Genomic DNA, 72,089 nt, shown 5'->3' with positions numbered 1-72,089 from the left:
AACGCAAACACAACGCAAACGTAGCACTCAAAAGTAAACACAAACACAGATACAAACACAAAAGAAAAAACCGCAAACAAACGCATACGCTAACTCAAACAAAAACACAAACGCTTTATCAAATGGCTATAAGAAACAAACATAAACGCAAACTGTAAAATAACCACAAACGTAAACACAAACTCTGTCGCAAACTCAAACATAAACGCAAACTTTATCGGAAACATAAACTCGAACGTAAACGCAAATTAAACATAAACATACACGCAAACACAAACATAAACAGAAACTTATAGCAAAACATAAGCGCAAATGCAAGCATAAATGCAAACAATAACGCAATAATTTAAGCGTAAACATAAACGCGAACGTAAAGATTTAGTTTTATTTAAAACGCATGAATTCAAAGTAGAATAGAAACAAATATAGAAACTTTTATAATAACAAGGTTTTAAATGAAATAAAACAGATAAAATAAAACAAACTTCATTAATAAAAGCTTGGGTCGCTTTAATGTGTAAAAGATCTTTTGAAGCAACCAAAGCTTTTAATAATGAAGTTTGATTTTATTTTAAGTAAATTTTGAAGCTTGTAGTTATAAAGGGTTTTTTTTGTGTAGCTTTATGACTAGGCTTTTGAACTCAAATTCTGCTGTATGCCCTTGACTGGTAAACTCATCCTTATGCTCTATGTGTGCTAAACTCATCCTTATGCTCTATGTGTGCTAAACTCATCCTTATGCTCTATGTGTGCTAAACTCATCCTTATGCTCTATGTCCTTGTAAACTCATCCTTATGCTCTATGTCCTTGTAAACTCATCCTTATGCTCTATGTCCTTGTAAACTCATGATTCTACTGTAGACCTGCACCATGATAGCACTGGATGGCATCATTTGACTCCCCGAGACAGAGGCAACAGGAGCGTATCGAGGGAGATGGACGGTCGTTTGTGGGTCACACTGATCGTCCTCGTGCATCTGTTGAGGGGCGTGGGCGGCTTCCACCAGGGTGCGCCCGCCTACTCATGCAGGAGCATGGTCCCCGGGCACACCCACGGCCCACAGAGTGACGCCCCACCCTACGTCATCAGGCTGTCGCGCGCTATTCTAGGACCAGGGGAGACAATATCAAGTAAGTTTTTCTCAGGTTCTCTAAGGTCCTCTCGCCTCTCAGGTTCCGAAGTTAAAAAGTTTAAGGAATCAACATCCTTAGGTACCAGACCAAAGACGTCCTGTCGACACCATTAGGCTATTCGACAAGTCAATGTTTTATTTTATGTATCAACTGTTACTTAATTTATCAACTGTTACTTAATTTAATTGATTAACTGTTAGTGAATTGAACAACTGTTAGTGAATTGATCAACTTGTTGTCTCCGCTGCTAGTCGACCTTGAGAGCACAGCGGACATTCCTTTTCGCGGCTTTCTGTGTGCAGTCAGCGCAGGTGATGACGTCACCAACAACACGATGGGTGCCTTCTCTCTGACGTCATCTTCTAACCAAGTTCAGCTTCTAACTTGTTTAGTAAGTACCACTAGGTCACGTGATTGGGTTGTTTGGACGGTAATAATAAGAGGCGGCTTAAAATGGCGAGTTGGGTTCGATTGTTTATGTTGACATGGGTAAAAAAGAAAAGCGGCCTGAAAAAAAACCCAATAATTTTGGGATTTTTTTTTTTAGAACCGTCCATGTGCCCGGGAGCCACCGATACACTACCGCAGGGGCGCCGGGAGCCACCGATACACTACCGCAGGGGCGCCGGGAGCCACCGATACACTACCGCAGGGGCGCCGGGAGCCACCGATACACTACCGCAGGGGCGCCGGGAGCCACCGATACACTACCGCAGGGGCGCCGGGAGCCACCGATACACTACCGCAGGGGCGCCGGGAGCCACCGATACACTACCGCAGGGGCGCCGGTACGGCCCCGTGCCACTTTGTCAGTATCACGCTGCTTAACTTAAATGTAGGCGCCATAGTGCTCTCGGGGGATCCAGGGGTGCCAAATTGGACCCTACTGGAGCAACGCCACTTCGGAATTTTTTTTCGTAGAAATCTCTCATTGCGTTTTTTCAACAACTTCATAAAAGACAAACGCAGAGACAAAAAGACATACTTTCATTTTAATATGGATAAATAGATAGATTACCAAACGGTATTTTTTAGACAAAACTCAAGATGTATACTTAAGGTGTCACTAATCATTATTATTTAGGACGTTATGCCCAGCTCAATGTTTTTGTTATAGATTTTTTATTGACAAAGGGAAACAACCAAGTTAATATGGTTTGCAAAAAAAAATCTAATTTTGTGAAAAACGATGACCATTTGCAAAACCCTTTTTTAGGGTACATTGGCTCTGTACATCTGGAGCATTTTTTGCATAAATCTGGGTAAATAAATCTGCCATAAATCTGGGTAAATAAATCTGCCATAAATCTGGGTAAATAAATCTTCCATAAATCTGGGTAAATAAATCTGCCATAAATCTGGGTAAATAAATCTGCCATAAATCTGGGTAAATAAATCTGCCATAAATCTGGGTAAATAAATCTGCCATAAACCTGGGTAAATAAATCTTCCATAAATCTGGGTAAATAAATCTGCCATAAATCTGGGTAAATAAATCTGCCATAAATCTGGGTAAATAAATCTGCCATAAATCTGGGTAAATAAATCTGCCATAAATCTGGGTAAATAAATCTGCCATAAACCTGGGTAAATAAATCTTCCATAAATTTGGGTAAATAAATCTGCCATAAATCTGGGTAAATAAATCTGCCATAAACCTGGGTAAATAAATCTGCCATAAACCTGGGTAAATAAATCTGCCATAAATCTGGGTAAATAAATCTGCCATAAATCTGGGTAAATAAATCTGCCATAAACCTGGGTAAATAAATCTGCCATAAATCTGGGTAAATAAATCTTCCATAAATCTGGGTAAATAAATCTGCCATAAATCTGGGTAAATAAATCTGCCATAAACCTGGGTAAATAAATCTGCCATAAACCTGGGTAAATAAATCTGCCATAAATCTGGGTAAATAAATCTGCCATAAACCTGGGTAAATAAATCTGCCATAAATCTGGGTAAATAAATCTGCCATAAATCTGGGTAAATAAATCTGCCATAAATCTGGGTAAATAAATCTGCTAAATCTGGGTAAATAAATCTGCTAAATCTGGGTAAATGAATCTGCCATAAACCTGGGTAAATAAATCTGCCATAAATCTGGGTAAATAAATCTGCCATAACTCTGGGTAAATAAATCTGCCATAAATCTGGGTAAATAAATCTGCTAAATCTGGGTAAATAAATCTGCTAAATCTGGGTAAATAAATCTGCCATAAACCTGGGTAAATAAATCTGCCTTCTGGACAAACTATCGGCCAGCCGCAGCTAAAAAGAGATCACGAGTGAAAATCCTTATATGAGATATATATCGAACTCCCCTTAAATTTTGTGAGGTCGTAGACAGATCCTGGAGGATAACAAAAAAAAAAAAACTTTATTCACGACGGAAAAAGAAGCTGTATTTGCTTATATAAGCATAGTAACTGTTTGCTAATAAACGTAAACAAAGACTACGTCTTTAGTTCAATTTACAACGGTGGTGACTTTTTTTTAATTATTAACAATTTTATACTATTTTAAACAGAAAATGAAGTATAGCATTCATTTGAGTAAGATTTGTGTTAATTTGTAGAAATTAATTTTAAAAGTCAATGAAATATAAATTAAGTTATATATATATATATATACCAGTCAACTCTGTAGTTCTAATTACCTTCCAAGTAATAAATTGCGAACGTTTTAACTTAAGCGCTCCACAAAAGCCAATAAATAATTCGTTAAGCATTCAAACTCTCAAATGTTTTTTGAAAACCTAAGCGAAGCTTGGCAGTATGCCTAGTTCAATAATTTTCCTTAGTTTTATGGACAAAGGGATACAGTGATACAGCCAAGTTAATATGGTTCGCAAAATAATCTAAGCATGGTTGATTCCCCTGAATACTCAAAATTCAAGATTTCTTAGTTTTATGGACAAAGGGAAACAGCCAAGTTAATATGGTTCGCAAAATAATCTAAGCCTGGTTAATTCCCCTGAATACTCAAAATTCAATAATGTTCCTTAGGTTTATTGTAGGTAGTTCAAACTGGCGAAAAAGTGCGTTTTGGGGTCAGTTTTTGTGGTTGATTTTTTTTTTTTTAAATTTCACTACTTCTAGTGTTAAAAATCGCATAACTTTTTTATTTATTGAGATATTTTTATAAAATTTGTGGCATAGACCTTACAATTAAAAGTTCTTTCATGAAATATTCACTCCAGAAGTCTGCAATCAATAGTTAATTTCAGTTTGGACTACCTTTTTATAGACAAAGGGAAACAACCAAGTTAATGTGGTTTGCAAAAGAAATCTAAGACTGGTTGATTCCCCCGAATACTCAAAATTCAATATTTCTTAGTTTTATGGACAAAGGGAAACAACCAAATTAATATGGTTCGCAAAATAATCTAAGCCTGGTTAATTCCCCTGAATACTCAAAATTCAATAATGTTCCTTAGGTTTATTGTAGGTAGTTCAAACTGGCGAAAAAGTGCGTTTTGGGGTCAGTTTTTGTGGTTGATTTTTTTTTTAAATTTCACTACTTCTAGTGTTAGTTATAGTGTCTTATAAGAATAAAAATCATGTCTATAAAGTTTAAGTCTTTGTCTGTCGTAATCTGGTATTTTTATATCTGTAACACATGTTTGAATGTGTTTTATATTTGTTTGAGAGGTATCAGTTACGTCAACAAATTTCACCGTTTTGTGAGTACCGATCGACCCCACTCCATTAAATTTTGATTCTGTTTCTCCTGCACTAGATAACTGGCATTTTAAAAAATAATATTTTAACTCATGTGATTTTTTAAAATAATGAACACATTCTTTCTGTTAATGTTACCAACACAATAGTTTTAGAGTTATTCTATGTCCAAGCAAAAAAAAAATTGGATTTTTTTTAAAATGAAAATAAAAGTGACCAAAACGCATTTTTGTTATTTTCAATTATTTTTTTTTTACCTTAGAAAAACTCATTTTAGGTGACTGAAAAAAATTGTGCATATATATTACAAACTTTGCAGTAACTTTACCAATTTCTACACTTCTATTGTTCTTTAGTTCAGAAAATATGGGTTCTCAAAATGTCACTTTTTGAAAATCAGTTATTTTACTAAATTTTGCTTTTTTAAAAATCGCATAACTTTTTTATTTATTGAGATATTTTTATAAAATTTGTGGCATAGACCTTACAATTAAAAGTTCTTTCATGACATATTCACTCCAGAAGTCTGCAATCAATAGTTAATTTCAGTTTGGACTACCTTTTTATAGACAAAGGGAAACAACCAAGTTAATGTGGTTTGCAAAAGAGATCTAAGCCTGGTTGATTCCCCTGAATACTCAAAATTTAATATTTCTTAGTTTTATGGACAAGGGAAACAACCAAGTTATTCTGGTTTGCAAAATAATCTAAGCCTGATTGATTCCCCTGAATACTCAAAATTCAATAATATCCTTATTTTTATCGTATGTATTTTTATATACGAGGAAGTTAAGGGGCGATTACTCTCGCTTTACTTTTCAAATACTTTTTAATCAGACTATTTTGTTGGCCTATGTTTGTGTCAAATGAATTCCCCTGTCTCTATCATCCACTTTTCCCCCAGAGATCGACAGCTGATACAGCGGTAACCCACACCAACCCCTCGGATAAGTGGAGCGTAGATTTCCATTGGAGGGCACCGTCTGATGCCAGAGTTGGTCAGGTCTACAAACTCAGGTCAGTTTTCTTCTTCTGTGCTCAATATGTCCTCTCTTGCTTCACCCTCACACGTACTTCCACTCCCCCACCTCTCACCCCTAACTCCCCCCACCTCTCTACCTCTACTCTCCCCTCACTCCACCACCTCCCTCCCCGCACTCCCCCACCTCTCTATCTCCACACTCCCCTCACTCCCCCACCTCTCTACCTCTACTCTCCCCCACTCCCCCACCTCTCTACCTCTACTCTCCCCATCTCTCTCCCCCACGTCTCTACCTCTACTCTCCCCCACCTCTCTACCCCCACTCCCCCACCTCTCTACCTCCACTCCCCACCTCCCTCCCCTCCCTCCCCCACCTCTCTCCCCTAACTCCTCCACCTCTCTATCTCCACGCTCCCCTCACTCCCCCACCTCTCTACCTCTACTCTCCCCCACTCCCCCACCTCTCTACCTCTACTCTCCCCCACTCCCCCACCTCCTCCCCTCACTCCCCCACCTCTCTACCTCTACTCTCCCCCACCTCTCTCCCCTAACTCCCCCACCTCTCTACCCCCACTCCCCCACCTCTCTCCCCTAACTCCCCTCACCTCTCTATCTCCAGATGCACGTTCGTCCAGGCGTTCTCTGTATTCTGGAGCAATTACCAAGTTGACCTTACGATTGCTGAGGTCAATGACCGGCGTCAACAGTTGGCCAGCAGTAACGTGACAGTCAGCGCGGTCAATGACCCCCAGTCTAACACTAGGACTGCGGTCAATGACCCCCAGTCTAACACTAGGACTGGGGTCAATGACCCCCAGTCGAATATTAGGACTGCGGTCAATGACCCCCAGTCTATCAGTAGGACTGGGGTCAATGAACCCCAGTCTAACACTAGGACTGGGGTCAATGACCCCCAGTCTAACATAAGAACTGCGGTCAATGACCCCCAGTCTAACATAAGAACTGCGGTCAATGACCCCCAGTCTAACACTAGGACTGGGGTCAATGACCCCCAGTCGAATATTAGGACTGGGGTCAATGACCCCCAGTCTAACACTAGGACTGGGGTCAATGACCCCCAGTCTAACACTAGGACTGGGGTCAATGACCCCCAGTCGAATATTAGGACTGGGGTCAATGACCCCCAGTCTAACACTAGGACTGGGGTCAATGACCCACTTGGCCCCCACAGATTTAATGTGAGTGAGGTCGTCGATCGGGTTCAGACATCTGTGGACACTGCAAACTTCGAGGGATTCGAACCAAATACCGCACAAACAGGGTTCAGTACCACACAGCCATCTCTTCATCCCAGAACTGTTCAAAACTTTCCTTCGTTTGTACCTGCTTCAAATACAGAACAGATACTTGCAGCTTCTGCACGTGACGTCACTGGGGAAGTGGAGCGTGACGTCACTGGGGAGCGGGTCACCACCACGACAAGGCGCCCCAGAGCCCGGAGCCCAGGTACCCCTGCGGGCTCCAGGAACGTCCCCAGTTTTGTGCTGCTGAGCCCCAACGCTCGGTTCCTGACCGCAGAACATCTCAGGGGCGTCGCTAGGGTCAGGTTTTCGGCAGCTGCAGTCAGAGGTACAGCTAGAACTACAAGTCCAGCTAGAGATACAGCTAGAACTACAAGTCCAGCTACAGATACAGCTAGAACTACAAGTCCAGCTACAGATACAGCTAGCAGTAGAGCTACACTAGACTTTTAACAAAAGTACCACGTGACAACACCATCCATGTCAGCCAACCGCTGTCTCGCTGGTGCTGAGATATGGGGGCAGAGACCGGCAGGGACCCAAAAACTCACCAGTTACCATGGCAACAGTCACGCTTCCATCAATTGATGACCAGAAGTTTTAGATCTTTATTACATTCTGCCATTTTTTTTTGTTGTTGTTGTTTTTTTTTTTTTTTTGGGGGGGGGGGGGGGTCATATGGAGAGGGGTGTCATATGGAGAGGGGTGTCATATGGAGAGGGGTGTCATATGGAGAGGGGTGTCATATGGAGAGGGGTGTCATATGGAGAGGGGTGTCATATAGAGAGGGGTGTCATATGGAGAGGGGTGTCATATGGAGTGGGGTGTCATATGGAGAGGGGTGTCATATGGAGAGGGGTGTCATATGGAGAGGGGTGTCATATGGAGAGGGGTGTCATATGGAGAGGGGTGTCATATGGAGAGGGGTGTCATATAGAGAGGGGTGTCATATGGAGAGGGGTGTCATATGGAGTGGGGTGTCATATGGAGAGGGGTGTCATATGGAGAGGGGTGTCATATGGAGAGGGGTGTCATATGGAGAGGGGTGTCATATGGAGAGGGGTGTCATATGGAGAGGGGTGTCATATGGAGAGGGGTGTCATATGGAGAGGGGTGTCATATAGAGAGGGGTGTCATATGGAGAGGGGTGTCATATAGAGAGGGCTGTCATATGGAGAGGGGTGTCATATAGAGAGGGCTGTCATATGGAGAGGGGTGTCATATGGAGTGGGGTGTCATATGGAGAGGGGTGTCATATGGAGTGGGGTGTCATATGGAGAGGGGTGTCATATGGAGAGGGGTGTCATATGGAGAGGGGTGTCATATGGAGAGGGGTGTCATATGGAGAGGGGTGTCATATGGAGAGGGGTGTCATATGGAGAGGGGTGTCATATGGAGAGGGGTGTCATATGGAGAGGGGTGTCATATGGAGAGGGGGGTCAAGTTGTGTTGAAAGACTGGGTGCTTGGTTAAATATTTCGTAATATTTGGTGGCTGCGGTGGATGTTTAGAATCTCTTGTGGTGGCTGCGGTGGATGTTTAGAATCTCTTGTGGTGGCTGCGGTGGATGTTTAGAATCTCTTGTGGTGGCTGCGGTGGATGTTTAGAATCTCTTGTGGTGGCTGCGGTGGATGTTTAGAATCTCTTGTGGTGGCTGCGGTGGATGTTTAGAATCTCTTGTGGTGGCTGCGGTGGATGTTTAGAATCTCTTGTGGTGGCTGCGGTGGATGTTTAGAATCTCTTGTGGTGGCTGCGGTGGATGTTTAGAATCTCTTGTGGTGGCTGCGGTGGATGTTTAGAATCTCTTGTGGTGGCTGCGGTGGATGTTTAGAATCTCTTGTGGTGGCTGCGGTGGATGTTTAGAATCTCTTGTGGTGGCTGCGGTGGATGTTTAGAATCTCTTGTGGTGGCTGCGGTGGATGTTTAGAATCTCTTGTGGTGGCTGCGGTGGATGTTTAGAATCTCTTGTGGTGGCTGCGGTGGATGTTTAGAATCTCTTGTGGTGGCTGCGGTGGATGTTTAGAATCTCTTGTGGTGGCTGCGGTGGATGTTTAGAATCTCTTGTGGTGGCTGCGGTGGATGTTTAGAATCTCTTGTGGTGGCTGCGGTGGATGTTTAGAATCTCTTGTGGTGGCTGCGGTGGATGTTTAGAATCTCTTGTGGTGGCTGCGGTGGATGTTTAGAATCTCTTGTGGTGGCTGCGGTGGATGTTTAGAATCTCTTGTGGTGGCTGCGGTGGATGTTTAGAATCTCTTGTGGTGGCTGCGGTGGATGTTTAGAATCTCTTGTGGTGGCTGCGGTGGATGTTTAGAATCTCTTGTGGTGGCTGCGGTGGATGTTTAGAATCTCTTGTGGTGGCTGCGGTGGATGTTTAGAATCTCTTGTGGTGGCTGCGGTGGATGTTTAGAATCTCTTGTGGTGGCTGCGGTGGATGTTTAGAATCTCTTGTGGTGGCTGCGGTGGATGTTTAGAATCTCTTGTGGTGGCTGCGGTGGATGTTTAGAATCTCTTGTGGTGGCTGCGGTGGATGTTTAGAATCTCTTGTGGTGGCTGCGGTGGATGTTTAGAATCTCTTGTGGTGGCTGCGGTGGATGTTTAGAATCTCTTGTGGTGGCTGCGGTGGATGTTTAGAATCTCTTGTTAGGTTTACAGTAGTTCATGTTAAAAAATAATTGTGGGGTTTTTTTGTTGTTTTTTTTAATAAAGTTTGGTTTAACAATTTCTCCCTTATATAATAGTTATAATTAGTCAATTAGTTTTTGTTTGTGTTTTTATTTTTAAAAATCGAAATTGACAATTTTCACAAATCTCGACTTTTACACCACCCTGAGACGGAAAAAAAAAGTGCCTGTATGTCTTTCTGTGAACACTATACAGTGGCAGAACTATGGTGCCGCCAGACCGAGCAATGCGGGGGGGGGGGGGGGGGGCACGTCATTTAGGGGCCCACTGCCGACATTAAAAAATTTATTGTTAATTTTTTTTTTATTTCTTGCATTTTTTTACTTGAATGTTGTTTTGTAAAAAGATTACCGTAGCTGCGGTTGGATTATCTTTATTCTATAGACACCACCCACCGCTCTTGTATATTCTTTTTCCCTTTGTTTTTTAAACCACTGTGAAAGTCGAGTCCTCTTTCTCCTACAATTAAACTTATCAAAGATAAGCAAACGTTCCAACCACTTCCATGACTGATTTCCCTTTTTTAAATAGTCAAATATGGGTGCTCATCATAAGCTCCTTTTAATAAATTTGTACTAAACAAATTAAAAAGCAATTACTTCTCTTAATTATTTTTTTATAAAGTACTTACTTAAGAATGACATGTATAAAAAGGAAATGTATTTAAAATGAACAATATAAATACAAAAACACATAAAAGTAAACATAACACGAGACACCATTACTTATTCAAAGCTTTCATGTTTTATATTCCTTTGACCGCCTCGATGTTAAGAGGGTTTATAGCAGACAAAATAAAACTGATTTTCAAAACATACTAATGCACTAACACACATGACACGTTGTTGTAAATTGTTACACATATATATATATATATATATATATATATATATATATATATATATATATATATATATTGAGGGGGTGCTAAAAAAAATTCCGGGGTGTTCCTTTTTTTCTAGTTCCGCCACTGACACTATAACTTGAATACCGTTACAGCTATTACAAATCTCATATAAAAGTATTATTATATCAAATTTTCAGTTCTGTATCCTTTTCAGCCAGTGTTTCTTCCAGACTTTTTTCTTCGGGGAAGGGGCACTTAAAATATTCGGGGGGGGGGGCGGTAGACTTTCTTCGGGGGGCGGACACTGTTAAAAGTATATATTTTCTATATAAATTATATAAATTTCAGATGCCTGGAAGAAACTCTCTTTTCAGTGATTTCCGGTAACCGGAACTTATTCTACTTTCGGTTTTCAAAAGCATATAACGTAATTTCACATACATCATGTAGGAGATCTAATTCTATTTTTTTTTTTACAAATTTTGAGTTATTTCCTTTGACCGGAAGTAGTAATTTACCCTATTTTCGATTTCTCAAAAAAAAAACTCATAATTTTTAACTTGATTATTCTACCGTTCGTCCCTCATAGTCAGAAATTTGCTAGCGAAATTTCGAACTTTACCAGACTGAGTTATTTTAAACTTTTCACGTAGGTCAAGACTCGAAGTTCTATGAATTGTTACATAAAAAAATTACTTAATTAGATGATTAATAAACTCTTTGAAAATTAATCAAGGTTTTCTTTATTATGCACTAATGTTCCGAACTATTATAAAATTAAAGTATTAAAAAAAATATATGTCTATATCCCGACTGCACTGGAGGTGCCATTCCCATTTGAATGAGTGTTATCACTATAATAGTTTGGCTATTCTGTCTTTCTGCCCGGAACGCTCTAGAGAAAGGACAAGTAAATTAAAGATGCATAGTGAAAGACAGTGAAGTCACATGGAACACACAGGAAATGTACATGTGTAAGGGTGACCATCATGACACGGGTCATCTAGTGCGTCCCCTGGTTTGGTTTGTCATGGAATGTAGTGGCCCAACATGCCCGTAGGGTGCTCAGTAAAACAGTTGTAGATGCCAGGGTGCTCCATGGGGGAGCCCGGGGTGCTCAAGGGAAAGCCTGGGGTGCTCAAAGGGGAGCCCGGGGTGCAAGTAGTCATAAAGTTTCATGGCAATCGGATAAAATGTGTTGAGTAATTTATATATATATATATATATATATATATATATATATATATATATATATATATATATATATATATATATATATATATATATATATATATATATATATATACATATATATATATATATATATATATATATATATATATATATATACATAAACACTACCAAACCTGTTGCTACAACCTCAGAGGAAAAGCAATTCAGTGACATTTGTTCTAACATTCAATTGGTACCAATACTTTATTAAGGATGCGGGACTACCTTTTCTTGCCTACACCCATTGCTAATGATGTCAAACTCATTTCTAAATGAACCCTCTGCCCAGAAAGTGCCAACCCACCTCTTATGACAACCAAGGTTGTAGAACTCTTACGGCAACCAAGGCTGATAAGAATTATACAACCTTGGTTATCATAAGCAATGTTCCCTCTAAGGGAAAAAAGTTAGTGTGCAACGTCTACTTTGTGTGCGCGGTGTTCTAAAAGTCGTTATAAGGATACAAGTATTTTACAAAATGACTGCGCGGCAGTTAAAAACTACTGCGCGGCCGCGCAGCTTAGATACAGCATTACTAAGTCCTGGAAACATGAAATAACCAAATGAAATGTGAGTACCCCTTGAAAAAAAATTGATCTAACTAAATAGCTTCATCCTAGTGAGTTTCAGATGGAATTAGCAAATTTTTTTAATATAATAAATTAATTTAAAATATTTCTTGTATTATATTATCATTAGGTCTAATAATTATATATTTATAACAGTAAATAGGTAGTCCAGACTGGCGAAAAAGTGCGTTTTAGGGTCAGTTTTTGCGGTTTTCAAAAAAAATAATTTCACTACTTCTAGTTGTCCTATAAGAATAAAAATTATATGTCAATAAAGTTTAAGTCTTTATCTGTCGTAATCTGGTATTTTTATATCTGTAACACATGTTTGAATGTGTTTAATATATGTTTGAAAAGTATCAGTACGTCAACAAATTTCACCGTTTTTCGAGTACCGATCGACCCCACACTGTTTTATTTGGTCGCGGCTTCGCGACGAAGCATCGTAGAAGCATAATCTTAATGTCATTTTAAAGATCGAATTCTAGGCTATCGTTTGATGTATAAATTGAAAAAATAACAAGTTTATTTCATTTAAAAAATACAGATTTTAAACTTTAAATGACGATATATACACGGAAACAAACTAATTCTGTTTCAATTTTTACACCGATGTAAAGTTCAATTTTATAACTACTTTGTGTTGTAAATTCAAGTATTTCTGATTTACGGTCGCGAAGCCGTACCCTCAATAAACATATAACCCTCGAGTCGACTTTCAGCCCCGAGTGAGTTGCTCGCCGAACCGTTTTATAGGTTGACGACCGATGATGCTAAACGGATTTTACCCTTGCTAGAGCCTTCAAACAAGTTGTAAGTACCATTTTTAAAGTTTCATTTCCATTTTAATAAATGAATTTTAAGTTTGAATGTCAGTTTGGTTTAATTAGTACACGTTATTAATGTAAATTTGAACTCTACTAGTCCACGGTTTCTAGCGTGTGAACTACGCTTGTACACAGGGTGTGTTTAGACGTGAAGCTATTTAATTCAGGACATTCTATGGACTTAAAATATGGATGCACTTAACTATTAGATGCTAGTGTTTACTAATTCTTTAAAATCTATCGAATGGGATTAATGATAGGGTCGTATTACTACAGTTTATCTGGACTATCACGTCAAAATTATGAATCGACAAATTCAAAATGGCCACCAGACAATCCTGGTTACTATGTGGACGAACTCAATTATTTACGAAGGTTAAATACTTATAAAATATTAATGAAACACAAAAGAAATGTATAATTATAATAACTATACATTTTTATCGATTTATTTAAAACAAAAGACACTAAATTTTAAGGACTAATGTGATTAATTTTTTAATTTTCTTTTGTGTACTCTGATTCTGATTCCCCTGCTAAATAATGTGAAATGGTCTGCGCCAGTCTCCGTAATAAAATATACCAGATCAATTTTTAGATGGTGGTGCAATTTATTAAGATTCTACATGTTGTGTGACTTAGTTTTAAATGTTATATTAGTTGTAAGTGTAAGTAGTACTCAGGGGCGGAACTACAGTGCCGCCAGACCCCGCAATGCGGGGGGGGCCAACGATGTTTAGAGGCCCAATTCCGACCAAAAAAATAAATGAATTTTCTTTTCATAAATAATGTTTTTCGTGCACCTTGATAGTGGTTTTGTAAAAAACAAACAGGTCTACTATAGCAGTGATTGTTCTACAGTAACTAACACACACTGTTGCGTAGAAAAATATAAAATCTACAAGAGCTCTGCTTTGAAAGATAGGCAAACGTTCACACTACTTCCATGACTTACTGCCCTTCATTAAAACACAAGTGCCCATAAAGCTCATTTAAATAGTTTTGTACTATGTAAATTAAAGTGCCATTTATTCTCTTATTTATTATTTAAATGAGGCATACTAAAGAATTCTATAGCTATAAAAATTAATGTATTCAAAACTAATAATATAAATACAAAAAATCATAAAAATAAACATAACGCGAGAAACCATTGCAAAATCAAGCTTACGTGTTTATATAATTTTGACCAGCCAACATTATTTGGCAATTTTCGGTAACCATAAGACGTAATACAAACATTTGTAAAACACGATTATTACGGGCCCGAAATGAGTTCGGACTTATTGTTGACTTTGTTGTTTGGCTCGTTATCTCATAGTGGTTATACATTGCTATAAAATTGATTAAAATACTCAGGTAATACACTATTTAAAATTTAGAGGAGCGGGCTACTTATATATATATATATATATATATATATGTGTGTGTGTGTATGTATGTATGTATGTATATATATATATATATATATATATATATATATATATATATATATATATATATATATATATATATATACATATAGGGGGGGCCCAATTTTTTTTTTTGCGGGGGAGCCTTTTTTTTCTAGTTCCGCCACTGGTAGTACTAGTAGTATTTCTCATTATTTATTTTTTTTTTTATGCATATAATAGTAACAATGAAGGACGGTTAAGTTGAGAACCACAGTATGGCATCTTCATCATTGGATATCTCAACCAGTGTGGCACAAGCAACGAATATTTCAAATTTCATTCAGTAGAATTACTCTTAAAATTATATATAAAGTATAAATTACTTTTAACAAAAAGGTGTTTTCAGGCTTTTTCATATGTTTCCAGTTATAGTCATAGGACAAATAGTAGGCCTACACAATAGGCTAGTAGTAAATTTAATTATATTTTATTAATCACTAAATCAATAGTTTATTCCATAGCTGGAGACATTTACGGTGGCCTATCCAGAACTTTCCTTACAAGGGAAGGGAAGAAGGCCAAGCCCTTACTCCCCCCTACAATTCCCAAAACATATTACTCACTCTTGATGCTCCACAAGATCAAGGTTGAGGGAAACAAGACGTACAAAGATGTGGAGTTGTAGTTTTAAAAACTGTTCCCCCAAAGCAGTTATCAACCGGATAGGTTTGAAAAGAAACCAAAGCATGTGGCATCAACTGCTGCATCACGTCTTTATTAAACTACATTACATTACATTTACTCTACTAAATTTTGATTCTGTTTCTCCTGCACTAGATAACTGTGGTATTTTTTAAAATAATATTTTAACCCATGTGATTTTTGAAAATAATTAACACATTTTTCCACGTTGATGTTACCAACACAATAGTTTTAGAGTTATTCCAAAGCAAAAAAAAAAAAATTTGAATTTTTTTTTTAATGAAAATAAAAGTGACCAAAACGCATTTTTGTCATTTTCAATTATTTTTTTACCTTAGAAAGACCCATTTTAGATGACTGAAAAAAATTGGGCATATATATTACAGCAACTTTACCTATTTCTACACTTCTATGTTATTTAGTTTAAAAAATATGGGTTCTCAAAAATGGCACTTTTTGAAAATCAGTTTTTTACCACATTTTGCTTTTTTTAAAATCGCATAACGTTTTTATTTATTGAGATATTTTTATAAAATTTGTGGCATAGACCTTACAATTAAAAGTTCTTTCATGACATACTCACTCCAGAAGTCTGCAATCAATAGTTAATTTCAGTTTGGACTACCTAAATCAATAGCCACAATAGTCACCATAAACGGTCAACATAATTTAGAGAACATTACAAGGTTTTTTTCGTAGACAAAGGCTATATTCTTTTTAAAGGAATCTAATAACGGTTTATTTCCAAGCTGACTGCAAAGTGTAAATGCATCTGCACTGATCATTAATATATATTGACATTGTTACAACTGTAGTAAATATCTCGCTCCCTCCCCCCATTCCAATAAAAATATACTGAAGAAATAAAGTATAAAAAGTAGACTCACAAACTTGTTTACATGTTTTTATTTATCTTACTGAACTATCAAGCCTCTAAAATAAAACTTGCTAACATCAATTTAGAAAAGCTTGTTGGTGCGTTGTTAACGAAGAAAACGGCCATTTTCTTCCACCGGGTCTAGAGCTATTTTAGTGATCGCTATAGTGTGTTTTGTCGAGCTCGGTCTTTTTTGACCATGTCCAGAAAAGATAAACAAAATGTTTTAACAGAAAAAAGGACCACCTTTCTGAATATGCTAATAAAAAATGTATACTATGATAGAATCAGATGGTAATTTTCAAATTTCTTAGTTGTTTTTTTTAACATTTAAAATATTTAGTCTATTATGCATTTTTTGTTTGTTTAGTAACCCATTAAAGGCTATTCAATCCTGCACATTTTACAGGTATTTGTAAAGAAATAAGTTGAACGGTCATAAAAGGCCCGCGAGTTGAATGAGAGAGGGGTCAAAATCCCCTACTCGACTGCCGTTGAAAAATCATCTCGGTGATAGTTTTCAATTGGTAAATGAGATATATTGTTCAATATCAACAACTATAAAAATTACACATAATTAGAGGGCTTAAAAAAAACCTCCTTTTTAATGGTACCAAGCTAATTACTATACGAGCCCTTTTTTATTATCAAAACTACGAAGTGAAAAGCTACTATATTATTACGACGCGGGCGAAAAATCCGTTTTTTACGGCAGTTTGACTTGCCTAATTAAAGTTATAATAGGCCTGTTTAGTTCATCTTTACACATAATAGGCCTGTTTAGTTCATCATTAAAGTTGTAATAGGCCTGTTTAGTTCATCATTAAAGTTGTAATAGGTCTGGTTAGTTCATCATTAAAGTTGTAATAGGTCTGGTTAGTTCATCATTAAAGTTATAATAGGCCTGTTTAGTCCATAATTAAAGTTGTAATAGGCCGGGTTAGTTCATCATTAAAGTTATAATAGGCCAGGCTAGTCCATTAAAGTTAAATAATAGGCCTGGTTAGTCCATCATTAAAGTTATAATTGGCCTGTTTAGTTCATCATTAAAGTTATAATAGGCCTGGTTAGTTCATCATTAAAGTTATAAAATCTGTGTAATACACGCTGGCTTGACCAACATTGTGACATTGAAAGACTGAGTAACAAGAATCTCATTCAAGTAGAAGCAATGCAAATGTATTCTGTACATAACATAATATCCTTTTTAAAACAATTGGGTAGTATTGGTAGTTAACCTTGTACGGGTTTCTCTTTGTAACAAATTTCATTGAAACTATGGTTTAACATGACACTGACATAGCACACCCACACACTGACATAGCACATCCACACATTGACATAGCACATCCACACACTGACATAGCACACCCACACACTGACATAGCACACCCACACACTAACATAGCACACCCACACACTGACATAGCACACCCACACACTGACATAGCACACCCACACACTGACATAGCACATCCACACACTGACATAGCACACCCACACACTGACATAGCACATCCACACATTGACATAGCACATCCACACACTGACATAGCACACCCACACACTGACATAGCACACCCACACACTGACATAGCACACCCACACACTGACATGACACTCTGACACTATAGTTTACTTCCTCCTGCCTTTACCGGGGGTCAAGGTCTTCTCAGTAAAGATAGAGTATCTGACCAAGGTCAAGGATAAAATACTGGTCTGTCAGTTTAGAGCAGCTCAAACTTAGAGCAGCTTTTCAGAAACTCACTGCCACAATACATTCAGTGTTGATGGTCCAATAAATATTGTGTATGTTTTGAAAGGGTCTACGACAAATTCTCGAAAGACACTTGCCCGAATGCCGTTTGCCTGAAGGCCGATTTCCCGAATGGTCACTTGCCCGAATGTGACAAATGCCCGAATGGTCACTTGCCCGAATGTGACAAATGCCCGAATGGACACTTGCCCGAATGTGACAAATGCCCGAATGGTCACTTGCCCGAATGTGACAAATGCCCGAATGGACACTTGCCCGAATGGACACTTGCCCGACTGCGACAAATGCCAAAAAGCCACTTGCCCTGGCATTTGTCACATTCTGGCCAGTGTCCATCGGCCTTCGGACAAATGGCATTCGGGCAAGTGTCTTTTGGGAAAACATCCGGCTCCCGTTTTGAAAGACAATCTGATAGAAAAAGGATACGATTTGATGTCGATTTCCTGCCTGAGGATGCCAGTCAGGATGAATTCAGCCTCGACAATTGGAAGACCAGCCTTGATGGCAGCTTGGCAAAGGGCCACATCCTCAGGGCACGACACGACCAGCGTGTGCTCAGCAAACTTCTGGGGCATGGCGCTCACATACTGCAACAAAAGTTGGTTCAATGAGGCGCTCACATACTGCAACAAAAGTTGGTTCAATGAGGCGCTCACATACTGCAACAAAAGTTGGTTCAATGAGGCGCTCACATACTGCAACAAAAGTTGGTTCAATGAGGCGCTCACATACTGCAACAAAAGTTGGTTCAATGAGGCGCTCACATACTGCAACAAAAGTTGGTTCAATGAGGCGCTCACATACTGCAACAAAAGTTGGTTCAATGAGGCGCTCACATACTGCAACAAAAGTTGGTTCAATGAGGCGCTCACATACTGCAACAAAAGTTGGTTTAATGAGGCGCTCACATACTGCAACAAAAGTTGGTTCAATGAGGCGCTCACATACTGCAACAAAAGTTGGCTCAATGAGGCGCTCACATACTGCAACAAAAGTTGGTTCAATGAGGCGCTCACATACTGCAACAAAAGTTGGCTCAATGAGGCGCTCACATACTCCAACAAAAGTTGGTTCAATGAGGCGCTCACATACTGCAACAAAAGTTGGTTCAATGAGGCGCTCACATACTGCAACAAAAGTTGGTTCAATGGGGCGCTCACATACTCCAACAAAAGTTGGTTCAATGAGGCGCTCACATACTCCAACAAAAGTTGGTTCAATGAGGCGCTCACATACTGCAACAAAAGTTGGTTCAATGAGGCGCTCACATACTGCAACAAAAGTTGGTTCAATGGGGCGCTCACATACTGCAACAAAAGTTGGTTCAATGGGGCGCTCACATACTGCAACAAAAGTTGGCTCAATGAGGCGCTCACATACTGCAACAAAAGTTGGTTCAATGAGGCGCTCACATACTGCAACAAAAGTTGGTTCAATGAGGCGCTCACATACTGCAACAAAAGTTGGTTCAATGGGGCGCTCACATACTGCAACAAAAGTTGGTTCAATGAGGCGCTCACATACTGCAACAAAAGTTGGTTCAATGGGGCGCTCACATACTGCAACAAAAGTTGGTTCAATGAGGCGCTCACATACTCCAACAAAAGTTGGTTCAATGAAGCGCTCACATACTGCAACAAGATGAGGCTTTCATACACTTATCTTTTGCTCATTTAAACCAGTTGACTCAACAAAGCTTTGATACACAAGGTAAACAAACATGAGACCACAATGTCAACAAACATGACACAACAATGTAAATGTTAACAAACATGACACCACAAGGTAAACAGACATGACACCACAAGGTAAATGTTAACAAACATGACACCACATGGTAAACAGACATGAAACCACAATGTAAATGTTAACAAACATGACACCACAAGGTAAATGTTAACAAACATGACACCACAAGGTAAATGTTAACAAACATGACACCACATGGTAAATGTTAACAAACTTGACACCACATGGTAAATGTTAACAAACTTGACTTTACTAAGTCAGGCTCTTGTGGTCACTGTTGTATAAATTCACAATTTTTAAAATTTAGATTCTAAAAACTCTTTCATTGTTTGAGCTTTAATTGTAATTTTTTTTTTTATTTGAGACTTTTCATAAGAAGAAATCTACACAAACAGTTTGAAGTATTTTCAAGAAATGTAGACATAATTAAAAGCAAATTGATTTTTTTTTTACATTAACAAAAGTAATTTACCTTGGCACCTGCACAGGCAAGAATCTCTGGAATAAAAGTACAAGATGGCATCAGGTATTTGGGTTGGTGGAGGTACAGGTGTTCTATTGTTAGATGAGTGCTCCCCCTCCCATCTCCAGTACATGAAATGTGAGGTCATTTCCCCCCACCCCCCCCCCCCCCCCCAATGAAATGTGAAGTTCCTTACCTTGCATCTGAGTTGGGTCAGGACGTACAGATTGTGTGACATGAACCTTGTAGCCTGACAACATGGGCTTGAGACCAGCTTTGGTGATGGAGGTGGCCAGCTGGAACTTGAACTGTTTCTCCATGGCCGGGTCAGACACCAGGAACTTTTGGCCATCTGCACACCAAACACCACATGTAAACACCAGCTCATACAGACACCAAACACCAGCTCATACAGACACCAAACACCAGCTCATACAGACACCAAACACCAGCTCATACAGACACCAAACACCACCTCATACAGACACCAAACACCAGCTCATACAGACACCAAAAACCACATGTAAACACCAGCTCATACAGACACCAAACACCAGCTCATACAGACACCAAAAACCAGCTCATACAGACACCAAACACCAGCTCATACAGACACCAAACACCACCTCATACAGACACCAAACACCAGCTCATACAGACACCAAACACCAGCTCATACAGACACCAAACACCACATGTAAACACCAGCTCATACAGACACCAAACACCACCTCATACAGACACCAAACACCAGCTCATACAGACACCAAACACCAGCTCATACAGACACCAAACACCACCTCATACAGACACCAAACACCACATGTAAACACCAGCTCATACAGACACCAAACACCAGCTCATACAGACACCAAACACCACATGTAAACACCAGCTCATACAGACACCAAACACCAGCTCATACAGACACCAAACACCAGCTCATACAGACACCAAACACCAGCTCATACAGACACCAAACACCAGCTCATACAGACACCAAACACCAGCTCATAAAGACACCAAACACCACATGTAAACACCAGCTCATACAGACACCAAACACCACCTCATACAGACACCAAACACCAGCTCATACAGACACCAAACACCAGCTCATACAGACACCAAACACCAGCTCATACAGACACCAAACACCAGCTCATACAGACACCAAACACCAGCTCATAAAGACACCAAACACCACATGTAAACACCAGCTCATACAGACACCAAACACCAGCTCATACAGACACCAAAAACCACATGTAAACACCAGCTCATACAGACACCAAACACCAGCTCATACAGACACCAAACACCAGCTCATACAGACACCAAACACCACCTCATACAGACACCAAACACCAGCTCATACAGACACCAAACACCAGCTCATACAGACACCAAACACCAGCTCATACAGACACCAAACACCACATGTAAACACCAGCTCATACAGACACCAAACAACACCACATGTAAACACCAGTTCATACAGACACCAAACACCAGCTCATACAGACACCAAACACCAGCTCATACAGACACCAAACACCAGCTCATACAGACACCAAACACCAGCTCATACAGACACCAAACACCAGTTCATACAGACACCAAACACCACCTCATACAGACACCAAACACCACATGTAAACACCAGCTCATACAGACACCAAACACCAGCTCATACAGACACCAAACACCAGCTCATACAGACACCAAACACCAGCTCATACAGACACCAAACACCAGCTCATACAGACACCAAACACCAGCTCATACAGACACCAAACACCAGCTCATAAAGACACCAAACACCACATGTAAACACCAGCTCATACAGACACCAAACACCACCTCATACAGACACCAAACACCACATGTAAACACCAGCTCATACAGACACCAAACACCAGCTCATACAGACACCAAACACCACATGTAAACACCAGCTCATACAGACACCAAACACCAGCTCATACAGACACCAAACACCAGCTCATACAGACACCAAACACCAGCTCATACAGACACCAAACACCAGCTCATACAGACACCAAACACCAGCTCATAAAGACACCAAACACCACATGTAAACACCAGCTCATACAGACACCAAACACCACCTCATACAGACACCAAACACCAGCTCATACAGACACCAAACACCACCTCATACAGACACCAAACACCAGCTCATACAGACACCAAACACCAGCTCATACAGACACCAAACACCAGCTCATAAAGACACCAAACACCACATGTAAACACCAGCTCATACAGACACCAAACACCAGCTCATACAGACACCAAAAACCACATGTAAACACCAGCTCATACAGACACCAAACACCAGCTCATACAGACACCAAACACCAGCTCATACAGACACCAAACACCACCTCATACAGACACCAAACACCAGCTCATACAGACACCAAACACCAGCTCATACAGACACCAAACACCAGCTCATACAGACACCAAACACCACATGTAAACACCAGCTCATACAGACACCAAACAACACCACATGTAAACACCAGTTCATACAGACACCAAACACCAGCTCATACAGACACCAAACACCAGCTCATACAGACACCAAACACCAGCTCATACAGACACCAAACACCAGCTCATACAGACACCAAACACCAGTTCATACAGACACCAAACACCACCTCATACAGACACCAAACACCACATGTAAACACCAGCTCATACAGACACCAAACACCAGCTCATACAGACACCAAACACCAGCTCATACAGACACCAAACACCAGCTCATACAGACACCAAACACCAGCTCATACAGACACCAAACACCAGCTCATACAGACACCAAACACCAGCTCATAAAGACACCAAACACCACATGTAAACACCAGCTCATACAGACACCAAACACCAGCTCATACAGACACCAAACACAACATGTAAACACTAGCTCATACAGACACCAAACACCAGCTCATACAGACACCAAACACCAGCTCATACAGACACCAAACACCACCTCATACAGACACCAAACACCAGCTCATACAGACACCAAACACCAGCTCATACAGACACCAAACACCAGCTCATACAGACACCAAACACCAGCTCATACAGACACCAAACACCACATGTAAACACCAGCTCATACAGACACCAAACAACACCACATGTAAACACCAGCTCATACAGACACCAAACACCAGCTCATACAGACACCAAACACCAGCTCATACAGACACCAAACACCAGTTCATACAGACACCAAACACCACCTCATACAGACACCAAACACCACATGTAAACACCAGCTCATACAGACACCAAACACCAGCTCATACAGACACCAAACACCAGCTCATACAGACACCAAACACCAGCTCATACAGACACCAAACACCAGCTCATACAGACACCAAACACCAGCTCATAAAGACACCAAACACCACATGTAAACACCAGCTCATACAGACACCAAACACCACCTCATACAGACACCAAACACCAGCTCATACAGACACCAAACACCAGCTCATACAGACACCAAACACCAGCTCATACAGACACCAAACACCACATGTAAACACCAGCTCATACAGACACCAAACAACACCACATGTAAACACCAGTTCATACAGACACCAAACACCAGCTCATACAGACACCAAACACCAGCTCATACAGACACCAAACACCAGCTCATACAGACACCAAACACCAGCTCATACAGACACCAAACACCAGTTCATACAGACACCAAACACCACCTCATACAGACACCAAACACCACATGTAAACACCAGCTCATACAGACACCAAACACCAGCTCATACAGACACCAAACACCAGCTCATACAGACACCAAACACCAGCTCATACAGACACCAAACACCAGCTCATACAGACACCAAACACCAGCTCATACAGACACCAAACACCAGCTCATAAAGACACCAAACACCACATGTAAACACCAGCTCATACAGACACCAAACACCACCTCATACAGACACCAAACACCACATGTAAACACCAGCTCATACAGACACCAAACACCAGCTCATACAGACACCAAACACCACATGTAAACACCAGCTCATACAGACACCAAACACCAGCTCATACAGACACCAAACACCAGCTCATACAGACACCAAACACCAGCTCATACAGACACCAAACACCAGCTCATACAGACACCAAACACCAGCTCATAAAGACACCAAACACCACATGTAAACACCAGCTCATACAGACACCAAACACCACCTCATACAGACACCAAACACCAGCTCATACAGACACCAAACACCACCTCATACAGACACCAAACACCAGCTCATACAGACACCAAACACCAGCTCATACAGACACCAAACACCAGCTCATAAAGACACCAAACACCACATGTAAACACCAGCTCATACAGACACCAAACACCAGCTCATACAGACACCAAAAACCACATGTAAACACCAGCTCATACAGACACCAAACACCAGCTCATACAGACACCAAACACCAGCTCATACAGACACCAAACACCACCTCATACAGACACCAAACACCAGCTCATACAGACACCAAACACCAGCTCATACAGACACCAAACACCAGCTCATACAGACACCAAACACCACATGTAAACACCAGCTCATACAGACACCAAACAACACCACATGTAAACACCAGTTCATACAGACACCAAACACCAGCTCATACAGACACCAAACACCAGCTCATACAGACACCAAACACCAGCTCATACAGACACCAAACACCAGCTCATACAGACACCAAACACCAGTTCATACAGACACCAAACACCACCTCATACAGACACCAAACACCACATGTAAACACCAGCTCATACAGACACCAAACACCAGCTCATACAGACACCAAACACCAGCTCATACAGACACCAAACACCAGCTCATACAGACACCAAACACCAGCTCATACAGACACCAAACACCAGCTCATACAGACACCAAACACCAGCTCATAAAGACACCAAACACCACATGTAAACACCAGCTCATACAGACACCAAACACCAGCTCATACAGACACCAAACACAACATGTAAACACTAGCTCATACAGACACCAAACACCAGCTCATACAGACACCAAACACCAGCTCATACAGACACCAAACACCACCTCATACAGACACCAAACACCAGCTCATACAGACACCAAACACCAGCTCATACAGACACCAAACACCAGCTCATACAGACACCAAACACCAGCTCATACAGACACCAAACACCACATGTAAACACCAGCTCATACAGACACCAAACAACACCACATGTAAACACCAGCTCATACAGACACCAAACACCAGCTCATACAGACACCAAACACCAGCTCATACAGACACCAAACACCAGTTCATACAGACACCAAACACCACCTCATACAGACACCAAACACCACATGTAAACACCAGCTCATACAGACACCAAACACCAGCTCATACAGACACCAAACACCAGCTCATACAGACACCAAACACCAGCTCATACAGACACCAAACACCAGCTCATACAGACACCAAACACCAGCTCATAAAGACACCAAACACCACATGTAAACACCAGCTCATACAGACACCAAACACCACCTCATACAGACACCAAACACCAGCTCATACAGACACCAAACACCACCTCATACAGACACCAAACACCAGCTCATACAGACACCAAACACCAGCTCATACAGACACCAAACACCAGCTCATAAAGACACCAAACACCAGCTCATACAGACACCAAACACCACATGTAAACACCAGCTCATACAGACACCAAACAACACCACATGTAAACACCAGTTCATACAGACACCAAACACCAGCTCATACAGACACCAAACACCAGCTCATACAGACACCAAACACCAGCTCATACAGACACCAAACACCAGCTCATACAGACACCAAACACCAGTTCATACAGACACCAAACACCACCTCATACAGACACCAAACACCACATGTAAACACCAGCTCATACAGACACCAAACACCAGCTCATACAGACACCAAACACCAGCTCATACAGACACCAAACACCAGCTCATACAGACACCAAACACCAGCTCATACAGACACCAAACACCAGCTCATACAGACACCAAACACCAGCTCATAAAGACACCAAACACCACATGTAAACACCAGCTCATACAGACACCAAACACCAGCTCATACAGACACCAAACACAACATGTAAACACTAGCTCATACAGACACCAAACACCAGCTCATACAGACACCAAACACCAGCTCATACAGACACCAAACACCACCTCATACAGACACCAAACACCAGCTCATACAGACACCAAACACCAGCTCATACAGACACCAAACACCAGCTCATACAGACACCAAACACCAGCTCATACAGACACCAAACACCACATGTAAACACCAGCTCATACAGACACCAAACAACACCACATGTAAACACCAGCTCATACAGACACCAAACACCAGCTCATACAGACACCAAACACCACATGTAAACACCAGCTCATACAGACACCAAACAACACCACATGTAAACACCAGTTCATACAGACACCAAACACCAGCTCATACAGACACCAAACACCAGCTCATACAGACACCAAACACCAGCTCATACAGACACCAAACACCAGCTCATACAGACACCAAACACCAGTTCATACAGACACCAAACACCACCTCATACAGACACCAAACACCACATGTAAACACCAGCTCATACAGACACCAAACACCAGCTCATACAGACACCAAACACCAGCTCATACAGACACCAAACACCAGCTCATACAGACACCAAACACCAGCTCATACAGACACCAAACACCAGCTCATACAGACACCAAACACCAGCTCATAAAGACACCAAACACCACATGTAAACACCAGCTCATACAGACACCAAACACCAGCTCATACAGACACCAAACACAACATGTAAACACTAGCTCATACAGACACCAAACACCAGCTCATACAGACACCAAACACCAGCTCATACAGACACCAAACACCACCTCATACAGACACCAAACACCAGCTCATACAGACACCAAACACCAGCTCATACAGACACCAAACACCAGCTCATACAGACACCAAACACCAGCTCATACAGACACCAAACACCACATGTAAACACCAGCTCATACAGACACCAAACAACACCACATGTAAACACCAGCTCATACAGACACCAAACACCAGCTCATACAGACACCAAACACCAGCTCATACAGACACCAAACACCAGTTCATACAGACACCAAACACCACCTCATACAGACACCAAACACCACATGTAAACACCAGCTCATACAGACACCAAACACCAGCTCATACAGACACCAAACACCAGCTCATACAGACACCAAACACCAGCTCATACAGACACCAAACACCAGCTCATACAGACACCAAACACCAGCTCATAAAGACACCAAACACCACATGTAAACACCAGCTCATACAGACACCAAACACCACCTCATACAGACACCAAACACCAGCTCATACAGACACCAAACACCACCTCATACAGACACCAAACACCAGCTCATACAGACACCAAACACCAGCTCATACAGACACCAAACACCAGCTCATAAAGACACCAAACACCACATGTAAACACCAGCTCATACAGACACCAAACACCAGCTCATACAGACACCAAAAACCACATGTAAACACCAGCTCATACAGACACCAAACACCAGCTCATACAAACACCAAACACCAGCTCATACAGACACCAAACACCACCTCATACAGACACCAAACACCAGCTCATACAGACACCAAACACCAGCTCATACAGACACCAAACACCAGCTCATACAGACACCAAACACCACATGTAAACACAAGCTCATACAGACACCAAACAACACCACATGTAAACACCAGTTCATACAGACACCAAACACCAGCTCATACAGACACCAAACACCAGCTCATACAGACACCAAACACCAGCTCATACAGACACCAAACACCAGCTCATACAGACACCAAACACCAGTTCATACAGACACCAAACACCACCTCATACAGACACCAAACACCACATGTAAACACCAGCTCATACAGACACCAAACACCAGCTCATACAGACACCAAACACCAGCTCATACAGACACCAAACACCAGCTCATACAGACACCAAACACCAGCTCATACAGACACCAAACACCAGCTCATACAGACACCAAACACCAGCTCATAAAGACACCAAACACCACATGTAAACACCAGCTCATACAGACACCAAACACCAGCTCATACAGACACCAAACACCACATGTAAACACCAGCTCATACAGACACCAAACACCAGCTCATACAGACACCAAACACCAGCTCATACAGACACCAAACACCACCTCATACAGACACCAAACACCAGCTCATACAGACACCAAACACCAGCTCATACAGACACCAAACACCAGCTCATACAGACACCAAACACCAGCTCATACAGACACCAAACACCACATGTAAACACCAGCTCATACAGACACCAAACAACACCACATGTAAACACCAGCTCATACAGACACCAAACACCAGCTCATACAGACACCAAACACCAGCTCATACAGACACCAAACACCAGTTCATACAGACACCAAACACCACCTCATACAGACACCAAACACCACATGTAAACACCAGCTCATACAGACACCAAACACCAGCTCATACAGACACCAAACACCAGCTCATACAGACACCAAACACCAGCTCATACAGACACCAAACACCAGCTCATAAAGACACCAAACACCACATGTAAACACCAGCTCATACAGACACCAAACACCACCTCATACAGACACCAAACACCACATGTAAACACCAGCTCATACAGACACCAAACACCAGCTCATACAGACACCAAACACCAGCTCATACAGACACCAAACACCAGCTCATACAGACACCAAACACCACCTCATATAGACACCAAACACCACATGTAAACACTAGCTCATACAGACACCAAACACCAGCTCATACAGACACCAAACACCACCTCATACAGACACCAAACACCACATGTAAACACCACCTCATACAGACACCAAACACCACATGTAAACACCAGCTCATACAGACACCAAACACCAGCTCATACAGACACCAAACACCAGCTCATACAGACACCAAACACCACATGTAAACACCAGCTCATACAGACACCAAACACCAGCTCATACAGACACCAAACACCACATGTAAACACCAGCTCATACAGACACCAAACACCAGCTCATACAGACACCAAACACCAGCTCATACAGACACCAAACACCAGCTCATACAGACACCAAACACCAGCTCATACAGACACCAAACACCAGCTCATAAAGACACCAAACACCATATGTAAACACCAGCTCATACAGACACCAAACACCACCTCATACAGACACCAAACACCAGCTCATACAGACACCAAACACCACCTCATACAGACACCAAACACCAGCTCATACAGACACCAAACAGCAGCTCATACAGACACCAAACACCACCTCATACAGACACCAAACACCAGCTCATACAGACACCAAACACCAGCTCATAAAGACACCAAACACCACATGTAAACACCAGCTCATACAGACACCAAACACCAGCTCATACAGACACCAAACACCACCTCATACAGACACCAAACACCAGCTCATACAGACACCAAACACCAGCTCATACAGACACCAAACACCACATGTAAACACCAGCTCATACAGACACCAAACACCAGCTCATACAGACACCAAACACCACATGTAAACACCAGCTCATACAGACACCAAACACCAGCTCATACAGACACCAAACACCAGCTCATACAGACACCAAACACCAGCTCATACAGACACCAAACACCAGCTCATACAGACACCAAACACCAGCTCATAAAGACACCAAACACCACATGTAAACACCAGCTCATACAGACACCAAACACCACCTCATACAGACACCAAACACCAGCTCATACAGACACCAAACACCACCTCATACAGACACCAAACACCAGCTCATACAGACACCAAACACCACCTCATACAGACACCAAACACCAGCTCATACAGACACCAAACACCAGCTCATACAGACACCAAACACCAGCTCATACAGACACCAAACACCACATGTAAACACCAGCTCATACAGACACCAAACACCACCTCATACAGACACCAAACACCAGCTCATACAGACACCAAACACCAGCTCATACAGACACCAAACACCAGCTCATAAAGACACCAAACACCACATGTAAACACCAGCTCATACAGACACCAAACACCAGCTCATACAGACACCAAACACCACATGTAAACACCAGCTCATACAGACACCAAACACCAGCTCATACAGACACCAAACACCAGCTCATACAGACACCAAACACCAGCTCATACAGACACCAAACACCAGCTCATACAGACACCAAACACCAGCTCAATCAGACACCAAACACCAGCTCATACAGACACCAAACACCACCTCATACAGACACCAAACACCACCTCATACAGACACCAAACACCAGCTCATAAAGACACCAAACACCAGCTCATACAGACACCAAACACCACCTCATACAGACACCAAACATGACACAGATACCTAGCACTAGACAGTCAAGTAAAACACAGATAAAAATGACTTTTATTTACCTAGGAATGTTCCAGCCTGTTTGCTACTTTTTAACCATAGAGGGGAGACAATCATCAGACCTTTAGCCAAACCACTTAAAAACTTGACTGTGCGCCGAATCTAGGTAAAACATATTTACAATTGATCGAGATCTAGGTAAACATTAACAATTCATCAAAACCTAGGTAAAACATTAACAATTCATCAAAATCTAGGTAAAACATTAACAATTCATCAAAATCTAGGTACAACCAGTATAGTGGGGGGGGGGGGGGGGGGTGTCTCACCTTATCAGTGATGAGATGGGTACAACCAGTATAATGGGGGGGGGGGGGGGGGGGTCTCACCTTATCAGTGATGAGATGGGTACAGTCAGTATAGTGGGGGGGTGTCTCACCTTATCAGTAATGAGATGGGTACAATCCTTGATGCAGGTCACCATCTCCCCGCCCAGTTCTCTGACTGTCTGTGAAATAAGGTCAAGCTGAAGTTAAGGAGGGTAGGACTACAAGTTTGGGGCTGATACTACTAAAGGTAAAAATTACTGCCATCATGCTCATTTCTCAAAGTTGCGCAGGACAAAATAATTTATTCTTCCTCTTTATTTACAAACCAATGACAAAGTAATTTTTACCTCTTTATAATATTTATATATAATCTATTGGCTAAAGAGACTATTAATAACTGCTAAGAGTTTTTCCAGTCTGTTTTAAACTATATAGAAAAACTTTTTTAGTCAACAATTATTTAAAAAACTAAAGAAACTAAAGTATCTAAGACACATCAGAATCAGGTTTTTTTTTCAAACTTTTACATAGGGGAGCCAACAACTGTGTTTCAAACTTTTACATAGGGGAGCCAACAACTGTGTTTCAAACTTTTACATAGGGGAGCCAACAACTGTGTTTCAAACTTTTACATAGGGTAGCCAACAACTGTGTTTCAAACTTTTACATAGGGTAGCCAACAACTGTGGTGACTGTCACATGCAGCCTGTGTGAGCCTCACTCATTCAGTCTTATGCTGCTGTTTTATTCAAATGTTTATTGCAATGTAATTGAAAGTAATGCACAATAATCTGCAGCTTTTTCTCTGTTTGTAATTCATTTATCTTTCTAAATGACTAGCATTATAATAGCTAGCTATATCCCATTTGTTGCCCCTACAACAACAAATATTGCAGGGCCCAGACAGAAAGAGTTCAAGTGAACATCTAAAAGTTATTTTTATTTCATACAGGTGGTGGGCAAGAGATTTCTTAAAGATATGATGATCAGAACCTACTATCTCCCCCTCCCCAACTGTAATGTATGCAGCAGAAATCTGTTACTTTTGCCCCTGCTCATCAATGACCCCACAGAAATCTGTTACTTTTGCCCCTGCTCATCAATGACCCCACAGAAATCTGTTACCTTTTGCCCCTGTTCATCAATGACCCCACAGAAATGTTACCTTTTGCCCCTGTTCATCAATGACCCCACAGAAATGTTACCTTTTGCCCCTGCTCATCAATGACCCCACAGAAATGTTACCTTTTGCCCCTGTTCATCAATGACCCCACAGAAATGTTACCTTTTGCCCCTGTTCATCAATGACCCCACAGAAATGTTACCTTTTGCCCCTGTTCATCAATGACCCCACAGAAATGTTACCTTTTGCCCCTGCCCATCAATGACCCCACAGAAATGTTACCTTTTGCCCCTGCTCATCAATGACCCTACAGAAATGTTACCCTTTGCCCCTGTTCATCAATGACCCCACAGAAATGTTACCCTTTGCCCCTGTTCATCAATGACCCCACAGAAATGTTACCTTTTGCCCCTGTTCATCAATGACCCCACAGAAATGTTACCTTTTGCCCCTGTTCATCAATGACCCCAGTAAACATGACCCGAGGGATGAGAGACTTGCGCAAAGATGGGCTATTTAAGGAAACATTCTGCTGCTCTCCATCTTCTGATGACCTCTGACTGGATGACCTTGACTTTTTAGCTGGAGTGGCAGGCACCTATTAAGAAGATTAAGCATGCACCACATGAGCCCTACACCAACCAAAACAACAAGAGCAGTGGCACAACTAGAAATCACAGAAAATAAAGACCAAACTAAATTAGAAGCTGAAATAAACGAGTTTTAAAAATGTTTGTAACTTATTTCATGTCTGCCAAAGTGGTATTCCAATCTAGTAAGACAGTAAAGCGGATATAAAATATACAAAATAGGGAAGATATTCAGTGTTCATTTCATCCATGATTTTTTAAAATTTATAATCTTAACTTTGAAAAAATTCAATTTATATCTATATCATTCTTTAGAAAACCTTGAAAATGTCATTAGGAGAAGCAATTATTTTAGTTAGCTGTGTACAAAGCAATTGCAACAATAACATTGGCGGGTTAAAAATAGTGTTAATTAAATTTCAACTCAACTTAATTTTCATGATCTCTCCCTAGACCTCCCTGGCATATATTTTTACAGATTGGCATTGTAATATGGACTCATGGTGTTCAAAATTGAGCTGGCTGTTCAGCTTTAAAACATACGTCCCTACTTCAAAAGTGCTATATTAAAAACCCATATTTAAAAATTAAACAAAAAATTATTTTGAAATACATTTTTTGGTCAGATTTTGGGCCCCTGAATCAGAGCAAACAGGGGTAGATTCAACTGACATGCAACTAGTTAACAATGTCAAACAAATAGTACATAGCTCAACCAATCAAAATGGGGGTAGATTCAACTGACATGCAACTAGTTAACAATGTCAAACAAATAGTACATAGCTCAACCAATCAACAGTATTTTAAATAGCTTAATCAACGTACACAAGTCCTATCAGAACCAACGTACACAATTCCTATCAGAACCAACGTACACAATTCCTATCAGAACCAACGTATAATTTTCATCTTTACCAATAGACAAAAATTGTTAGGTTGTAAAAAGCTGAAATAACAGTACCAATGATAAAAGGGTCAAGGAGGCTTATTTTTGAAGGTCAAAGGATGTTTTTTTAAAAAGGTAACTTTCTGCTGCTGAAGCAATCAATTAAGGCTTACATCAAGATCGACTTACCTGTGGCTTTTCTTTGCTTGCTTTTCTTTTTTGTCTAGTTGTTTCCACAATTGCTGGCTTGGTTGGGGGGTTGATTGGGGGGTTGACTGGGGAGTTGATTGGGGGGTTGGTTGGGGAGTTGGTTGGGGAGTTGGTTGGGGGGTTGGTTGGGGGGTTGACTGGGGAGTTGGTTGGGGGGTTGGCTTTTTTTGGGCGGCCTCGTCTAGGCTTGTGTGAGGTCTGTGTGTCAGCCGGTCCAGTGTTTTGTGAGTGGTTTGTTGGGTGTGAAAGCTTACACCTCTTGGTTTGCCCAGCATCAGCAACCCTTGAGTCGGCCCTTGATAACCTTCCTGCTTTGGCTGATAACTTTTGTTTACCCACTGGACTAGCAGCAGCTCTCTCACTAGCTTGACTCCTTGTCCTCCCAACATCAGCTACTGGTTCCACACCACCAACATCAGCAAGTGGTTCCACACCACCAACATCAGCAACAGGTTCCACTGATGCCATTTTCTTTTGCTTTTTATTGCGTTTTCTATAAACAGCATCGTTCTTGCCAACTGTATTATCTGTCTTGACATTTGTGTCATCTGTCTTGTCATTTGTGTCATCTGTCTTGTTTGTGTTAGCTGTCTTGTCATTTGTGTTATCAATCTGGTGAGTTATGCCATCTGTGTGGTGAGCTGTGCCAGATGTCATGCCTTCATGTCTTGTGTCAGTGACATGAAGTCTGTTGTCAGGTTTAGATCTAGCAGCTGCCCCCTTCTTGCTGCCTGTTTCAAAGTCTTTGTACAAACTAGTTCTGGTGATTCTTCTACCACGTGAACTCCTCTCATTCACTGAGCAATCCTTGACCTCTGACCCAGTGACATCTCCCTGACCCAGTGACCCAGTCCTGGGGTGAGTGGACGCAAGCCCGACTGGGTCCAGCACCTCCGTGTTGCGTGTCTTCTCAGTCCTGGCCTCAACTCCCATCTTGGCAGGTGTCTGACCTCTGTCAGGTGTCTGACCTCTGTCAGGTGTGTGACCTCTGGCAGGTGTCTGACCTCTGGCAGGTGTCTGACCTCTGGCAGGTGTCTGACCTCTGGCAGGTGTCTGACCTCTGTCAGGTGTCTGACCTCTGTCAGGTGTCTGACCTCTGTCAGGTGTCTGACCTCTGTCAGGTGTCTGACCTCTGGCAGGTGTCTGACCTCTGGCAGGTGTCTGACCTCTGTCAGGTGTCTGACCTCTGTCAGGTGTCTGACCTCTGGCAGGTGTCTGACCTCTGTCAGGTGTCTGACCTCTGGCAGGTGTCTGACCTCTGGCAGGTGTCTGACCATTGCGGCTTCCTCTTGCTCTCCCTTGATGTCTGCTGCCAACAGTCTGAGCAGGCGTGTCACGAGCTGGTGCAGCTTGACATTCTGGTGCAGGGGTGGCCGTGTCCAGTGGCTGGCCATCACAAACATTGGCAGGGGTGGCCGTGTCCAGTGGCTGGCCATCACAAACATTGGCAGGGGTGGCCGTGTCCAGTGGCTGGCCATCACAAACATTGGCAGCCCTTGTACAGGGTCTAGAACCTTTCTCAACAGATTCTGGGTGCACATTCATTTGGCTTTTTTTTATTTTTTTTTGTCTTTGTGGTCTTGAAATGATTCCTGTAGAAAAAAAAAAATGATTAAGAAACATCTAGAATCTAGTAAAAATAAGGGGAAAGGGGGAGTGGTGGGCAGAAATGTTTGTGGAAGGCTACCATCAAGTGACTATCTGTTCTTCATCACCATTTTTATACACACAACATCATCCTGCTATATTCTTAAGGGTGTCATTTTTATACACACAACACCATCCTGCTATATTCTTAAGGGTGTCATTTTTATACACACAACACCATCCTGCTATATTCTTAAGGTTGTCATATACATACATTTAAATTGACGTCTATAAAATACAATATTTATCAATTCTAAAATGTTAGGTCATTTTTCAATTTAACTTGTTAAAACTGAATAGACAAAAGAGCTGTGAGAAGTTTTCAGTATAGAAATTGTTGGTTGATGGAAAATAAAAAAAAATGTTGCCAGATTTTAAACTTCATTATTGTTCAAGATAGCTTAAAGAATTAAAAACTACCTTTATTTGCCTTTCATTTGATACCAATTTGAATTATTGGTAGCCTAGAAAATGATTTGTGAAAAAAAAATGTGTTTTTTTTTAAATGGCTACAATGCTATGACTGATAGGGTGGGTTAGTTTTGTTATGACGTGATTGGATTGGACTGTTGGTAATGGGCGGGCTTAGTTAGCTGTTATCCTGATCAAGTTATTTTAAGGTTTTTTTTACCTTGCATAATTTTTTAAGATTAATGAAATTAGTTTAGTAGGAATTGATGTATCATTTTCAATAGTTCACAGTATTTTTTAGTATTTTTATAACAGTAATTTAAAGCTTTGCTTACTTTATGTTCTGCTCAATATTCTCAGCAATTAAACAAAATAAACTGGGAGTGATCTCCCCTAAACTTTCTAAAATATTCTTATATAACACTACGGGGGGATTGCACCTCGAGATATAGATATGTGTTTTGATTAATTTTTAATTACTTAAACTTTTTAAAATAGAATAGAATCTCGTAAAAAAAAAGAATTGCGCACCAAGTGAATGCTAAAAATCTGTATATAATAGTGCGGAATATTATTAGTACTTAATAAATTCACATGCAGTTTTTTAAGAAATCTGAAATAGCGTAAATTAGTACTTCAACGGAAATTACTCCACAGACATGTAAGGCAGAGAATTAGATCTTTTACTTACATGTGAAATTTCATTTATCTAACTGAAATAGTACTCAAGTTATAGGCTTTTGAAAAATTTAAAGTAGAAAGTTCCACTTCCGGTTATCGGAAATCACTCAAAAGTTTATATGGATCTACAAATTTGATATAATACTTATATATGAAATTTCATCAAACCTAGCTGTAACGGTACTCACATTATCGTGTTCACAGACACACATATGCATGAACACACATACAAACACACACACACAGGCAAGATTGCACGATTACAATACTTTCTCTATACTCTGTATACGAGAAAGTAAAAATGTATAAACTGCAAATTTGCATAAAAAAATAATCATCCATTGTTAAATCACTATTGTTGAAAAATATGCAAAAATATGATTTTAAGTATATACTTCTGAATTGACGATGAAACATTGTTAAAAAATGGAATCACAGTATCGCCATTTTTGGCAGCCATCATTACCATGACGATGGTTTTAAAAAGTAGGTTATGCGAGAGGCTAAGTTAGGAATGTTAAAAGTTTGAATTTTAAAAAAACAGGGCTGCTAAGGGTTAAATGCAAGTGGCTAGGACTAAGTTAAAAATGATTGTAAGAAAACATTACGTGGAGTGGCTAGGAAAAAGTTAAATATGATTGTAAGAAAACATTACGTGGAGTGGCTAGGAAAAAGTTAAATATGATTGTAAGAAAAAAATTACGTGGAGTGGCTAGGAAAAAGTTAAATATGCTTGTAAGAAAACATTACGTGGAGTGGCTAGGAAAAAGCTAACTATGATTGTAAGAAAACATTACGTGGAGTGGCTAGGAAAAAGTTAAATATGATTGTAAGAAAACATTACGTGGGGTGGCAGCTTGTCTTGCAGACCTCCTGCTTGCCATCTTGTCACTGTCCTCAGACTACAAACATTGGAGCAAAAGGAACAACATTAGTAAACTCTGGCATCCAAATCTTTGAGGCACTGTACAGCTAACATAATTAAACTCTGGCATCCAAATCTTTGAGGCATTGTACAGCTAACATTAGTAAACTCTGGCATCCAAATCTTTGAGGGATTGTACAGCTAACATTAGTAAACTCTGGCATTCAAATCTTTGAGGCATTGTACAGCTAACATTAGTAAACTCTGGCATCCAAATCTTACAGCTAACATTAGTAAACTCTGGCATCCAAATCTTACAGCTAACATTAGTAAAATCTGGCATCCAAATCTTACAGCTAACATTAGTAAACTCTGGCATCCAAATCTTACAGCTAACATTAGTAAACTCTGGCGTCCAAATCTTACAGCTAACATTAGTAAACTCTGGCGTCCAAATCTTACAGCTAACATTAGTAAACTCTGGCGTCCAAATCTTACAGCTAACATTAGTAAACTCTGGCGTCCAAATCTTACAGCTAACATTAGTAAACTCTGGCGTCCAAATCTTACAGCTAACATTAGTAAACTCTGGCATCCAAATCTTACAGCTAACATTAGTAAACTCTGGCACCCAAATCTTACAGCTAACATTAGTAAACTCTGGCATCCAAATCTTACAGCTAACATTAGTAAACTCTGGCGTCCAAATCTTACAGCTAACATTAGTAAACTCTGGCGTCCAAATCTTACAGCTAACATTAGTAAACTCTGGCGTCCAAATCTTACAGCTAACATTAGTAAACTCTGGCGTCCAAATCTTACAGCTAACATTAGTAAACTCTGGCAACCAAATCTTACAGCTAACATTAGTAAACTCTGGCATCCAAATCTTTGTGGCACTGTACAGCTAACATTAGTAAATTCTGGCATCCAAATCTTACAGCTAACATTAGTAAACTCTGGCATCCAAATCTTACAGCTAACATTAGTAAACTCTGGCATCCAAATCTTACAGCTAACATTAGTAAACTCTGGCATCCAAATCTTACAGCTAACATTAGTAAACTCTGGCATCCAAATCTTACAGCTAACATTAGTAAACTCTGGCATCCAAATCTTTGTGGCACTGTACAGCTAACATTAGTAAACTCTAGCACCCAAATCTTTGAGGGATTGTACAGCTAACATTAGTAAACTCTGGCATCCAAATCTTTGAGGGATTGTACAGCTAACATTAGTAAACTCTAGCACCCAAATCTTTGAGGGATTGTACAGCTAACATTAGTAAACTCTGGCATCCAAATCTTACAGCTAACATTAGTAAACTCTGGCATCCAAATCTTACAGCTAACATTAGTAAACTCTGGCATCCAAATCTTACAGCTAACATTAGTAAACTCTGGCATCCAAATCTTACAGCTAACATTAGTAAACTCTGGCATCCAAATCTTACAGCTAACATTAGTAAACTCTGGCATCCAAATCTTTGTGGCACTGTACAGCTAACATTAGTAAACTCTAGCACCCAAATCTTTAAGGGATTGTACAGCTAACATTAGTAAACTCTGGCATCCAAATCTTTGAGGGATTGTACAGCTAACATTAGTAAACTCTAGCATCCAAATCTTTGAGGGATTGTACAGCTAACATTAGTAAACTCTGGCATCCAAATCTTACAGCTAACATTAGTAAACTCTGGCATCCAAATCTTTGTGGCACTGTACAGCTAACATTAGTAAACTCTAGCACCCAAATCTTTGAGGGATTGTACAGCTAACATTAGTAAACTCTAGCACCCAAATCTTTGAGGGATTGTACAGCTAACATTAGTAAACTCTGGCATCCAAATCTTTGTGGCACTGTACAGCTAACATTAGTAAACTCTAGCACCCAAATCTTTAAGGGATTGTACAGCTAACATTAGTAAACTCTGGCATCCAAATCTTTGTGGCACTGTACAGCTAACATTAGTAAACTCTAGCACCCAAATCTTTGAGGGATTGTACAGCTAACATTAGTAAACTCTAGCACCCAAATCTTTGAGGGATTGTACAGCTAACATTAGTAAACTCTGGCATCCAAATCTTTGTGGCACTGTACAGCTAACATTAGTAAACTCTAGCACCCAAATCTTTGAGGGATTGTACAGCTAACATTAGTAAACTCTGGCATCCAAATCTTTGTGGCACTGTACAGCTAACATTAGTAAACTCTAGCACCCAAATCTTTGAGGGATTGTACAGCTAACATTAGTAAACTCTGGCATCCAAATCTTTGAGGGATTGTACAGCTAACATTAGTAAACTCTGGCATCCAAATCTTTGAGGCACTGTACAGCTAACATTAGTAAACTCTGGCATCCAAATCTTTGAGGGATTGTACAGCTAACATTAGTAAACTCTGGCATCCAAATCTTACAGCTAACATTAGTAAACTCTGGCACCCAAATCTTTGTGGCATTGTACAGCTAACATTAGTAAACTCTGGCACCCAAATCTTTGAGGCATTGTACACCTAACATTAGTAAACTCTGGCATCCAAATCTTTGTGGCACTGTACAGCTAACATTAGTAAACTCTGGCATCCAAATCTTTGAGGCATTGTACACCTAACATTAGTAAACTCTGGCATCCAAATCTTAAGGCATGGTACAGCTAACATTAGTAAACTCTGGCATCCAAATCTTTGAGGCATTGTACAGCTAACATTAGTAAACTCTGGCATTCAAATCTTTGAGGGATTGTACAGCTAACATTAGTAAACTATGGCATCCAAATCTTACAGCTAACATTAGTAAACTCTGGCACCCAAATCTTTGAGGCATTGTACAGCTAACATTAGTAAACTCTGGCATCCAAATCTTTGAGGCATTGTACAGCTAACATTAGTAAACTCTGGCATTCAAATCTTTGAGGCATTGTACAGCTAACATTAGTAAACTCTGGCATTCAAATCTTTGAGGGATTGTACAGCTAACATTAGTAAACTCTGGCATCCAAACCTTACAGCTAACATTAGTAAACTCTGGCATCCAAATCTTTGAGGCATTGTACAGCTAACATTAGTAAACTCTGGCATTCAAATCTTTGAGGGATTGTACAGCTAACATTAGTAAACTCTGGCATCCAAACCTTACAGCTAACATTAGTAAACTCTGGCACCCAAATCTTTGAGGCATTGTACAGCTAACATTAGTAAACTCTGGCACCCAAATCTTTGAGGGATTGTACAGCTAACATTAGTAAACTCTGGCATCCAAATCTTTGAGGCATTGTACAGCTAACATTAGTAAACTCTAGCATCCAAATCTTTGAGGCATTGTACAGCTAACATTAGTAAACTCTGGCATCCAAATCTTTGTGGCACTGTACAGCTAACATTAGTAAACTCTGGCATCCAAATCTTTGAGGCATTGTACAGCTAACATTAGTAAACTCTGGCATCCAAATCTTTGAGGCATTGTACAGCTAACATTAGTAAACTCTGGCATCCAAATCTTTGAGGGATTGTACAGCTAACATTAGTAAACTCTGGCATCCAAATCTTTGAGGGATTGTACAGCTAACATTAGTAAACTCTGGCATCCAAATCTTTGAGGCATTGTACAGCTAACATTAGTAAACTCTGGCATCCAAATCTTTGAGGGATTGTACAGCTAACATTAGTAAACTCTGGCATCCAAATCTTACAGCTAACATTAGTAAACTCTGGCATCCAAATCTTTGAGGCATTGTACAGCTAACATTAGTAAACTCTGGCATTCAAATCTTTGAGACATTGTACAGCTAACATTAGTAAACTCTGGCATCCAAATCTTTGAGGCATTGTACAGCTAACATTAGTAAACTCTAGCATCCAAATCTTTTAGGGATTGTACAGCTAACATTAGTAAACTCTGGCATCCAAATCTTTGAGGCATTGTACAGCTAACATTAGTAAACTCTAGCATCCAAATCTTTGAGGCATTGTACAGCTAACATTAGTAAACTCTGGCATCCAAATCTTTGAGGGATTGTACAGCTAACATTAGTAAACTCTGGCATCCAAATCTTACAGCTAACATTAGTAAACTCTGGCATCCAAATCTTTGAGGCATTGTACAGCTAACATTAGTAAACTCTGGCATTCAAATCTTTGAGACATTGTACAGCTAACATTAGTAAACTCTGGCATCCAAATCTTTGAGGCATTGTACAGCTAACATTAGTAAACTCTGGCATCCAAATCTTTGAGGGATTGTACAGCTAACTTTGGTGGAGGTCTGGGGCTAAAGAAATTGTTTACTTACAAAACTAACATGCTTGGGTGAAGGAGAAGACTTCAGAGTTGAAGCTTGGTTCTTTGAGAAAATAGATATCAGTGGTGGTGAATCTCCCCTGCTGTTGGGCATGCTGTCTGGGACTAACTAAAATAGATATCAGTGGACTAGAGTCAGGTACTGTGATGACACAAGGTTGCATCGGAGAGGTCAGGTAGATGGCAGAAACAGGCTATAGCGAGTTGGTCAGAGAAAGACCAATAAAAATACTTGAACTGACCGGTCACGTGGGACGGTCAGCTGACCACTGAGGCGTGGGTCAGTAGAGAGATAGGCCGGCAGTTGATAGGTAGCTAGCGAAGAGTAGAGAAGGTGTTAGGAAGCGGTCAGAGACGGTCGAGATATGTACAGTAGTAGTAGTAGAGAGTATAGAATAGACTAGTTAGTTAGGTAGAACTTGATTTTATAATTTCAATAAAGAACATTTTATATTTGAACTTGAACTTGTGTTATTGGATTCGTTTCGCCTTTGTAAAAATCCCTCCCTACCCTCACAGGCACCCATCAGAGCTGGGTGGACTCAGGTACCCATCAGAGCTGGGTGGACTAGAGTCAGGTACCCATCAGTCACATGCTCAACTAGCAGTCACATGCTCAACTAGCAGTCACATTCTCAACTAGCAGTCACATTCTCAACTAGCAGTCACATGCTCAACTAGCAGTCACATGCTCAACTAGCAGTCACATGCTCAACTAGCAGTCACATGCTCAACTAGCAGTCACATGCTCAACTAGCAGTCACATGCTCAACTAGCAGTCACATGCTCAACTAGCAGTCACATGCTCAACTAGCAGTCACATGCTCAACTAGCAGTCACATGCTCAACTAGCAGTCACATGCTCAACTAGCAGTCACATGCTCAACTAGCAGTCACATGCTCAACTAGCAGTCACATTCTCAACTAGCAGTCACATGCTCAACTAGCGTGTCCCACACATACAAGTGATGGTGGCCAATGACTGATTGCTTGTAGTTGGACAATTTTAGGGACCTACCTCTTCAGGTAATCTAGGCTCTTCTGCTGCAACTGGGGACAAAAATATACTCATTAAGGGCAAATATGGGGTGATGACTTCAATCAAAGGACATGTCATGGGAGACAATACAGTAAAAGGGCAAGTCAAGGGAGACAATTCAGTCCAAGGGCAAGTCAGGGGAGATAACCTGAGTCAATGGACCACAAGAACGGTGGATCACTAACCTGGTTGGTCTGTGGGGGCGGCTGGGCTGACCTTGACATTTAATGACAGGTTTCCTTCATCAAACAACTGAGGCTAAAAAACAGTGAGAATCATCCAATTTAAAGAAAAGTAAAAAGAAAAAAAATCAATTTATAGAGGTCAAACAAATGGCATGCTATTCATGTGATAATGTCAAGACTCACAATCTGAGAATGTCAAGACTCACAATCTGAGAATGTCAAGACTCACAATCTGAGAATGTCAAGACTCACAATCTGAGAATGTCAAGACTCACAATCTGAGAATGTCAAGACTCACAATCTGAGAATGTCAAGACTCACAATCTGAGAATGTCAAGACTCACAGTCTGAGAATGTCAAGACTTACCAGCTCCACATCCACGTTGACTTTTAGAACAGAACTGACTTCCAAATCAGAATCATCATCAGAGTTCTCCCCTTGTTGGTCAGGTCTAAACAGAACAATTATATACCAGGTCTAAACAGAACAATAATATACCAGGTCTAAACAGAACAATAATATACCAGGTCTAAACAGAACAATAATATACCAGGTCTAAACAGAACAATAATATACCAGGTCTAAACAGAACAATAATATACCAGGTCTAAACAGAACAATTATATACCAGGTCTAAACAACAATAATATACCAGGTCTAAACAGAACAATTATATACCAGGTCTAAACAGAACAATTATATACCAGGTCTAAACAGAAACAGGTGGGATCAAACCTACAGGTTACAGGTGGGATCAAACCTCCAGGTTACAGGTGGGATCAAACCTACTGGTGGGATCAAACCTACAGGTGGGATCAAACCTACAGGTGGGATCAAACCTACAGGTGGGATCAAACCTACAGGTGGGATCAAACCTACAGGTGGGATCAAACCTCCAGGTTACAGGTGGGATCAAACCTACAGGTTACAGGTGGGATCAAACCTCCAGGTTACAGGTGGGATCAAACCTACAGGTTACAGGTGGGATCAAACCTACAGGTGGGATCAAACCTACAGGTGGGATCAAACCTACAGGTGGGATCAAACCTACAGGTTACAGGTGGGATCAAACCTCCAGGTTACAGGTGGGATCAAACCTCCAGGTTACAGGTGGGATCAAACCTACTGGTGGGATCAAACCTACAGGTGGGATCAAACCTACAGGTGGGATCAAACCTACAGGTGGGATCAAACCTACAGGTGGGATCAAACCTACAGGTGGGATCAAACCTACAGGTGGGTTCAAACCTACAGGTGGGATCAAACCTCCAGGTTACAGGTGGGATCAAACCTCCAGGTTACAGGTGGGATCAAACCTACTGGTGGGATCAAACCTACAGGTGGGATCAAACCTACAGGTGGGATCAAACCTCCAGGTGGGATCAAACCTACAGGTGGGATCAAACCTACAGGTGGGATCAAACCTACAGGTGGGATCAAACCTACAGGTGGGATCAAACCTCCAGGTTACAGGTGGGATCAAACCTCCAGGTTACAGGTGGGATCAAACCTCCAGGTTACAGGTGGGATCAAACCTACAGGTTACAGGTGGGATCAAACCTCCAGGTTACAGGTGGGATCAAACCTACAGGTTACAGGTGGGATCAAACCTACAGGTGGGATCAAACCTACAGGTGGGATCAAACCTACAGGTTACAGGTGGGATCAAACCTCCAGGTTACAGGTGGGATCAAACCTCCAGGTTACAGGTGGGATCAAACCTACTGGTGGGATCAAACCTACAGGTGGGATCAAACCTACAGGTGGGATCAAACCTACTGGTGGGATCAAACCTACAGGTGGGATCAAACCTACAGGTGGGATCAAACCTACAGGTGGGATCAAACCTACAGGTGGGATCAAACCTACAGGTGGGATCAAACCTACAGGTGGGTTCAAACCTACAGGTGGGATCAAACCTCCAGGTTACAGGTGGGATCAAACCTACAGGTTACAGGTGGGATCAAACCTCCAGGTTACAGGTGGGATCAAACCTCCAGGTTACAGGTGGGATCAAACCTCCAGGTTACAGGTGGGATCAAACCTACTGGTGGGATCAAACCTACAGGTGGGATCAAACCTACAGGTGGGATCAAACCTCCAGGTGGGATCAAACCTACAGGTGGGATCAAACCTACAGGTGGGATCAAACCTACAGGTGGGATCAAACCTCCAGGTTACAGGTGGGATCAAACCTCCAGGTTACAGGTGGGATCAAACCTACAGGTGGGATCAAACCTACAGGTGGGATCAAACCTACTGGTGGGATCAAACCTACAGGTGGGATCAAACCTACAGGTGGGATCAAACCTACAGGTGGGATCAAACCTACAGGTGGGATCAAACCTACAGGTGGGATCAAACCTACAGGTGGGATCAAACCTCCAGGTTACAGGTGGGATCAAACCTACAGGTTACAGGTGGGATCAAACCTCCAGGTTACAGGTGGGATCAAACCTACAGGTTACAGGTGGGATCAAACCTACAGGTGGGATCAAACCTACAGGTGGGATCAAACCTACAGGTGGGATCAAACCTACAGGTTACAGGTGGGATCAAACCTCCAGGTTACAGGTGGGATCAAACCTCCAGGTTACAGGTGGGATCAAACCTACTGGTGGGATCAAACCTACAGGTGGGATCAAACCTACAGGTGGGATCAAACCTACAGGTGGGATCAAACCTACAGGTGGGATCAAACCTACAGGTGGGATCAAACCTACAGGTGGGTTCAAACCTACAGGTGGGATCAAACCTCCAGGTTACAGGTGGGATCAAACCTACAGGTTACAGGTGGGATCAAACCTCCAGGTTACAGGTGGGATCAAACCTACAGGTTACAGGTGGGATCAAACCTACAGGTGGGATCAAACCTACAGGTGGGATCAAACCTACAGGTTACAGGTGGGATCAAACCTCCAGGTTACAGGTGGGATCAAACCTCCAGGTTACAGGTGGGATCAAACCTACTGGTGGGATCAAACCTACAGGTGGGATCAAACCTACAGGTGGGATCAAACCTACTGGTGGGATCAAACCTACAGGTGGGATCAAACCTACAGGTGGGATCAAACCTACAGGTGGGATCAAACCTACAGGTGGGATCAAACCTACAGGTGGGATCAAACCTACAGGTGGGTTCAAACCTACAGGTGGGATCAAACCTCCAGGTTACAGGTGGGATCAAACCTCCAGGTTACAGGTGGGATCAAACCTCCAGGTTACAGGTGGGATCAAACCTACAGGTTACAGGTGGGATCAAACCTACAGGTGGGATCAAACCTACAGGTGGGATCAAACCTACAGGTTACAGGTGGGATCAAACCTCCAGGTTACAGGTGGGATCAAACCTCCAGGTTACAGGTGGGATCAAACCTACTGGTGGGATCAAACCTACAGGTGGGATCAAACCTACAGGTGGGATCAAACCTCCAGGTGGGATCAAACCTACAGGTGGGATCAAACCTACAGGTGGGATCAAACCTACAGGTGGGATCAAACCTACAGGTGGGATCAAACCTCCAGGTTACAGGTGGGATCAAACCTCCAGGTTACAGGTGGGATCAAACCTCCAGGTTACAGGTGGGATCAAACCTACAGGTGGGATCAAACCTACAGGTGGGATCAAACCTACAGGTGGGATCAAACCTACAGGTGGGATCAAACCTACAGGTGGGATCAAACCTACAGGTGGGATCAAACCTACAGGTGGGATCAAACCTACAGGTGGGATCAAACCTACAGGTTACAGGTGGGATCAAACCTACAGGTGGGATCAAACCTACAGGTGGGATCAAACCTACAGGTTGGATCAAACCTACAGGTGGGATCAAACCTCCAGGTTACAGGTGGGATCAAACCTACAGGTGGGATCAAACCTACAGGTGGGATCAAACCTACAGGTGGGATCAAACCTACAGGTGGGATCAAACCTACAGGTGGGATCAAACCTACAGGTGGGATCAAACCTCCAGGTTACAGGTGGGATCAAACCTACAGGTGGGATCAAACCTACAGGTGGGATCAAACCTACAGGTGGGTTCAAACCTACAGGTGGGATCAAACCTCCAGGTTACAGGTGGGATCAAACCTACAGGTTACAGGTGGGATCAAACCTCCAGGTTACAGGTGGGATCAAACCTACAGGTTACAGGTGGGATCAAACCTACAGGTGGGATCAAACCTACAGGTGGGATCAAACCTACAGGTTACAGGTGGGATCAAACCTCCAGGTTACAGGTGGGATCAAACCTCCAGGTTACAGGTGGGATCAAACCTACTGGTGGGATCAAACCTACAGGTGGGATCAAACCTACAGGTGGGATCAAACCTACTGGTGGGATCAAACCTACAGGTGGGATCAAACCTACAGGTGGGATCAAACCTACAGGTGGGATCAAACCTACAGGTGGGATCAAACCTACAGGTGGGATCAAACCTACAGGTGGGTTCAAACCTACAGGTGGGATCAAACCTCCAGGTTACAGGTGGGATCAAACCTCCAGGTTACAGGTGGGATCAAACCTCCAGGTTACAGGTGGGATCAAACCTACAGGTTACAGGTGGGATCAAACCTACAGGTGGGATCAAACCTACAGGTGGGATCAAACCTACAGGTTACAGGTGGGATCAAACCTCCAGGTTACAGGTGGGATCAAACCTCCAGGTTACAGGTGGGATCAAACCTACTGGTGGGATCAAACCTACAGGTGGGATCAAACCTACAGGTGGGATCAAACCTCCAGGTGGGATCAAACCTACAGGTGGGATCAAACCTACAGGTGGGATCAAACCTACAGGTGGGATCAAACCTACAGGTGGGATCAAACCTCCAGGTTACAGGTGGGATCAAACCTCCAGGTTACAGGTGGGATCAAACCTACAGGTGGGATCAAACCTACAGGTGGGATCAAACCTACAGGTGGGATCAAACCTACAGGTGGGATCAAACCTACAGGTGGGATCAAACCTACAGGTGGGATCAAACCTACAGGTGGGATCAAACCTACAGGTGGGATCAAACCTACAGGTGGGATCAAACCTCCAGGTTACAGGTGGGATCAAACCTACAGGTGGGATCAAACCTACAGGTGGGATCAAACCTACAGGTTGGATCAAACCTACAGGTGGGATCAAACCTCCAGGTTACAGGTGGGATCAAACCTACAGGTGGGATCAAACCTACAGGTGGGATCAAACCTACAGGTGGGATCAAACCTACAGGTGGGATCAAACCTACAGGTGGGATCAAACCTACAGGTGGGATCAAACCTCCAGGTTACAGGTGGGATCAAACCTACAGATGGGATCAAACCTACAGGTATGATCAAACCTACAGGTGGGATCAAGCCTACAGGTTACAGGTGGGATCAACTAATACAGCAGAGAAGACGTACCTCTTTAAAAGTTCAGCTGGTTTGTTGTCCTTATCAGCATTGACATGGCGCTCACCATCATAAGGCTGGGTACACTTCCCTGGCTCATCAGCCAGCTGATTGTTTTGTGTGGGGTTACCAGCATTGGTACAGCTCTCATCATCATAGGCCTGCGTGGCCTCACCTTCCCCTGTATGACCCTTATCATCAAAGGCCTGCGTGGCTTCACCTTCCCCTGTATGACCCTCATCATCATAGGCCTGCGTGGCCTCACCTTCCCCTGTATGACCCTTATCATCAAAGGCCTGCGTGGCTTCACCTTCCCCTGTATGACCCTTATCATCAAAGGCCTGCGTGGCTTCACCTTCCCCTGTATGACCCTCATCATCATAGGCCTGCGTGGCTTCACCTTCCCCTGTATGACCCTCATCATCATAGGCCTGCATGGCCTCACCTTCCCCTGTATGACCCTCATCATCATAGGCCTGCGTGGCCTCACCTTCCCCTGTATGACCCTTATCATCAAAGGCCTGCGTGGCTTCACCTTCCCCTGTATGACCCTCATCATCATAGGCCTGCGTGGCCTCACCTTCCCCTGTATGACCCTTATCATCATAGGCCTGCGTGGCCTCACCCTTCGCTGAATTCCTCTGATCACACGTGTCCAGGTACTGACTTGTCTCCTCAAACACCTGAGTCTCTTGCTCATAGAGCTCATCTGAAGCCATTCTGTAGGCTTGTGTTGGCTCATCTGAAGCCATTCTGTAGGCTTGTGTTGGCTCATCTGAAGCCATTCTGTAGGCTTGTGTTGGCTCATCTGAAGCCATTCTGTAGGCTTGTGTTGTTTCTTGTGTGTTGACTTCATGTGACTGTCCTTCAAGCAGACTTATGGTGTGGTCAGCTGACATGCCTTGAGGCTGACCTCCGTCCTCAAAAACCTGGGTAGGGAGGTCACATAATTCCTTCTGGGGGCGAGGTTTGTTGGATGACCCTTGACCTCCGTCCTCAAAAACCTGGGTAGGTTGACATAATGCTGTCTCAGCAGGTTGACACAGTTTATCTGGGCCAAGTTTTCTCTCCCGGCTGGCCATTGTTTGACTTGGAGAGGCAGATCTCTTGTCACAAGTCTTGTCAGGTGAATCACTGACATCTGACATGACAAGTGTAGGCTCAGCCCTGACATCTGACATGACAAGTGTAGCACTAGCATCTGAGAAAATAAAGAATTGATCTACCTGTAATGTTCTAAGACTGATCTACCTGTAATGTTCTAAGATTGATCTACCTGTAATGTTCTAAGATTGATCTACCAGTAATGTTCTAAGATTGATCTACCTGTAATGTTCTAAGATTGATCTACCTGTAATGTTCTAAGATTGATCTACCTGTAATGTTCTAAGACTGACCTACCTGTAATGTTCTAAGACTGACCTACCTGTAATGTTCTAAGATTGACCTACCTGTAATGTTCTAAGATTGACCTACCTGTAATGTTCTAAGACTGACCTACCTGTAATGTTCTAAGACTGACCTACCTGTAATGTTCTAAGACTGACCTACCTGTAATGTTCTAAGATTGATCTACCTGTAATGTTTTAAGATTGATCTACCTGTAATGTTTTAAGACTGACCTACCTGTAATGTTCTAAGACTGATCTACCTGTAATGTTCTAAGACTGACCTACCTGTAATGTTCTAAGATTGACCTACCTGTAATGTTCTAAAACTGACCTACCTGTAATGTTCTAAGACTGATCTACCTGTAATGTTCTAAGACTGACCTACCTGTGTGATCTAGCTTGTCATGTTGACAGCCCAATGTTGACGTAGAAAAAAACTCCCTGTTAGGTGCCAGATCCTCTCGACCCCGCTCGGTTGGACTGTCCCCATCAACTCCACTATCTACCAGATATATGTACAGATATTTACACCTCACAGATACATGTACAGATATAACTTACATCTAACAGATATATAAAAATGTAAAAATGTATTTGGGGGCTGCACCTTGTGTGACCTTGACAGCTGGACTATGTTTGCCAGGCTTGGTTGCCTCCTGCATCTAAAACAAGTTTTAAATCATTCATCAATGCTTGTCAATTTCAAATACTCATCAACTAGAAATCTAAACTTCTATCCTGGAGAGTGCCAGCAGCTGTTAAAATAAAATCCAAGCAGATGTTTACAATGTTGTGTGTAGCTGACCTGGGCAGTGTGAAGTGTGTCACCTTCTGTGTTGTTGTTGACTGTGCTGTTGTTGTTGACTGTGCTGTTGTTGTTGACTGTCACTTCATTTGCGTCGTTCCCCTGGTGTACACCAATATAGCACTGTGTGGCTGACCCGAGTAGCTCCACCCTAAACAGGTCGTCTACAAATTCATGAACAACAAGTTTACAAGACAAGTTGTGGAAAACAGAGCAACAAGTTGACAAGACAAGTTGTGGAAAACTTAGAACAACAAATATAAAAGACAAGTTGTGGAAAACTTAGAGCAACAAGTTTACAAGACAAGTTGTGGAAAACTTAGAGCAACAAGTTTACAAGACAAGTTGTTGAAAACTTAGAGCAACAAGTTTACAAGACAAGTTGTGGAAAACTTAGAGAAACAAGTATAAAAGATAAGTTGTGGAAAACTTAGAGCAACAAGTTGACAAGACAAGTTGTGGAAAACTTAGAACAACAAATATAAAAGACAAGTTGTGGAAAACTTAGAGCAACAAGTTTACAAGACAAGTTGTTGAAAACTTAGAGCAACAAGTTTACAAGACAAGTTGTGGAAAACTTAGAGCAACAAGTATACAAGACAAGTTGTGGAAAACTTTGAGCAACAAGTATACAAGCTGTGGCCTGTACTGACCATCTGTGTCCTCAGGATTATAAGCCTGCGTAGCTGCCCCAACAGCTCCATCATCTCTGTCATTCTCTTCATCTGATGGATTCAATTCAACTCATTCATAATACATCAAGCTTCAAATACATCAAAAATATTTCTTTAATCAATTCAACTCATTCATAATACATCAAGCTTCAAATACATCAAAAATATTTCTTTAATCAATTCAACTCATTCATAATACATCAAGCTTCAAATACATCAAAAACATTTCTTTAATCAATTCAACTCATTCACAATACATCAAGCTTCAAATACATCAAAAACATTTCTTTAATCAATTCAACTCATTCATAATACATCAAGCTTCAAATACATCAAAAACATTTCTTTAATCAATTCAACTCATTCACAATACATCAAGCTTCAAATACATCAAAAACATTTCTTTAATCAATTCAACTCATTCACAATACATCAAGCTTCAAATACATCAAAAACATTTCTTTAATCAATTCAACTCATTCATAATACATCAAGCTTCAAATACATCAAAAACATTTCTTTAATCAATTCAACTCATTCACAATACATCAAGCTTCAAATACATCAAAAACATTTCTTTAATCAATTCAACTCATTCACAATACATCAAGCTTCAAATACATCAAAAACATTTCTTTAATCAATTCAACTCATTCACAATACATCAAGCTTCAAATACATCAAAAACATTTCTTTAATCAATTCAACTCATTCATAATACATCAAGCTTCAAATACATCAAAAACATTTCTTTAATCAATTCAACTCATTCACAATACATCAAGCTTCAAATACATCAAAAACATTTCTTTAATCAATTCAACTCATTCACAATACATCAAGCTTCAAATACATCAAAAACATTTCTTTAATCAATTCAACTCATTCATAATACATCAAGCTTCAAATACATCAAAAATATTTCTTTAATCAATTCAACTCATTCATAATACATCAAGCTTCAAATACATCAAAAACATTTCTTTAATCAATTCAACTCATTCACAATACATCAAGCTTCAAATACATCAAAAACATTTCTTTAATCAATTCAACTCATTCATAATACATCAAGCTTCAAATACATCAAAAACATTTCTTTAATCAATTCAACTCATTCATAATACATCAAGCTTCAAATACATCAAAAACATTTCTTTAATCAATTCAACTCATTCACAATACATCAAGCTTCAAATACATCATTGACATTTCTTTAATCATTAAATAAAAGAGCTTGTAATTACATTTAGTAATTAACCCTTTACAGTTCTATGACGCTGCTATTACCAGAGGATTTTCTCTGGAGCAGTCCAAAGTGTCCTTATTGAGGCAAACTGTGATTCAACTCTCACAAGTAACATGATTTTGACTTACTTGCAATTCTTTCTGTACACTTTTTTTTAAGTTGGGAATTTTTTCAAATTACTGGTAATATAATTACTGAAAGATTACTGGCAATATAATTAGTGAAATTAAAAACAAATGAACTTGTCTCTGCTGTTCAATCAGCTTGCTGTATTATAATGTAACGTATACTAATAAAGTGGTATTTATATTATAATGTAACATATACTAATACAGTGGTATTTATATTATAATGTAACATATACTAATACAGTGGTATTTATATTATAATGTAATGTACACTTATACAGTGGTATTTATATTATAATGTAACGTATACTAATACAGTGGTATTTATATTATAATGTAACATATACTAATACAGTGGTATTTATATTATAATGTAACATATACTAATACATTGGTATTTATATTATAATGTAACATACTAATACAGTGGTATTTATATTATAATGTAACGTATACTAATACAGTGGTAGAGAAAGAGAAAGTATTTTTTATCATTAAAATAATTATTTATTGAAATAAATTTATCAGTTGCATTTTGTTTACCCTTTTCTTGTAATAGTGTTATTTTTATTCATCATTTGTACATTTTTAGCTATTTAATCTAACTCATAAAAAACTTAGAGTATTTTTTGTTTTGTTTTAACATGTGGATGTTGTAAAATAATTTTTAACAAGTATTAAGACTGAAAAATGTATTGGTTTTTTTTTTGCCCAGCCTAAGGCAAATCAAATATTTTTAACCAGACCTGTAAAGGGTTAAATGACCAAAAAAAAAACTTTTTTAATGAGAAAAACAAGGACTGACCACTATCATCAGAGAGTAGACTGTCATGTATGGGTGATCTCCCCTTGACCTCATCACAGTCTTCACTTTCAGACTCAGACAGCACCAGGGTCTGGGCTGGGAACATACAAGCATTTGTTTTGGGAACATACAAGCTTTTGTTTTGGGAACATACAACCATTTGTTTTGGGAACATACAAGCATTTGTTTTGGGAACATACAAGCTTTTGTTTTGGGAACATACAACCATTTGTTTTGGGAACATACAAGCATTTGTTTTGGGAACATACAAGCATTTGTTTTGGGAACATACAAGCATTTGTTTTGGGAACATACAAGCATTTGTTTTGGGAACATACAAGCATTTGTTTTGGGAACATACAAGCATTTGTTTTGGGAACATACAAGCATTTGTTTTGCGAACATACAAGAATTTGTTTTGGGAACATACGAGAATTTGTTTTGGGAACATACAAGCATTTGTGTTGGGAACATACGAGAATTTGTTTTGGGAACATACAAGAATTTGTTTTGGGAACATACAAGCATTTGTGCTGAGAACATACAAGCATTTGTGCTGGGAACATACAAGCATTTGTTTTGGGAACATACAAGCATTTGTTTTGGGAACATACAAGCATTTGTTTTGGGAACATACAAGCATTTGTTTTGGGAACATACAAGCATTTGTTTTGGGAACATACAAGCATTTGTTTTGGGAACATACAAGCATTTGTTTTGGGAACATACAAGAATTTGTTTTGGGAACATACGAGAATTTGTTTTGGGAACATACAAGCATTTGTGTTGGGAACATACGAGAATTTGTTTTGGGAACATACAAGAATTTGTTTTGGGAACATACAAGCATTTGTGCTGAGAACATACAAGCATTTGTGCTGGGAACATACAAGAATTTGTTTTGGGAACATACAAGCATTTGTTTTGGGAACATACAAGCATTTGTTTTGGGAACATACGAGAATTTGTTTTGGGAACATACAAGCATTTGTTTTGGGAACATACAAGCATTTGTTTTGGGAACATACAAGCATTTGTTTTGGGAACATACAAGCATTTGTTTTGGGAACATACAAGAATTTGTTTTGGGAACATACAAGAATTTGTTTTGGGAACATACGAGAATTTGTTTTGGGAACATACAAGCATTTGTGTTGGGAACATACGAGAATTTGTTTTGGGAACATACAAGAATTTGTTTTGGGAACATACAAGCATTTGTGCTGAGAACATACAAGCATTTGTGCTGGGAACATACAAGCATTTGTTTTGGGAACATACAAGCATTTGTTTTGGGAACATACAAGCATTTGTTTTGGGAACATACAAGCATTTGTTTTGGGAACATACAAGCATTTGTTTTGGGAACATACAAGCATTTGTTTTGGGAACATACAAGCATTTGTTTTGGGAACATACAAGCATTTGTTTTGGGAACATACAAGCATTTGTTTTGGGAACATACGAGAATTTGTTTTGGGAACATACAAGCATTTGTGTTGGGAACATACGAGAATTTGTTTTGGGAACATACAAGAATTTGTTTTGGGAACATACAAGCATTTGTGCTGAGAACATACAAGCATTTGTGCTGGGAACATACAAGAATTTGTTTTGGGAACATACAAGCATTTGTTTTGGGAACATACAAGCATTTGTTTTGGGAACATACGAGAATTTGTTTTGGGAACATACAAGCATTTGTTTTGGGAACATACAAGAATTTGTTTTGGGAACATACAAGCATTTGTTTTGGGAACATACAAGCATTTGTTTTGGGAACATACAAGCATTTGTTTTGGGAACATACAAGCATTTGTTTTGGGAACATACAAGCATTTGTTTTGGGAACATACAAGCATTTGTTTTTGGAATGTACAAGCATTTGTGCTGGGAACATACAAGCATTTGTTTTTGGAACGTACAAGCCTTTGTGCTGGGAACATACAAGCATTTGTTTTGGGAACATACAAGCATGTGTGCTGGGAACATACAAGCATTTGTGCTGGGAACATACAAGCATTTGTGCTGGGAACATACAAGCATTTGTGCTGGGAACATACAAGCATTTGTGCTGGGAACATACAAGCATTTGTTTTGGGAACATACAAGCATGTGTGCTGGGAACATACAAGCATTTGTGCTGGGAACATACAAGCATGTGTGCTGGGAATATACAAGCATTTGTGCTGGGAACATACAAGTATTTGTGCTGGGAACATACAAGCATTTGTGCTGGGAATAGTAATGGTCTGTGATGGAGTGTTTGTATGCTAGCTCTCAATAATTCAAATGTAAAAACAACTAGCCTGAGGAAGTTACAAATGAAAGCCTGAACCAAATACCAGTCAACTAAAGGAAGTACCTACATGGTTTCTGTTGGTCCAACACAGTGAATGACTAGGGAAAAAAGATTTGGAAACAAATGAAAAACTTAAATATACAGTCATTTGTTAGTCTACAGTCATTTGTTAGTCTAAAGTCATTTGTTAGTCTACAGTCATTTGTTAGTCTACAGTCATTTGTTAGTCTACAGACATTTGTTAGTCTACAGTCATTTGTTAGTCTACAGACATTTGTTAGTCTACAGACATTTGAACTCTGTATTGAATTTGATTTCTAGATCTAAAGCTTTGCATTTAGAAATGTTTGTATTATATTGATTGATCTAAGTGAGTGGAACATTCCCTACTTGAGTGGGTGGGTGGAACATTCCCTACCTGTGTGAGTGGAACATTCCCTACCTGTGTGAGTGGAACATTCCCTACCTGTGTTTGAACATTCCCTACCTGTGTGAGTGGAACATTCCCTACCTGTGTGAGTGGAACATTCCCTACCTGTGTGAGTGGAACATTCCCTACCTGTGTGAGTGGAACATTCCCTACCTGTGTGAGTGGAACATTGCCTACCTGTGTGAGTGGAACATTCCCTACCTGTGTGAGTGAACATTCCCTACCTGTGTGAGTGAACATTCCCTACCTGTGTGAGTGAACATTCCCTACCTGTGTGAGTGGAACATTCCCTACCTGTGTGAGTGGAACATTCCCTACCTGTGTGAGTGGAACATTGCCTACCTGTGTGAGTGGAACATTGCCTACCTGTATGAGTGGAACATACCCTACCTGTGTGAGTGGAACATTCCCTACCTGTGAGTGGAACATTGCCTACCTGTGTGAGTGGAACATTGCCTACCTGTGAGAGTGGAACATTGCCTACCTGTGTGAGTGGAACATTCCCTACCTGTGTGAGTGAACATTCCCTACCTGTGTGAGTGGAACATTGCCTACCTGTGTGAGTGGAACATTCCCTACCAGTGTGAGTGGAACATTGCCTACCTGTGTGAGTGGAACATTCCCTACCTGTGTGAGTGGAACATTGCCTACCTGTGTGAGTGGAACATTGCCTACCTGTGTGAGTGGAACATTCCCTACCTGTGTGAGTGAACATTCCCTACCTGTGTGAGTGGAACATTGCCTACCTGTGTGAGTGGAACATTGCCTACCTGTGTGAGTGGAACATTGCCTACCTGTGTGAGTGGAACATTCCCTACCTGTGTGAGTGAACATTTCCTACCTGTGTGAGTGGAACATTGCCTACCTGTGTGAGTGGAACATTCCCTACCTGTGTGAGTGAACATTCCCTACCTGTGTGAGTGGAACATTTCCTACCTGTGTGAGTGAACATTCCCTACCTGTGTGAGAGGAACATTGCCTACCTGTGTGAGTGGAACATTCCCTACCTGTGTGAGTGGAACATTCCCTACCTGTGTGAGTGGAACATTCCCTACCTGTGTGAGTGGAACATTCCCTACCTGTGTGAGTGAACATTGCCTACCTGTGAGTGAACATTCCCTACCTGTGTGAGTGAAACATTCCCTACCTGTGAGTGGAACATTCCCTACCTGTGTGAGTGGAACATTCCCTACCTGTGTGAGTGAACATTGCCTACCTGTGAGTGAACATTCCCTACCTGTGTGAGTGAAACATTCCCTACCTGTGTGAGTGGAACATTCCCTACCTGTGTGAGTGAACATTGCCTACCTGTGTGAGTGGAACATTGCCTACCTGTGTGAGTGGAACATTGCCTACCTGTGTGAGTGGAACATTCCCTACCTGTGTGAGTGGAACATTGCCTACCTGTGTGAGTGGAACATTGCCTACCTGTGTGAGTGGAACATTCCCTACCTGTGTGAGTGGAACATTCCCTACCTGTGTGAGTGGAACATTCCCTACCTGTGTGTGTGAACATTGCCTACCTGTGTGAGTGGAACATTGCCTACCTGTGTGAGTGGAACATTCCCTACCTGTGTGAGTGGAACATTCCCTACCTGTGTGAGTGGAACATTCCCTACCTGTGTGAGTGAACATTGCCTACCTGTGTGAGTGAACATTGCCTACCTGTGTGAGTGGAACATTCCCTACCTGAGTGGAACATTCCCTACCTGTGTGAGTGGAACATTCCCTACCTGTGTGAGTGAACATTGCCTACCTGTGTGAGTGGAACATTGCCTACCTGTGTGAGTGGAACATTCCCTACCTGTGTGAGTGGAACATTCCCTACCTGTGTAAGTGGAACATTCCCTACCTGTGTGAGTGGAACATTCCCTACCTGTGTGAGTGGAACATTCCCTACCTGTGTGAGTGGAACATTCCCTACCTGTGTGAGTGGAACATTGCCTACCTGTGTGAGTGGAACATTGCCTACCTGTGTGAGTGGAACATTCCCTACCTGTGTGAGTGGAACATTCCCTACCTGTGTGAGTGAACATTCCCTACCTGTGTGAGTGAACATTCCCTACCTGTGTGAGTGGAACATTCCCTACCTGTGTGAGTGGAACATTCCCTACCTGTGTGAGTGGAACATTGCCTACCTGTGTGAGTGGAACATTGCCTACCTGTATGAGTGGAACATACCCTACCTGTGTGAGTGGAACATTCCCTACCTGTGAGTGGAACATTGCCTACCTGTGTGAGTGGAACATTGCCTACCTGTGAGAGTGGAACATTGCCTACCTGTGTGAGTGGAACATTCCCTACCTGTGTGAGTGAACATTCCCTACCTGTGTGAGTGGAACATTGCCTACCTGTGTGAGTGGAACATTCCCTACCAGTGTGAGTGGAACATTGCCTACCTGTGTGAGTGGAACATTCCCTACCTGTGTGAGTGGAACATTGCCTACCTGTGTGAGTGGAACATTGCCTACCTGTGTGAGTGGAACATTCCCTACCTGTGTGAGTGAACATTCCCTACCTGTGTGAGTGGAACATTGCCTACCTGTGTGAGTGGAACATTTCCTACCTGTGTGAGTGGAACATTGCCTACCTGTGTGAGTGGAACATTCCCTACCTGTGTGAGTGAACATTTCCTACCTGTGTGAGTGGAACATTGCCTACCTGTGTGAGTGGAACATTCCCTACCTGTGTGAGTGAACATTCCCTACCTGTGTGAGTGGAACATTTCCTACCTGTGTGAGTGAACATTCCCTACCTGTGTGAGAGGAACATTGCCTACCTGTGTGAGTGGAACATTCCCTACCTGTGTGAGTGGAACATTCCCTACCTGTGTGAGTGGAACATTCCCTACCTGTGTGAGTGGAACATTCCCTACCTGTGTGAGTGAACATTGCCTACCTGTGAGTGAACATTCCCTACCTGTGTGAGTGAAACATTCCCTACCTGTGTGAGTGGAACATTCCCTACCTGTGTGAGTGAACATTGCCTACCTGTGTGAGTGGAACATTGCCTACCTGTGTGAGTGGAACATTCCCTACCTGTGTTTGAACATTCCCTACCTGTGTGAGTGAAACATTCCCTACCTGTGTGGGTGGAACATTGCCTACCTGTGTGAGTGGAACATTCCCTACCTGTGTGAGTGGAACATTGCCTACCTGTGTGAGTGGAACATTGCCTACCTGTGTGAGTGGAACATTGCCTACCTGTGTGAGTGGAACATTGCCTACCTGTGTGAGTGAACATTCCCTACCTGTGTGAGTGGAACATTGCCTACCTGTGTGAGTGGAACATTGCCTACCTGTGTGAGTGGAACATTGCCTACCTGTGTGAGTGGAACATTCCCTACCTGTGTGAGTGGAACATTCCCTACCTGTGTGAGTGGAACATTGCCTACCTGTGTGAGTGAACACTGCCTACCTGTGTGAGTGAACATTGCCTACCTGTGTGAGTGGAACATTGCCTACCTGTGTGAGTGGAACATTGCCTACCTGTGTGAGTGGAACATTCCCTACCTGTGTGATTGGAACATTGCCTACCTGTGTGAGTGGAACATTGCCTACCTGTGTGAGTGGAACATTCCCTACCTGTGTGAGTGGAACATTGCCTACCTCCTACCTGTGTGAGTGGAACATTCCCTACCTGTGTGAGTGGAACATTGCCTACCTGTGTGAGTGAACATTGCCTACCTGTGTGAGTGGAACATTCCCTACCTGTGTGAGTGGAACATTCCCTACCTGTGAGTGGGACATTGCCTATCTGTGAGTGGAACATTGCCTACCTGTGTGAGTGGAACATTGCCTACCTGTGTGAGTGAACATTCCCTACCTGTGTGAGTGGAACATTGCCTACCTGTGTGAGTGGAACATTGCCTACCTGTGTGAGTGAACATTGCCTACCTGTGTGAGTGAACATTCCCTACCTGTGTGAGTGAACATTCCCTACCTGTGTGAGTGAACATTGCCTACCTGTGTGAGTGGAACATTGCCTACCTGTGTGAGTGGAACATTGCCTACCTGTGTGAGTGGAACATTGCCTACCTGTGTGAGTGGAACATTGTCTACCTGTGTGAGTGGAACATTCCCTACCTGTGTGAGTGAACATTGCCTACCTGTGTGAGTGGAACATTGCCTACCTGTGTGAGTGGAACATTGCCTACCTGTGAGTGAACATTGCCTACCTGTGTGAGTGGAACATTGCCTACCTGTGAGTGAACATTCCCTACCTGTGTGAGTGGATCATTGCCTACCTGTGTGAGTGGAACATTGCCTACCTGTGTGAGTGGAACATTGCCTACCTGTGTGAGTGGAACATTCTTTACCTGTGTGAGTGGAACATTCCCTACCTGTGTGAGTGGAACATTCCCTACCTGTGTGAGTGGAACATTGCCTACCTGTGTGAGTGGAACATTGCCTACCTGTGTGAGTGGAACATTGCCTACCTGTGTGAGTGGAACATTGCCTACCTGTGTGAGTGGAACATTCCCTACCTGTGTGAGTGGAACATTCCCTACCTGTGTGAGTGAACATTCCCTACCTGTGTGAGTGAACATTGCCTACCTGTGTGAGTGGAACATTCCCTACCTGTGTGAGTGAACATTGCCTACCTGTGAGTGAACATTCCCTACCTGTGTGAGTGAACATTGCTTACCTGTGTGAGTGAACATTCCCTACCTGTGTGAGTGGAACATTGCCTACCTGTGTGAGTGGAACATTGCCTACCTGTGTGAGTGGAACATTGCCTACCTGTGTGAGTGGAACATTCCCTACCTGTGTGATTGGAACCTTGCCTACCTGTGTGAGTGGAACATTGCCTACCTGTGTGAGTGGAACATTCCCTACCTGTGTGAGTGGAACATTGCCTACCTCCTACCTGTGTGAGTGGAACATTCCCTACCTGTGTGAGTGGAACATTGCCTACCTGTGTGAGTGAACATTGCCTACCTGTGTGAGTGGAACATTCCCTACCTGTGTGAGTGGAACATTCCCTACCTGTGAGTGGGACATTGCCTATCTGTGTGAGTGGAACATTGCTTACCTGTGTGAGTGGAACATTGCCTACCTGTGTGAGTGAACATTCCCTACCTGTGTGAGTGGAACATTGCCTACCTGTGTGAGTGGAACATTGCCTACCTGTGTGAGTGAACATTGCCTACCTGTGTGAGTGAACATTCCCTACCTGTGTGAGTGAACATTCCCTACCTGTGTGAGTGAACATTGCCTACCTGTGTGAGTGGAACATTGCCTACCTGTGTGAGTGGAACATTGCCTACCTGTGTGAGTGGAACATTGCCTACCTGTGTGAGTGGAACATTGTCTACCTGTGTGAGTGGAACATTCCCTACCTGTGTGAGTGAACATTGCCTACCTGTGTGAGTGGAACATTGCCTACCTGTGTGAGTGGAACATTGCCTACCTGTGAGTGAACATTGCCTACCTGTGTGAGTGGAACATTGCCTACCTGTGTGAGTGGAACATTGCCTACCTGTGTGAGTGGAACATTCTTTACCTGTGTGAGTGGAACATTCCCTACCTGTGTGAGTGGAACATTCCCTACCTGTGTGAGTGGAACATTGCCTACCTGTGTGAGTGGAACATTGCCTACCTGTGTGAGTGGAACATTGCCTACCTGTGTGAGTGGAACATTGCCTACCTGTGTGAGTGGAACATTCCCTACCTGTGTGAGTGGAACATTCCCTACCTGTGTGAGTGAACATTCCCTACCTGTGTGAGTGAACATTGCCTACCTGTGTGAGTGGAACATTCCCTACCTGTGTGAGTGAACATTGCCTACCTGTGAGTGAACATTCCCTACCTGTGTGAGTGAACATTGCTTACCTGTGTGAGTGAACATTCCCTACCTGTGTGAGTGGAACATTGCCTACCTGTGTGAGTGAACATTCCCTACCTGTGTGAGTGGAACTAAACACTCCCCAAGAGAGCTGACATCTTGCTCATTTGCTTTGACATCTAGTTTCTCATCATGAGTGTAACTGCTAGCTGTGGCCTCCAACTGGAGAACCAATGACTCATCAGACTCAGAAACTGTATCATCATTCTGAAATGAATTGGTTTGGCTAGCTGCACTGTTATATGCCTCTATTAGGTGACCAACAGAGCAGCTGTTAGAGGTGGAGTAGATGAGGTAAATGTAATTTTTTAATCTAAACATGCATATGAATGTTTGGGAGAGGTTTTTCTCGGTGTCTAAAAAGCCAGCAGTGCATACCTGTGTGGGTACAATGTACAGACACTTGACGTCAGCAAAGGTTATTTCATCGTTATTCTTTAACTCATAGCGCACCTCTGGACTTAAGTACAGCTGAAAAATTAATCCACACAAAATTCTTGCAACCTGTCGCCTTTCAGTAAACAAAATGCCCAATCTAATCACTAATTAAACCTAGGAACTGACCAATCTAATCATTAATTAAAGCAATAACTGACCAATTTAATCACTAATTAAAGCAATCAGGTAAGCAAGTCAACTTTTAATGAAAGCAGTGTTTTTACTTTGCCTCTGCGTGTTTTGTTCCTGCTTCCTTTATCAAAAATCATGTGAGTGTTGCTGATGATCTGTATGCAGGCATGTTCCTTGGACAGAGACTGGGGAATAAATGCACCTCACTACTCACTGCTTTCTCACAATAGATAGGCTTGTCACAACACAGATGGCACAACAGTACAGGTGCTAATGAATCCAAATGCCAAAGTGATAACTGACAAAGTGAGTATGACAACTGACAAAGTGAATATGGAAAGTGACAAAAAGAATATGACAAGTGACAAAGTGAATATGATGAGTGGCAAATTGTAGAAGAAAATGTTACCTTGGAAGAAATGCATACATGGCAGGTGTCAGCACTTCTTCCAACAATGTTGTCACCTACACAACATACAAATCTAATTATCAATGTTGTCACCTACACAAGATACAAATCTAATTATCAATGTTGTCCCCTACACAAGATACAAATCTAATTATCAATGTTGTCCCCTACACAAGATACAAATCTAATTATCAATGTTGTCAACTACACAAGATACAAATCTAATTATCAATGTTGTCACCTACACAAGATACAAATCTAATTATTAATGTGGTCCCCTACACAAGATACAAATCTAATTATCAATGTTGTCCCCTACACAAGATACAAATCTAATTATCAATGTTGTCACCTACACAAGATACAAATCTAATTATCAATGTTGTCCCCTACACAACATACAAATCTAATTATCAATGTCGTCCGATACACAAGATACAAATCTAATTATCAATGTGGTCCCCTACACAAGATACAAATCTAATTATCAATGTGGTCCCCTACACAAGATACAAATCTAATTATCAATGTTGTCCCCTACACAAGATACAAATCTAATTATCAAGGTTGTCACCTACACAAGATACAAATCTAATTATCAATGTGGTCCCCTACACAAGATACAAATCTAATTATCAATGTGGTCCCCTACACAAGATACAAATCTAATTATCAATGTTGTCCCCTACACAAGATACAAATCTAATTATCAAGGTTGTCACCTACACAAGATACAAATCTAATTATCAAGGTTGTCACCTACACAAGATACAAATCTAATTATCAATGTGGTCCCCTACACAAGATACAAATCTAATAATCAAGGTTGTCACCTACACAAGATACAAATCTAATTATCAATGTTGTCAACTGCACAAGATACAAATCTAATTATCAATGTTGTCCCCTACACAGGATACAAATCTAATTATCAAGGTTGTCAACCAACAAAAAAAAATATTTGGCCTATGTAAGCCATTTGAAGTACAAACATTGAACATGTTTTATAGTCTGTTGCAGACATGACTACCCCTATCAGCCAAAAGGGAACAGTCATGCCTAAAAAGAGGAATCTGAAGCCAAAAAGAGGAACATATGCGCGGACGCTACTTTACTAAGTCAAAAATAATTAATTAAAAATTAGTCTAATGACATTAGTAGGCTTCTAGTCATATATATCTAGTCTCTAGGCTACATTTAAATACTGCTTAATGTCAGCTTACATTAAAAAAAAAAGGTAATCAGTAACCTGAGGCATACCCTCCCCCTCCAATAAAAACCATAGCTTCACATAACATTATTCATATTGATTTTAATATTCCTGCCTCTAGGCTATATGAGCAACAAATGCTGAAGGCTTCGTATGTAATATAAAATATAAGTCAAGACCTAGATCTACCTAGTAAAAGTCCTGGTTACTTCTAATTTAGTTCTTAGTCTAAGCAGTTACAACTTTTACAAGATAGATCTGTTAAGTATCTAGCTACTCTAGATCTATTATAGACTCTAGACAGACTAGATTCTATCTAGTTAAACTAGTCTAGATCTAGAAATTAGATAATTAGTCATGAATTTATTGTTTTTTTCTCCCTACATGTTATCTAAGGCATAATTTAAATCTACAATTCAATAGCAAATACTAAAAAGAACATTAAGAAGCTAGATAGTCCACATTAGCTATTATTAGATCTAGTATTAAATGATACTTGTTAATATTGCAAGTAAACTAGGACACAGAAACGTGTGCCAAAGGGAGATAATAGCTTTTCCCTGGCTCTTTTTTTTTCAATTTGATTTATTACTTTTCTTTTTTTTTTAAACTTCAACAAAAAATGACGGCAGAACAGGACATGATTTTTTGTAAAAAAAACGGGATGGTGGGTATGTCTGCTGTTGTAATGATGGCCTTTATCAGACCAAGGCTGCTAGTGAAAACAAGATGTATGAAATAAATGACCTGACCTTCATATAGTGGATATGTTGTCTCCCTTAATCCTTTTTGTAAGACAATTTTTAGATAGCTCACCTGTGGGTACAAAATTCATTTACTTCTTAAATATGTCACGTTAACTCTTAAAGTCTGTCTCAAGCTTTACATTCCTGTATGACCAAGCAATACTTCTTAAATATGTCACGTTAACTCTTAAAGTCTGTCTCAAGCTTTACATTCCTGTATGACCAAGCAATACTTCTTAAATATGTCACGTTAACTCGTAAAGTCTGTCTCAAGCTTTACATTCCTGTATGACCAAGCAATACTTCTTAAATATGTCACGTTAACTCTTAAAGTCTGTCTCAAGCTTTACATTCCTGTATGACCAAGCAATACTTCTTAAATATGTCACGTTAACTCTTAAAGTCTGTCTCAAGCTTTACATTCCTGTATGACCAAGCAATACTACACGCTACTGTTTTATTTTTAAAAATGTCCACATACTTAAGGAAAATTGTCTAAGTTAATTAGGTATGCCTGGGGGTGTTTTATGCATTACTACACTGTCGCAGACATGACATACTTAAGGAAAATTGTCTAAGTTAATTAGGTATGCCTGGGGGTGTTTCATGCATTACTACACTGTCGCAGACATGACATACTTAAGGAAAATTGTCTAAGTTAATTAGGTATGCCTGGGGGTGTTTCATGCATTACTACACTGTCGCAGACATGCCTACCCCTGTCAGCCAAAAGTAGGAACAGTCATGCCTAAAAAGAGGAATTTGAAGCCAAAAAGAGGAACATACGCGCGGACGCAACTTTACTAAGTCAAAAATAAAAAAAATTAATTAAAAATTACTTTAATGACATTAGTAGGCTTCTAGTCCTATATAACTAGGATACATTAAAATACTGCTTAATGTCAGCTTACATTTTAAAAAATAAATTAACCAGTAACCCCCCTACCCCCCCCCGAAATAACAATCATAGCTTTGACATAACATTGATTTGATTATTTATGTCTTGCTATGTTCTATGCTATATGAATAACAAATGTTGAGGGCTTCATATGTAATATATAAGTTACGAGCAAAGATCTACCTAGTAAAACTCCTAGTTACTTCTTACTAAGTTCTTCATAATAGTAGTTACTAGTTAAGTTAAACTTACAAGATAGATCAGTATTCACTATTTCAGTATTTACTAGTAGATCTAGATCTAGTAGTAGTAGAAATACTACTAACTAGATCTAAATCTAGTATTAGATGATACTGGTAAATATTGTAAGTAAACTAGGAAACAGAAACATATGCCAAAGGGAGATAATTGCTTTTTCCTGAAATTTTTTCAATCTATATATATAATTCTCTTCTGGGAGCCGTTAGAAAACAAGCTGCAAGCGCGCCTTTGCAGTCCCCTCTCTTCCTCTCTATCACTATCACCCCCACATGATCTGGTGAGCTGTGGTTCACTCTAAATGTTTACAAATCGTAGAGCCGGGTTTGTTGACGGCTATTAGGGGCAGATAATTTAGTTTGAAACGATTTTAAACTTACAGGAGGTAACTAAGAGGAGGCTGCTTTCACGGGGGGGGGGTAGTGTTTTAAAGCAAATATTTTCAGTGGCAGCATTGGTACTGTCGAATTCACAAATTATGAATTACTGAAAAGTAGAAAATAAAACAACTAAATCGGAAATAACTGAGTCAATTTCGGAAAGGCGGAACAAATGACTTTTTTAGGTGAAAAAGCGGGATGGTTCCGATTTTGGCGGGACGGTAGGCATGTCTGCTGTCGCCCAAGCACCATGAAATATTAGACAGATGTTACCCTGCGCCCAGACCTTCCTCATGAGCACTGTAGCACCCACAGTGGGCGACTAAAATCATTGACATAGCGCCTTACACTAGAGACACAGTGGGCTACTAAAATCATCGACTAAAATAAACAATGGATGCATCAAACAACAGCACCACACAAAAAAATGCTCAAACGATATAGGCTGCATGGGACTATAGAGGGTTAATCAATAAAGGGGTTAAAGTAGCAGTTTTTGGCATAGTCTCTATGCCCTTAATGGGGTTTAAATTAGCAGTTCTGTTTGGACTAGATATTATGGCCTTGGCATTCAACATAGTTATTAAAGAACATTGCGGGAACACAAGCTTAATCTGTTGATAAAAATTCATGGTACTGTAAGAATAGACAAGTGAATTCAAGCTGACTTACTGGTTTCTTATCTTCCTCAGGAACTAGTTCATCTGTGGCATCATCACTCTCTTCAAAATCTTCTAAATGTATGGCTTGCGTTTGGTCAAAATCAGAAACATCCATCTAAAAAAGTATTTCCAATTATTTTATTGAACTTGGTCATAGCATTGATGAACTTTACAGGACTTAAACCTAATCACTGAAAATTATAATCAGCACAGCCAAGCACATCCTGGCAGATACTGTATGAGTTCATACGTTTCTGATAGATCTTTCATTTTCAAAACTGATAGATCTTTCATTTTCAAAATTTACATTTGTTCAAACATTTTTTATTTTAGCAACTGTCAATCTGGAATTATCCAGAGTGCTCTTATAAATTTCTTTTAATAATAACATAGCATGCTAACCCCAAGGTCTCAACTTGGATTTGAAAGGAGAACTTTACTTTTTTTATATCTAGATTAGAATCTTAATAAAATAATTATATATGCCTATCTGGCTAGTAGTATAGGCTCCATATAATCTCGATCTAGCATTCTAGCTAACAGCTAAGCAAAACTTAAGATAATATTATATTAAGCCCTACTAATAGTCTAACCAATTAGTGGTTTGCAGTAGCTTCCAACTTAAGAGTGATATAACATGGGTTGATATAGAATGGTGTGTCATACCATGCTCATGGCAGTGAGTGACAATAAAACTTAAATAATGTAACTTAGTTTAAAACAAACTAAAAAACCTCAAAATTAGTACGTAATGGATTAAATATGGATGTCTATTAATCAGTGGTCATGTTTAAATTGCAAATAGAGTAAATTTTAGATTTAGCGAGAATATCTATAAATATTAGGCCCCTATTTATTATTAACTTGTTATTAAGACTATTAATAATAATAATATTGCCCTAATATTTAGAAAATTAATATTTAGTTTTTAGGCTAATATTAAATATTATTTCAATTTTGGTTCTAGTTTTGTAGAGCCTAAGTAGGGCTTAATAACTTACTAATAAGTAATAACTTAAATAAGTTTTAAGACTTAAGTTTAGCTTAGCCGTTAGCCAGATCTAGCTCCAATGGTAGATCTAGATTTTAGGGTGTTGGGAAATTGCGAGACGTAAAAAGTGAAATGGCGAGGCAGTAAACTGCGAGAAGGGAGTGAAAACAGAAAACCATCAGTCATGTGACATTTTTGCCTCTCATATTACCACCAACCGATACTTACGCAGGGTGGTGGTAGGAGGTAGGATGCGAAGATATTTGCGAAAATTTTACAGCGCACAATTTACAGTGATATTTGATGCAGACTTTACATTTCGTTTACATTGTTAACTACATTCTTACTACTTTTACTTTAGTAAATCTAATCGTCGTATTTACTAACAGAACTAGAGCTGGTTGTCGCAAATCTTCTGCAGGTTTTTTCTGTTTCTTAAAAAAAACATTAATTACTACACTCGACTTTATTAATAATATTTAGATTTACTAATTGTTGCTAATTTTTTGTCAGTTAAACATTAAATTAAGTTAAAACATTAATTTAATGCACTTGACTTTATTTTTCTTTCAACTGTCAAATAAACTATGGTTCACAGTAACGAATGTTACCGAAACTCAACGAACATTACCCAATAATTTCCGACGCTATATCGTGATTTTACCCAGGCATATATTAAAACAATACAAAACAACCATATTAAATCACAAAACCAACACAACAGACATGCGAATAGACAATTTTTCCAGGGAAACTACTCTATTATTGTTTTTGAAACATGGCCGCTGCTTGTATTTTTACTCATTGTTGTCTTGAACAGGGTAGCTTAAAGTTTATTCCAGGATATTTTTGACTGGTTTGGTCATGGATTGTGATTTGTTATTCAATCTATATTATTTAAAATATGACAAAAAGATTCTACATGGCCAAATGAAAGAAATATTAATTCGTTACCTTCATCGCACATTACTAGTTACTTAGTTACTAGCAGCGTTGGAATTTACTACGCTAAACTAAGATTTTACCGAAAATATATACTTTTAGTTTTAACGGTGTCCGCCCCCCCCCCCCCCCCCGAAAATTTCGAGTGCCCCCCCCCCCCCCGGAGAAAAAGGTCTGGAAGACACACTGATTATGTAATAATAATATGTGGATCTAGTAGTTAGTAGTAGCTAGTACCAGCTAGACTCACTCTAGCAGCACTCTAGCTACTAGCTAGACTAGCTCTTATCACAATCCGGATTACTTGATTGATGTAAGCAAACACTCTGTTACACTTTCTGAATTAAATAAACTAAATAATCTAAACAAGCCTAGATTCTATATATATCCCTATAAACATATAGACTATTAATTAGTGTAGAAATCTAGATTCTAGATCTAGATCTAGTAGACGTCTACAGTTTTGTTTACCTTTCTTGCCGCGCTATTGATTAGAGTTACCCGTAATCACGTTAAATCTCGTTAAAAACGTTGATAGACACCACGCTACCAATCACTTTTTGTTTAATAAACTACTGCTATCGAGGTAACAGTAACTAATAATGTAGCCTGACTAAGAATAAGATAAAAACAATTTTTAATAAACAAAAAAAAAAGAAATTAAATAAAGTAAAAGATTAATAAATGGAAAAAAAACTATGTTGTGGAACTTATTGGTTTCTCTACTTAGCTTACCATTTAAAGATGGACAAAATAATTGATTTTAACAAGGGGAATAACACGTAGCCTGCATATGCTGTTTCCAAGGCAGATAACTTTATAAAAGTAATTACTTTTTTGTAGCTCTAAAACAACATTAAATTGTACAAAAATATGCAAATACTTGTGTGTATATTTTAAATTAAAATATTCAAAAAATTAAGTAAACAAAATTTTTATAAAGTATTACAACATTTAATTCTTAAATTATTATAAAATGTACGTTATTATATTTCTCGAAACCCTTAAAGACAGTTAAATTATATGAATATATAATAATGTATTGGCTCCATCATTGTTATCATCGATTGAAATAATATACAACCTTTTTTTCTGGCAGCCTTCCCAAGGCTCAATCTCAAATTCAATCACAACATATAGATCTACTACTGGCGGCCAGTAACTAGTCGACTCGCAGCATATCATACGCCGCTATTTAGTTGTTGTTTTTTTCTACTTTTCAGTAATTCACAATTTGTGAATTCGACAGTACCAACGCTGCCACTGAAAATATTTCTTTAAAACACTATAAGTAGCTCGTTAAGGACGATAACCCCCACCCCCCTCCGTTAAAGTAAACATTTAGCGTGAACCACAGCTCACCAGACCATAAAGGGGTGAGGGTGGTTGCGATATGTCTAGAGAGGAAGAGAGGGCTGCTAGGAGGCGCGCTTACAGCTTGTTTTCTAGCGTCTCCCAGAAGAGAATCTAATATATAAAGCTCAATTCTGTATGTAAAAAAAAGTTTGTTTGTTTGTCGTTGACGTACTTCAATGGATTTAAGTGTTAGACTATTATCATGCTCACAGTCTAAATTTATGAGTTAAAAAATTACTATTGAAAGTGTTGGGAAATAATTTTCATTTTTCAAACTGATAGTAATAATTGTCGGCATGTTCATTAAACACAATTTTAAAAAAAATAACAAAAATTCTAATTATGTCTGAAAATTATTTATATTTAGTCCTTTAGCACTTACTTCCCTTTGATAAATTAGGAAAACACAATTACTTCCCTTTATAAAACATTGCATTAGTGGAAACTTATCTGGCTTCTGTGAAAAACCTTTCTGTTAAAGACCATTACCTGTGTGTTTAGTAATCATCATAAACCCGGCATTGCCCACCCAAACCACAACCAACCAAAACAACATAACGCAAACATAACGCTAACACAATTACAAATACAAACGAAAACAAAAACCTAACAACAAAAACAACCACAAACACCAATACAAACACTAAACAAACAAAAAAAAGTTAATCTATAAGTAGTATAAGTAGGTTACTATTACTTTTCTACTAAGTTAGTAGAAAAGTAATGTATCTAGATCTAGTCTGTCTAGTAGTTATTATTAGTTTATTACCAGATCTAGATTCTAATTTTGCCGCCTAGCTTAACATAAGCTACAGTGAACAAATTAGCAGGACCATCTATGTTAATATTTTAATAATTAAGCCACAAAGGCTAGATTTATTGTTAGATCTAGATTCTAGGCCTATACTACTATATTTAGTAGGGCCTATGTATACTAGATGTTTATTTTAGACTAAAGTGATGTTAAGGGCTTGGGTTATGTATATTAGTATTACATAGCTATAAAAAATACAAATCCTCATGTAGCCTACATTACTTAATAAATTAAAGCATTTAAAGTTTAAGTTAACTAGCTTCAATGATTTTGTAATGATTTTTTTGTAGATATATTTAGTATGTATTCACAATTAATTTGTCTTATAATAAGATCATTGTTCTCTAGAACATTTCAGGAAATTACCGATCACTGAAGATACTTTTTAAGTCATGGCCAACCATTTTTCCATCACAAAATTAATGAACTTTTACTCTGATAGTATCAAATCTATTAAACGAGGAGATAATCACTATTTGTCTGGTGATGTTATCAGTTGCCATTTTGAAGATGGTGTTGTAAATGGCAATGTGAAAGCAAGCATGAAAAAAAATATCTATCATGCTACTGTAAGTGTTGTTAAATATATATATTGACTATTAATATAAGTAGACCTACCAGCATTGCTTTGGATAATGATGTCTTTTATTTATCATAGTTTTGTGGACCTTAATTAACATTAAAA

General features: G+C 40.5%; 2 protein-coding genes across 5 annotated transcripts in view; one reads left to right on the top strand and one right to left on the bottom strand.

Annotated features, from left to right (window-relative positions):
- The window catches only part of LOC131937972 (uncharacterized), an 8,757-nt gene extending 1,241 nt beyond the window's left edge, over positions 1-7,516 (top strand). Inside the window, exons 2-5 of the mRNA XM_059295764.1 lie at positions 863-1,132; positions 1,387-1,526; positions 5,724-5,836; positions 6,421-7,516. Coding sequence (XP_059151747.1) covers positions 863-1,132; positions 1,387-1,526; positions 5,724-5,836; positions 6,421-7,516 — 1,619 coding nt within the window. The remainder of the gene's footprint in view (positions 1-862; positions 1,133-1,386; positions 1,527-5,723; positions 5,837-6,420) is intronic.
- Positions 7,517-17,351: 9,835 nt separating this feature from the next.
- Positions 17,352-69,780, bottom strand: LOC131937931 (mediator of DNA damage checkpoint protein 1). Of its 4 annotated transcripts, none has more exons than XM_059295705.1 (27): positions 69,706-69,780; positions 67,312-67,416; positions 65,110-65,173; positions 63,148-63,203; positions 62,831-62,923; positions 62,547-62,639; positions 62,226-62,375; positions 55,959-55,989; positions 53,590-53,685; positions 51,387-51,458; positions 50,734-50,897; positions 50,536-50,590; positions 50,314-50,430; positions 48,550-49,738; positions 43,520-43,604; positions 43,153-43,225; positions 42,947-42,978; positions 41,921-42,037; positions 37,612-37,669; positions 34,008-35,620; positions 32,785-32,940; positions 31,330-31,398; positions 30,953-31,052; positions 20,380-20,535; positions 20,193-20,218; positions 18,398-18,558; positions 17,352-17,884 (listed from the first exon to the last, which is right to left on the bottom strand). In XM_059295705.1, exons 2-27 carry the CDS (start codon positions 67,414-67,416, stop codon positions 17,830-17,832), a joined length of 4,986 nt encoding a protein of 1,661 aa, XP_059151688.1. In that variant the 5' UTR covers positions 69,706-69,780; the 3' UTR covers positions 17,352-17,829. The 4 variants fall into 4 exon arrangements, with proteins under 4 accessions (XP_059151688.1, XP_059151692.1, XP_059151687.1 ...); XM_059295709.1 differs by lacking the exon at positions 69,706-69,780 and adding an exon at positions 69,539-69,628; XM_059295704.1 differs by lacking the exon at positions 69,706-69,780 and adding an exon at positions 69,247-69,279.
- Between the last annotated feature and the right edge of the window lie 2,309 nt (positions 69,781-72,089).

The sequence above is a fragment of the Physella acuta genome, unplaced genomic scaffold, assembly GCF_028476545.2.
Source record: "Physella acuta isolate Inbredline_101_S28 unplaced genomic scaffold, ASM2847654v3 ptg000225l, whole genome shotgun sequence".
Taxonomy (NCBI): domain Eukaryota; kingdom Metazoa; phylum Mollusca; class Gastropoda; family Physidae; genus Physella; species Physella acuta.
Note: the sequence above shows the minus strand (reverse complement) of the source record. Positions and strands in the feature narration are given on the sequence as shown.

What these genes read in the sequence shown, in the direction of transcription:
- LOC131937931 (XM_059295704.1), bottom strand. An exon ending in TGTACATTGTACCCACACAG is followed by an intron (nt 62,376 to 62,546) that starts GTATGCACTGCT and finishes AATTCATTTCAG; the next exon opens with AATGATGATACAGTTTCTGA. An exon ending in CCCATCTCATTACTGATAAG is followed by an intron (nt 31,053 to 31,329) that starts GTGAGACACCCC and finishes TGTTTTACCTAG; the next exon opens with ATTCGGCGCACAGTCAAGTT.